The sequence below is a fragment of the Musa acuminata genome, chromosome BXJ3-5 (assembly GCF_036884655.1).
Source record: "Musa acuminata AAA Group cultivar baxijiao chromosome BXJ3-5, Cavendish_Baxijiao_AAA, whole genome shotgun sequence".
NCBI lineage: Eukaryota > Viridiplantae > Streptophyta > Magnoliopsida > Zingiberales > Musaceae > Musa > Musa acuminata.
This window is the reverse complement of record NC_088353.1, coordinates 26,563,343-26,635,431: the sequence shown is the minus strand read 5'-3', so window position 1 is coordinate 26,635,431 and position 72,089 is coordinate 26,563,343. Positions and strand designations below refer to the sequence as shown.

The window sequence follows — 72,089 nt, the reverse complement described above, 5'->3', positions numbered from 1 at the left end:
AATATTTACATTTTGATATCAAGTTGGTATTTTAATGAGGAATCTATTTTGATACACAAAGAGGAAAAAAAATTATTCCACTTCAACAGGTTTTTTCCTAACAAGTAGTATCAGAGCAACAGATTGTTTGATGCTAGTTTTCTTGTGTGATTGAAATAGAGCAGTCATATGGTATGATTAAATTGAACTCATCAAATTATTCCACTTGGAGGCGTCTGATGGAAGATTTGCTCTATTGCAAAGATTTGTATAAGCCTATCAAGGTTAAAGATAAACCTTCTACTATGGACGATAAAGAATGCGAAGCTCAACATAGAAAAGTCATTGCCTATATTAGAAGATGGATGAATATAAACTTGCATGAGCATATTTTAGATAAAACTAGAGATGTGATGTTGTTTGGCAAAGGTTAGAAAACCTCTTTGCGAAAAAGACAGTAGGAAATAGAATTTCTCTCCTCATAAGATTTGTAAATTTGAAGTATAAAGATTGTGGTAATATTTTGAGCACATAAGCCTATTTCAGAGTCTTGCAAATAAGTTGGTTGCTATGAAAATGAATATAAATGATGAGATGCAAGGATTATTATTTCTCAGCTCTTTACTAGAAAGTTGGGAAACGTATGTGGTGACTATTTGCAACTCTACACCAGAGGAAACTCTAACTATAGATATGGTTAAAAACAGTTTGCTAAATGAAAATGCTAGAAGGAAAGAACAAGGTGAATCTTCTTCTGGTGTATTTGTTACTGAAAAACAAGAAAGACGTGGAAGAAGTCATAGCAGAAACCCACATGGATATAGAGGAAGATCCAAGTCTAAAAGAGAAATCAAATATTTTCATTGTAACAGGCTAGGTCACATGAAGAAAGAGTGTAGGTTTTGGAAGCGAGAACAGAATGAAATGAAGAAAAATGAGAAAGAGACCAATACAGTTGCTGCTGAAGGTAATATCCCTATTGTCTTTGATGAAGGTTGTGTTAGTCTTGTAGCTCAGGACAGTAATTGGGTAATTGACTCTAGTGCTTCATTTCATGTCACTTCTCATGGTGATTTTTTTAGATCTTACATTGCTGGTGATTTTAGTAATGTTAGAATGGGAAGCAGTGGTATATCTAAGATTGTGGGTATTAGAGATATTTACTTAGAGACCAATATTGGGAGCAAATTGATACTCAAAGATATAAGGTATGTTCTAGATATTCGTTTTAACTCGATATCTACAGGTAGACTTGATGATGAGGGCTTTGCGCACTATTTTGGTGAAAGCAAATGGAAACTCACTAAAGGTTCTCTGATTGTCGCAAGAGGAAAGAAACTTAACTCTTTTTATGTCATGGAAGCTAAGCTATACAAATGAGAGATTAATGCAATTCAAAAAGGTGAAAGTATAGATTTTTGGCATAAGAGGCTTGGACATATCAGCGAGAAGGGACTTCAAACTCTTGCTAGAAAGCAATTCTTACCAGAGTTGCAAGGTACATATCTTAAATCTTGTAATCATTGCTTAGTTGGAAAAACACATAGAGTTGCATTTCATACATATCCATCATCTAGAAGGTCAGATGTTAGTGATTTAGTTCATACTGATGTCTGTACTATGCAAACTAGAACTCTTGGATGTGCTCTTTATTTTTTTATTTTTATTGATGACTATTCTAGAAAAGTGTGAGCTTTTGCTTTGAAATCTAAAGACCAGGTACTCGATGTTTTCAAGGAGTTTCAAGTTAGTGTTGAAAGAGAAACTATCATAAAACTAAAGTGTATTCTATCATATAATGATGGTGAGTACAGGGGTCCTTTTGAGAATTATTGTAGGTTCTATGGTATTAGGCTTGAGAAAATAATTCCTAAAACTCCTCAACATAATGGTGTGGCAGAAAGGATGAACAGAACTATTGAAGAAAGGATTAGGTGTATGATTTCCCACACCAAGTTACCAAAGTCATTTTGGGGGAGGCTATGATAACTACAGTTGATCTGATAAATCTTTCTCCATCAGTTCTTCTGAAAGGTGATGTTCTAGAGAGAGTATAGAGAGGAAAAAATATATCTTATAATCACTTAAGAGTCTTTGGGTGTAAAGCATTTGTTCATATTTCCAAAGATGAGAGGTCCAAGCTTGATAGTAAAGCAAAAGCATGTATCTTTTTGGCATATTGTCATGAAGAGTTTGGATACAGATTATGAGATCCAGTGAACAAGAAGATTATTAGAAGTAGAGATGTTGTGTTTCTTGAAGACCAATTGTTTGATGATGGGGATAATATTGAGAAGCCAGAAACCTTTGTTTATATTCCTTGGAGTTTGGGTCCAGTTCCTTCACCTGTAGTTTATGATGATCATGGGGGAGATGAACAAGAAGATTGTGGTGAGAATACCAGTGATGATACACCTACAATTGATGATGCTGAACCAACTGAACAAGCACCTCCACCACCAGTTGAGATTCCATTGAGAAGATCCACTAGAGAGCGACAACCATCTACCAGATATCCTCCATATGAGTATGTTATGCTTACTGACGAGGGAGAGCCAGAAACTTACTAAGAAGTTATTCTACATGAGAATAAAAATGAGTGGGTTAAAGCCATGCAAGAAGAGATGAGATCCTTGCTTAAGAACCACATATATGACTTGGTAAAATTGCCTAAAGAGAAGAAAGCTCTCAAGAATAAGTGGGTATATAAATTGAAGACTAAAAATAATAGCTCACAATAAACAAGACATGACTAGTTGTGAAAGGATTCAATCAGAAGAAAGGTATTGTTTTTGAAGAAATATTTTCTCTAGTTGTGAAAATGTCCTCTATCCGAGTTGTTCTTGGTTTAGTTGCCCGCTTGAATTTAGAAGTTGAGCAACTTGATGTAAAAATAACATTTCTTCATGGTGACTTAGAAGAAGAAATTTATATGGAGCAACTAGAAGGTTTCAAAGTCAAGGAAAAAGAAAATCTGGTGTATAATCTTAGGAAAAGCTTATATGGACTCAAATAGGCACCTAGATAGTGGTACAAGAAGTTTGATTCCTTTATGATGAGCTAAGGTTATAATAGAACCGCATCTGATCATTGTGTGTTTATGAAGAAATTTTCAGATGATGATTTTATTAATTTACTGTGATATGTTGATGATATGCTGATTGTTGGTAATGATGCTCGAAAAATTAAAAAGCTTAAAAGAGAGCTAAGTAAGTCTTTTGCCATGAAAGAATTGGGATCGGTGAAACAAATACTTGGCATAAAGATTCTTTGTGATAGGAAGAAAAGAAAGATTTGGCTATCTCAGGAGACTTACATTGAAAAGGTTCTTGAAAGATTCAACATGAGTAAAGTCAAAGTAGTTTATTCTCCAGTTGTAGGTCATTTCAAGCTTAGTTCGAAACAATGTCCTACAAGTGATAAAGAAAAAGAAGAAATGTCCAAAGTACCTTACTCATCTGCAATAGGTAGTTTGATGTATGCTATGGTTTGTACAAGGCCAGATATAGTTCATGCAGTTGAAGTTGTCAGTCAATTTCTCTCTAATCCTAGAAAGGAACATTGGACAAAAGTGAAATAAATATTAAGATATCTAAGAGGTACTTCCTTATGTTTTGGTAATGATGAACCTGTGTTAGAAGGGTACACAGATACAGACATGGCAAGTGATACTAATTCCAGGAAGTCTACTTCAGGGTTCTTGATGACATTTGCAGGGGGAGCAGTCTCTTGGCAATCAAAGTTACAGAATTATGTTGCTCTATCAACCATAGAAGCAAAATACATAGTAATTACTAAAGCCTGTAAGGCAGTTTTATAGATGAAAAAGTTTCTACAGGAATTGGGCTTGAAACAGGAAGGATATAGTGTTTACTGTGATAGTCAGAGTGTCATTTACCTCTTCAAGAATTTAACATACCATTCTAGATCCAAGCATATTGATGTGAGATATCACTGGATTTGTGATGTGCTTGAGATGAAAGAATTAGAGTTGGAAAAAGTGCATACTAATGAGAATGGATCAGATATGTTGACAAAGTTTTTGCCTAAGGAGAAGCTTGAAGCATGTAGGCAAAGAGCGGGCTTAGTACAGCCCACCATATGAGCTGGAGGGGGAGAATTGTTGGGTTCAGCCCATATGTGAGCTTAGAAAATTTGGGCCATAAGTCCAACTCAATAATTAAGAGAGAAAAGTGAGGGTAGCAAATTAGAGAGAGCAGCGTGCGTGTGCAGATGAGCATGTAGCGAGCGACGGCGCAAAGAGAGAAAAGAGGTTGACGATCGGTGGTCAAACGTTGTCAGTTTTGGCCCAAATTTTATGTGGAGAATCCTAACAACAAACTCTATAATTCTAATGGTGTTGATCTACAATTTACCCTCTCTAAGGTACTTTCCTGCTATACTCACTTTGTGAGATCTAGAATTCTCTTTTGAGGAGATCCATCCTATATGATGATATGCTAGAGCCAAGATCTATGTTTTTGATGTTATTATGATCCTCTAGTTATTCTAGAGAAGATTTACTGTAAACCCATTATCATTATTATTGATAGTGGAAGTTTGAGGTGGACTACGATCCCGTGATTTTTCCCACATTAGGTTTTCCACGTTAAAAGATTTGGTCTCACTGTAATTAATTAATTATTCTACTCTTTTGTTTATGCTGTGCTGGTTGATATTTACATTTTGATATCAATTTGGTAACAACTTATGCTTCAGCAGTTGGAAGTTTAATGTATACAATGGTATGTACGAAGTCGAACATCACATATGTGAAGTGGATTTTTAAATATTTCACCCACATTAGGTTTTCCACGTTAAAAGATTTGGTCTTACTCTACTCTTTTGTTTATGCTGTGCTGGTTGATATTTACATTTTGATATCAATTTGGTAACAACTTATGCTTCAGCAGTTGGAAGTTTAATGTATACAATGGTACGTACGAAGTCGAACATCACATATGTGAAGTGGATTTTTAAATATTTCAGAGAGAGCTCTAAGGTTTGTTTAACCTTTGGAGGTAGACCACTTGTGTTGATAGGTTACACAGATGCAGATATGACAAGAGAGGTAGACCACTTGTGTTGATAGGTCACAGATGCAGATATGACAAGAGAGGTAGACCACTTGTGTTGATAGGTTACATAGATGCAGATATGACAAGAGATATAAATACGAGGAAGTCTATATCAGGTTATGTACTTACTTTTGCAGGGGGAGCTTGTCACGACCCGGGTCTGATGAGCTAACTGGCCAATAACTCTATTTTGGTCCTCAATGGCCTTAAGCGGGAGTTAACCTTTGGAGGTAGACCAACTCTATTTTGGTTCTCAACCCAACTCAATTAGCTTGACGTCCTCGTCAAGGTCGAACATAACCCAGATCGAACCCTAGCATAGTGCATGTGAGGTTTAACTCAGTGGTGGCTCCACGCCGTGATGAGTTCTCTGACTCCATCCACGGGTAGCTCTTTCCTACTGCAGCCCTCTCACCCTGCCCTAATGCTAGGTCGGCTCTGATACCAAATGTCACGACCCCGGTCTGATGAGCTAACTGGCCAATAACTCTATTTTGGTCACTCTATTTTGGTCCTCAATGGCGGACCAAAATGCTCACGACCCCGGTCTGATGAGCTAACTGGCCAATAACTCTATTTTGGTCCTCAATGGCGGACCAAAATGCTTAAGCGGGAGTTTACGTAGTACACTCATCAGGCCCTTATAAGCTAATCATATACATTCCCCACTTCCGATGTGGGACTAATGGGATATTACACTATCCCCAACTCAATTAGCTTGACATCCTCGTCAAGGTCAAACATAACCCAGATCGAACCCTAGCATAGTGCATGTGAGATTTAACTCAGTGGTGGCTCCACGACGTGATGAGTTCTCTGACTCAATCCACGGGTAGCCCTTTCCTACTGCAGCCCTCTCACCCTACCCTAATGCTAGGTCGGCTCTGATACCAAATGTCACGACCCGGGTCTGATGAGCTAACTGGCCAATAACTCTATTTTGGTCCTCAACGGCGGACCAAAATGCTTAAGCGGGAGTTTTCGTAGTACACTCATCAGGCCCTTATAAGCTAATCATACACATTCCCCACTTCCGATGTGGGACTAATGGGATATTACATAGCTATGTCATGACAATCCATATTGCAAAGGTGTATTGCTCTCTCCATCACAGAAGTAGAATATATTGTTACTACAGAGGTTTGCAAAGAAATATTATGGATGAAAGAATTTTTACAAGAATTGGGGTTGAACAAGAAAATTATGTGATACATTGTGACAGTTAGAGTGTCATCCATTTATGTAAGAACCCAATGTTTCATTTTAAGTCAAAGCATATAGATATTTACATTTTGATATCAATTTGGTATTTTGATGAGGAACCTATTTTGATACACAAAGAGGGAAAAGAATTATTCCGCTTCAATAGGTTTTTTCCCAACACCACAGAAGTGTTGGGCTGACAGCCTATATATTCAGGCCAACGTGGGTTTTAGCAGTCCATAGCCCACCCCCTTTGACCTAACACTAGATCAAAAATTAGGGGGTGCGAGGGCTGTGTTTTTAATGCAGAAAAACTACAGCAACAAGGGGAGATCTTTGAAGCAGCATCTTCATTCAAAGAGGAGAAGAAAAAGGCAGAAAAATAAGAGAAAAAAAGGAAAGAAAATAAGGACAATGTACAGAGACTGTTCTCAATCACCTAGTAGTGTTCTCATCTCAGGTTAGATCAAATCTACAGTAGACTCTTGCTGTGATTACTTAAGGAGGTTTTAGATATTATGGACAATAACATGATCCTTATATCCCAGTTATTCTCTTATGATTATTGCTAGGGTTTTGGGCAAGAGATTGAGATTTGTATATTCATTATTCTAATAGTGGATTATCTCTAGTTTGCCCTGTGGTTTTTACCCTTCACTTTGAAAGGGTTTTCCGCGTAAATCTTGGTGTTCTATTTGATTATGATTCCATTTAATTCTGTTACGTGTTATGACCTACTAGTATTTGTTCATATATAAAAGTTTAATTTCACTTTATATCCCATCAACTAGTATCAGAGTAGGGTTTTGGTGATTTAATTTTGTATTTGAACATGGACGCTAGTAGTGTTTCTCGCATGATTAGTTTGAATGGAAATAATTGGATAATATGAAAACCAAGAATGAAAGATATCTTGTATTGCAAAGATTTGTATGGACCTTTGTAGGGGGATGGTGCAAAACCCACAACTATGAAAGATGACAGATGATGAGTGGAAGAGATTAGATCAAAAAATAATTGGGTTTATTCAACAATGGCTTGATGATAGTGTCTTTCACCATATTTCTGAAAGTTCTGCATATTCTCTTTGGAAAAAGTTGGAAAGTCTCTATGAAAGGAAAATAGCCGGTAACAAAGCTTTCTTAATTAAAAAACTTGTGAACCTAAAATATAGAGAGGGTGCTTCTATTGCTGAGCATTTGAATAAAATACAGAGTATTACTAACCAGTTATCCTCTGTAAAAATGTCTCTTGATGATGAGTTGCAGACATTGTTACTCTCTCTCTTAGTGCTCTTGATCCTAACACCTTATGCTTCAGCAGTTGGAAGTTTAATGTATACAATGGTCTCTTAGTGCTCTTGATCCTAACACCTTATGCTTCAGCAGTTGGAAGTTTAATGTATACAATGGTATGTACGAGGTCGAACATCACATATGTAGTTGGTGTTACTAGTAGATTTCTTACAAATCTAGGCAAAGAGTACTGGGCAACAGTGAAGTGGATTTGAGCTCTAAGGTTTGTTTAAGCTTTGGAGGTAGACCACTTGTGTTGATAGGTTACACAGAGTTGATAGGTTACACAGATGCAGATATGACAAGAGATATAAATACGAGGAAGTCTACATCAGGTTATGTACTTACTTTTGCAGGGGGAGCTTGTCACGACCTGGGTCTGATGAGCTAACTGGCCAATAACTCTATTTTGGTCCTCAACGGCGGACCAAAATGCTTAAGCGGGAGTTTACGTAGTACACTCATCAGGCCCTTATAAGCTAATCATACACATTCCCCACTTCCGATGTGGGACTAATGTGATATTACACTATCCCCAACTCAATTAGCTTGACGTCCTTGTCAAGGTCGAACATAACCCAGATCGAACCCTAGCATAGTGCATGTGAGGTTTAACTCAGTGGTGGCTCCACGCCGTGATGAGTTCTCTGACTCCATCCACGGGTAGCCCTTTCCTACTGCAGCCCTCTCACCCTGCCCTAATGCTAGGTCGGCTCTAATACCAAATGTCATGACCCGGGTCTGATGAGCTAACTGGCCAATAACTCTAATTTGGTCCTCAACGGCGAACCAAAATGCTTAAGCGGGAGTTTTCGTAGTACACTCATCAGGCCCTTATAAGCTAATCATACACATTCCCCACTTCTGATATGGGACTAATGGGATATTACAGAGCTATGTCATGACAATCCATATTGCAAAAGTGTATTGCTCTCTCCATCACATAAGTAGAATATATTGTTACTACAGAGGTTTGCAAAGAAATATTATGGATGAAAGAATTTTTACAAGAATTGGGGTTGAACAAGAAAATTATGTGATACATTGTGACAGTTAGAGTGTCATCCATTTATGTAAGAACCCAATGTTTCATTTTAAGTCAAAGCATATAGATGTCAGATACCACTGGATTCGAAATGTATTTGAAGAGAAGCAGTTGCAGCTTCTGAAAATTCACATAGATGATAACTAAGCAGACATATTGACAAAAACCTTACCAAAAGAAAGACAGGAGATATGCTGACAGATGGTCGACATGGCTTCATATTGAGGAGTCTTGGGACAGTCTCCCTTATGGGCTGAATGGGGAGGTTGTTGGGCTGACAACCCATATGTTCAGCCTAAGGTGGGCTTTATCAGCCCACAGCCTACTCCCTTCGACCTAACCTTAGATCAAAAGTTAGGGGGTGTGAGGGCTGCATTTTTAAGGCAAAAAAAGGACAGCAATGAGAGGAGATCTTTGAAGCAGTATATTGATTCAAAAAGGAAAAGAAAAAGGTAAAAAAATAAGAGAAAGAAAGGGAAGAAAATAAGGACAACACAAAGAGACTGTTCTCAATCATCTAGTAGTGTTCTCATCTCAGGTTGGATCAAATCTATAGTAGACTCTTGCTGCGATTATTTAGGGAGGTTTTAGATATTATAGACAGTGACGTGATCCTTGTATCTTAGTTATTCTCTTGTGATTATTGTTAGGGTTTTGGGCAAGAGATTGAGATTTGTATTTTCATCATTCTAATAGTGGATTATCTTTAGTTTGCCCTATGATTTTTACCCTTTACTTTGGAGGGGTTCTTCACGTAAATCTTGATATTCTATTTGATTGTGATTCCATTTAATTCCACTGCGTGTTATGACCTACTAGTATTTGTTCATATACAAAAGTTTAATTTTACGTTTATTCGTCTATGGAAAGATGGAGAATTCGGATATTACCACCTTTTGATGGATTAAAACAAAATCTATTTTCATCGTGGATGCCATCTTCTCGTGGAAAACAAAGCACAGGGTGGAGGCAATGCATCCAATAACCCTGCTGCAGAAATAAAGAAAACTTACGCCAAAATGATGTAGAACAGCAAAAGAGAGAGAGAGAGAAATGAGATTAGAGAACAAAATAAGATATCATAAAAAAGAAGATAAAGTTTTTTTATTCAAATCTAAATTTTTTCGTAAATTGATAAGCTTCACTATTTTTTATTGATTTCTTTACATAGAATGAACTCTTCTAAAATTCTTTATAAGCCTAGATGATTTATCATCATTCTCCTCTAGTAAAAAAAAAATCAAATAATGATCAATAAGGTAGTGATCCAATAAATATAGTGCAAAGTTACGAAATTCCTTTAAAGTAATTCAAGTGACATTAGAAACAGATAGTCATAATAAGATAATCATTAAGAATGACCTCTCAATCATCCTTATGTCATAAGAAAGTTAACATTTAAAGAGAAGATTATAAGTAGAAAGCAAAGGAGGCTAAAAAAATACTATATAACTTTTTAGATGAGTTTTTAAAAAAATTCTTAGAGCAAAGATGAACCAAGAGATAATTATCAATTAGAAACTCTTGACTCTAACGATGATGTGTATTAATTAGTAAGAAATTTATAATTTTTATTACTTATGATAATTTTAGAGCATGATAGTCAAGTGAAATGAGTGTAAGATCAATGGGCGTACAAGGAGTATAGCTAATGACAATAGCTTCTTTTAGTAGAGTGATTGATTGAATTATTATATGTAAACTCTGTGATAGATAAGATTATGATACAGTTTCTCAATTTATACCTAACTAGGAAGAAGATGACTTCCCAATGAACTGTTAACAATCTTAGTTTGACTATTAATTTACGGGTGAAAAGATTTGTGAGTGACCTCCCTATCGATTGAAGTTTTTATTGTTAGTTTAGACCCAATAGGGTATAAGACAGATTTGTTAAGATGCTCTGATACTAACTAACTGATGTAGAATAGGAAGAGAACTAGAATGCATGATAGGAGTAAGATTAGAGTCAGGAGTAAGAGACTAGAAAAAAAATACATAAGCTTTTTATTATTTAAATATAAAGTATTTCATTTACCAATAAGTATCATTTTTTATAGGTATTTAGGAGCCTTAGTACAATCAATCAGGGAAGGTGTTAGATTTTTTTTTTCTTTGACTTCTAGAGAACTTATATGTCATTTAAAAAATCAAAATGTAACTTCTAATAAATGGCTTTAAAAAACTTATCACAGCTGGAAAAGAAAAGGAGTGTGTTTCACACAAAGGTGCACTTATTTTTTCACACAACTCTCAAGTTTTTAAGCAACTAATAGATAATTTTTTTACTTATTCCTTTGCCTAGAATAAACCCTTTGGTTAAAAAAAACAAAGTATACTTTATAAACTCCATCTCAGAAGGTAAAAAAAAAACTCAAGAAAACACCCAATTAAACAGTAAAATTCAATGAAAGGAATTGTCAGCAGAGACTGTGCACATCTCCAAGTTTCTCTTTTCCTCTGTTTCAATTCTGTATCATGTGCTAATTATTTTATTTGTATACATATCACAATCCATCCTACAAAATCTTTTAAAAAAGAAATTAACATGGATCAGTAGCATTGAATTTAAACTATACTCCTATGGGGAGGTCAATAAAATAAACTGCTTCATTGAATACATAAAGGACCTAAAAACTGACGACTCTTAAAATTTTAGAACACTTAATCTATACATGAAGAGGATGTATAGATTATATTTTGATTTTACAGTGTCGAATATATTTTGATTTGATAAGTAATATAAATATAGTTAAATATCAATTAGATCCTTCAGTTATTTCCAACGACTATTAAGCAAGAACTAAGTGAACTGAGATGTTCGACTATCAGTAAAAATGAATACTTCAAAAGACTTGGAGAATGCCACACCATTGAAACTTGTTTCATGTCATAGGAGAAGTCGTCAGGAGCACATCCATTATCAGTACAATGAGAAATCCTACTCTTTTGGTGTTTCAATTCTAAGCATTTTACAAAAGCAATGGTGGAGGTGGGATTGGATGGTACACATCTGAATGAATCTGTTGTGTTCTATTTGCATTTAGACTTGGGAAATTTGGAATATATTCTCTATTTATCATAATTTATGATGAGATTGAGGTTATTGTAATTATTTTTTGTTGACAGTCTGTATAATATATAATTTATTGACATAAAATATTAATTAATTGCCGATAATATACTGATAAATACAATATTATCATCCATGTCTGGTTTAAACCCCCTTTTTTTTTATGAAGGGGGAGGTGGCGGATGATGATACAATTCAGGAACATTATCAACCAGTATAATAATTGATGGATTGGGTGGATCATGAAGGTCGTCGTCACCACACAGCCTTCCTTTCTAAAGATTATCTTGCACGAGTCCTTGTCAATGGATGATCCCTACTAATTCAATCTGCCTCCTTTATGCACGCTTGAATCTTTAGATGATTACAGAAAACTCATGAATACTGCCAAAGATACAGCAGTCCTCAGTCACCACCACAACATGTTGATCATTAATCTATCTGCATTGATTTAATAACCTCTCCAGGTAAAGACGAAAATAAAAACAGCATAAATTGACCGGATTTATAACAACATGATACTATCAAGTTATAATCAACAATTTACTCCTTCCATGTTATTTAACACTGAGTAGTCATCTGAACAATGACTGCAGTTGCAACTTACAGTTGTATGTATCATTTTGGAAAATTTGCAGATACAGCTGCATTAAATGGTGAATTTGATTTGTATCTGAAGAAAAACATGTTTTATTTAACGCTGAGTAGTCATCTGAACAATGACTGCAGTTGCAACTTACAGTCGTATGTATCATTTTGGAAAATTTGCAGATACAGCTGCATTAAATGGTGAATTTGATTTGTATCTGAAGAAAAACATGTTTTATTTAACGCTGAGTAGTCATCTGAACAATGACTGCAGTTGCAACTTACAGTCGTATGTATCATTTTGGAAAATTTGCAGATACAGCTGCATTAAATGGTGAATTTGATTTGTATCTGAAGAAAAACATGTTTTATTTAACACTGTGTAGTCATCTGAACAATGACTGCAGTTGCAACTTACAGTCGTATGTATCATTTTGGAAAATTTGCAGATACAGCTGCATTAAATGGTGAATTTGATTTGTATCTGAAGAAAAACATGTTTTATTTAACACTGAGTAGTCATCTGAACAATGACTGCAGTTGCAACTTACAGTCGTATGTATCATTTTGGAAAATTTGCAGATACAGCTGCATTAAATGGTGAATTTGATTTGTATCTGAAGAAAAACATGTTTTATTTAACACTGTGTAGTCATCTGAACAATGACTGCAGTTGCAACTTACAGTCGTATGTATCATTTTGGAAAATTTGCAGATACAGCTGCATTAAATGGTGAATTTGATTTGTATCTGAAGAAAAACATGTTTTATTTAACACTGTGTAGTCATCTGAACAATGACTGCAGTTGCAACTTACAGTCGTATGTATCATTTTGGAAAATTTGCAGATACAGCTGCATTAAATGGTGAATTTGATTTGTATCTGAAGAAAAACATGTTTCTCAGTTTCTACACTTGGATGATGCAGAAAGACACAAGTGGCACAAGGAAAAGGAAATCTCCCTCTACTATAAACAACCAAGCACCAAAATCTTCCTCCTCTCGGCATCTGTATCTTTCTTGTTCAATATTTTTTTGTCCATGACATGTCCTCTCTGGATTCTCTGTCAGAACTCGACAGAGATGAGATTTCCTTTTCCTTTGTCCATGACAGTTCAGAACGTTCCATGTTTCATGAGCCTTGGATTCTTAGCTGAAGCTATCTGCTTGCCAGCACGATGCAAATGTCCACTATTTGATCAGAAGGATCATGGAAAATTTCAAGCTCCGATGCATCAAGATTCACTTCCCTGTTAGAATTCATAATTCTTGTGGAGAACTACCGTAAGATGATGTTGAAAGATAGCATCACTTTCATCGGCTTCATTAGCTTTTTGTGATCAAGAAGTTCAAGTCCATGAATGCCATTCAAAAGAATTAAATGAAGAAAGATGTACTCACTCATCAGCTTCAAAGATGAAAAGCTCGCAGCATACTTACAAGTAGGAAGATGCGATGTTTCGTATGTCCGAAGGCATAAAAGCCAGGATCAAAAGCACAACGAGAAGGCCAATGGGTAGAAGAAGCAACATGGAAGGCGGAGGTGGCAATGGAGGCAGTATGAGTGGAAGTACCAGCAGTGATGCAGTGACAAAGGCAAGTAGCAGAAACGATTCAATGCTGAAATAGGTTGATGGAGAAGTTCTGCGATCTGGCTCATGATGCATCATTGGGGTTCTCTTATACTCCATGCTTGAGCCACTTGCAAATGTGTTCCTCCTCATTCTGGCATCCATGAATCCAACCCAGTGAGCTTGTACCTCAATCTGATCGTTTGGTGTCCTTGACTGATAGCTCAACAACTCAAAATACATTTGGAAGTGCGATTTCAAGTTCCATCCGATGAGTTGCCCACAGCTCAAATCTGCTCTAAGATCAGTAGATGCTTTCACTAAATGCCTTCTCGTCAAAATCCTAGATCAATGTCCACTTAGCACAGTCTTCCCATTTCAGGATCCTTCTCTCAGATCAGTAGATGCTTTCACTAAATGCCTTCTTGCCAGGATCTGAGATCCAACAGTCACTTAGTACAGCATTCCTGTTCAGAATCCTTCTCTCAGATCTGTGAAGTGAACTGCTTCTGCTGAAAGATGACACCAATGCCTTGCTTGGATTTGGATTGTGCCAAGCTCACACCAAGCACAAGCTATGGAAAAGACCAACAAGTATGACAAGTTGCCTGAGGACATTGATCATCACAGTGAGGTTAGTTTTCTGGATATGATACTTGATCCAAAACTTGATTAAATCTTCAAGAAAATAAGATCATGCCCAAACTACCAGATGGAAGTCATTGAACTATGAGTTCACCTCAAAAAAACAAATTCATCATGCAATCATAAAAGAAGTTTGGAGCAAGTTCATTGGCTCCATCTTCAGCATTGCATTGATTTTCGCTTCCTCTCTTGTTTTCCAACTTTTAAAGGGTCTACACTATGAAAAGTAAAACAACTTCCCTCAAACAGATAAATGTATATATATATATATATATATATAAAAGAAAAAATTGAAGAGTTCTAATATGAAGCTATGAAGAAAAAATATGTTGGTTCTGCAGATAGTTTTTTATGCTCAAGAACAAGTAGGAATCTGTGATAAATATTGCAAGCAATACCTTTGTTGTAATCTCTTCCCACGCTTAAAAATCGGTTTGCTCCATGTCACCCTATCCCTCCGAGAGTGGATTTTCTCTTTAAATCCGCATCAAAAACGCCGAAAGGAGAATGACAAGCGCATGTGTTCTCTTGTCTCTTTTCCTAAGATTTCGAGACAGAAACACAAGGAGAGCAAAGAGAAAGCACAAAAGGCCAGCCAAGAAAGGAAGAGATGTGGTGATTGGAGATTTGCTTCAAAGGAAACACATGTAGTGCTGATCCTCTTGGCAGGTTCTGCTGCTGCATTTTCTATGTGTGTGTTGGGTGGGAGGTTGGAAGTCTGATGTCCGTCACACTGTATCTGTGGGTGCAGATACACTGTATTCCATCTGTTCAACATGCACCTTCCGTGCAGGGTGGGGTGGTGGTGGGGTGCATCAAGGTTTCTTTTACTTTTCCTTTGTGGAAAACTAAGCTGGTTTGATGTTTAAGGTTCCTCTCCCCTGGCCATCTGCTACTGCCTCCGCCTTCCCCTGTCCCTTTCTTGGTCCTACCACACCACCATTCAAAAATGGCTTCCTTACCTTGGCCTCGGCCTTTGATGGCATGGACTACAGCTCTCAAGAAAGAGTTAAATGCAAGGTACAAAACTCCTGTGCATGCAACTGCAAGCTTGTCTCAGAAACATGGTCTGCTGGCGGATCAAGAAAAATGCTGCAGCAATACTTGCGTTGATGTCTACTTGCTTACCTTCATGGCCTTATCTGTGATTACAATAGGTTTTGATGGATCACAGTCACACAGTCTTCAAATCCCCCTCTGTTGATCTTTTCTTCCAAAGTGAATGAATGTTTGAGTTGGCTTGAACAGATGACAAGTCTTGACCTGCACAGTTGCAACGAAATAGGTCAGGTTCAAAGTGAAGAAGGTGGGCTGAACAAAGAGCAAGGAATAGTCATGAGAGAAGATATCATCATCATCATCATCATCATCATCATCATCATCATCGTAGTGTTTTCCTATAAATGCAGGGTTGAATATAAATCACAATCAGAAAACATGAAAGATTTAGATTAATATGTGGCAGGTTTTTCTGGTCAACTATTAAGACAATTCTCATAGATTTCTCAAACAATAATGGTGAAGAAACATAAGTTTTATTGCAGAGAAATGCTACGCTCACAATCACAAAAAATAAAATAAAATAAGAAAGTATATCTGCAGCAAAAGTTACTGCATTGCTCCATCACCTTTGCTTCTCTCTAGGCCTTGGCAATGTGTTTTGAAGACACAAGATGAGTGAGGAATGTGGGGTAGTTGAGCTGGAAAGGTGCAGGCCAAGTTGCAGCTTGGATTCCTTCATCTCATGGATTTCTCTGCAGCTACACCTCGATTTGCTTGACACTACAATTCCAACGCAGTCACATGTATAAACTAGGAGGTTGAACATTGCTCCCAGACTAAACAACAATAAACTAAGAGCAAGTATGGCCAAGTTGACACCGCCCTGCATACATACTCGCCTTGACTTGTTGTTGCTGTTGCGAAATTGATTCCATTCCTCGAGAAGAGATTAGAAACTCTTGCCTTCTCCAAGAAAGAAACTCCCATCTTTCTATTTCTATGCGTGGCAGTTGGCGGTCAGGCAAATACACATACAGTTTGTCGGCATGTATAGAATTTCCAATGAAGTCAATGCTTAGCCTTGTGATTGTCAACTCGAGACGGAATCCAATCGTACACATGCATCATGATCATTCCAAGCACTTTCTTACCTTTCTCTGGCAAATCGTCGAACACTGTTGTGGTTGCAGAAACTTTAAATTTTAAAAAGGAAAGCACATACATACATCCTAAGAAAAACCAGAAAGAAAGAAAAAATAATAAAGGCTTTTTTTTTATTGCCCAAGAAATCATCAATCGGTTAGTTCAAATTAGCATGCACTTAATAGTTTTTAGACATTGATAGGGCATATTTTGGCCCTTATGTGAACCATCGACAAACGTTGCAGATCGATGTAATACCATCGACTTAGCTGGATTTGCCTAAGTCGTGCGGCACCCTTGCGTGTCCGTCAGCAAAGGTCAGCCTCCCCGAAACCTCCCATTGTCCCTTAGGACCAACAAAAGAGAGAACGGGTTAGAGAGAACGCCTCAATCGGGATCCACAAGCAAACATCTCCGAAAAACACTTCATAAACAATGCAAATTACAAACAGACTTTACAAGCTCTGAACAATTGCACAACAAAGGGTAAAATAGTCCATTATAGATCGAAAATCTCTCGCACGTGTCCACATGACACAACCTTTATTTACAAGCCTAAAGAGGCCACCAACCCAACTAAAATGGGACTATTAAGCCTTCGGCCGCCCCTCTACATGCTGTACAAGGCATGAACATGCCAAAAGACACGAACATACATAAGCATTACATCAAACATCTTGTTTAGGAGTTTGTCCGTGACATTCTCCCTCACTTATTCCTTCGACGTCCTCGTTGAAGCCTTTGTCGATACTGCAACTCCTCGCCTTTGTTGAGTCTTCAATCTTCTGCTCTAGCTACAATGCGCCTCTTAGCTCCTAGCTGCTCTCCGCTGTTGTTTTTGAGTAGTCGAACCTTTGATCCGCCATGCTGCTTCAACTCACCAATGACTCTGACTCTGGTGTGGGGTTGGCTGAGTTGTGTTGATCATTGTTGATTCCTGCGGATCCCCTAGATGAAAGAAAAGACCATCCTCATTGCGCTAGTCTCTCAAATTCCTCATGCTGCTTGAACTAGATGGATGCTTGTTGGAGCTTTAACGAGCATCGTCTCGCAAACTTCTAAAGTTTTGGGTCCTTCCTCCACCAAATTTGCTCATTGACTCTTATTTCACTTAGTTGTCACATCCAAGTAGGTTTGCATCACTTCTACTTTCGATTGTCATTTCGTTGGGAAATGAAGCGAACAATCTACTCTCAATAGCACTGATCATCGTTGGTGATGATTTGACAACTATTGTCTTCCATTATCTTCGAAGGGTCTTTGAACTTATGCAGAGCTCCTCTGTTGGATAGATAAGAGAATTGGGGTACTCGGTTTCACCCATTCTCTTAAGAGTTGAGAAGGCAAAGGTTACTTGACTTCGCCCGCCTCCTCGAGGTTGTACTCCATACATCGAGCTGGTTACTAGCCTTCGCCTGCTCTTTGCTCACACTTTTGAAGCACTTGAAGTGTTTGCACTCCTTGCATTGAGTTAGTTACTGTGATTCACCTTCTCAATGCCATCGAACTTCTGGAATGCAGGAAGTTTTCACCCCAACTTGGAGTAATTCTCTCATAGGTTTGGTTGCCTTTGGGATTGTACCGTCTTCTCCATCAACCCTGTTGCCTACTCCCCTGAGTAGCGAAGGTATAGTACCGCGTACTGCCTGCTTCATTCCTTGGTCATGCACTCTTGGATAACCCGAAGTCCTTCACTTTCGGCTATTTTGATGAGAAGCTCATTGACACCGGTCTTACGAAGTTCCTCGGCCTCTGCCCTTCAGCCTTGTCTCGGTACTTGGAGATTGTCTCTGCATGCTCCACCTCCTCGGCCCCTTTCACGACCAAGCGCTCTCCCTCCATGAGAGAAAGGGATCAATGACTTTCACGGAAGTCCCGCCTCTGCAGTACCATGGCGTTGCCATGCCCATGGCACTACTATCCGTCGTCTCGCATCTGCATCCCTTTTCTTCATGATCAGTAGATATGTCTCTGTGGCACTCCTCTAAGTCCACCTCCATTCTAATTGATGCTTGATTTTAGGTAGCTAAGTCCCTCTGGACTCGTCGTCGCTTCCTCGCCCCTTTCGACCCCCTGCTTCAACACCTCTGTGTTCTCCAAGCAGCTCTCCTTTGGTCGATGGAAAGACAGACTACAACTCCCATGCATGGCCTCTGCCATCGCATTATAGGGTTTGCACCGATTCTGTTCTCTTTAGCTTCTTTGGTAGCAACGTTCGCTTACTCGACCTTGTCCTCTGACTTGTCGGGCTCCCTTAAGCGAATATGAGCTCTGGAGCAATCCAACTCTCCAGTTGCTTCGATCATACCTCTGCATGATCAAGTTCCTCCAATGGAACTCACTAGTACTTGCATTCGGACTTTTCCCTTGGTGGAACCCAGCCCCCCATATGTTGATGACCAAAGTTTTCATCTGATGTAAAATTCGATACACGCACGGAAGACCCGACTCTGCAGTACCATGGCCTTCACTCCTTGAATCCATAGCCCTTCTTGCCGTCGTTTTGTTCACCAAAGTGGAGCTTCCAGTAGCTCCCGATCATACCTCCATATGATCTAATCCCTCACGGGACGATGTCGTGTGTATCGCATTGCCACGAACTGTTCCACCACGATCCGCTGCACCATGTCGCCTCCTGGTGACATCTCCATTGCATTCTGATCCTTGTGGAATAAACTCGAATTGTGAACCCTCCATGTGTGGCCTCTGCCAATACATCGCAGGGTCTCTTCCACCTTTGATTTTATTCGTTCCTTTGGTAATCGACCTTCATCCACCCACTCTTGGGTCACACCTAGATAAAGCACCGCTCTAGGACAGTCCGTCGCCTAATAGCTCTCGAAGTCCACCGACTTCACTGTAATTTGTGCACCATTGTCTAGATCCTGGGCCTCTGCCCCTACCGGCACAATCTCCCCTACACACTGCTTCCTTCATGGCAACTTGAATGGCAACACTATGGCATATTCTTTAAGAGTACACACCTCTGAGTCCTCTTGCCCCGTGCTAAGGCCTTCGGAACCCAATTTCGCCTTCGCAAATTGAGTCGCCTTAGTTCCTCCATCAAATGCTTCTCCGAGATAAGGTGCATGTGCCCAGAAGCTCCCTTCGTCTTTGGCACCATGCAAGATGAGTCCGCTCCGTCAGAATGAAGGACCCATGGAACAACATGATCCTACTCTTGCCTCTACAAGAGTTCATGTCCTTGACCTCTGTCTAAGGAAAGCACTGTGCCTCTGCTCCATGTTCCAACTTATATGTTGGCTCCCTTAATGCGACTTGAGTACTTCGCCAAGTTACACCCAAGTTACTCCGCTCCTCGTTTTTGTATTGAGTCGATGGTGGCCCTCGCGCCCACCATTCCACGGGTCAGCCCTCCCTTGAGTCCGATCTCCATATCGACTCCAAGTGTACCTTCATTTGTGTTGCTTTGGGTCGCTCCCCCACTTGATCTCACAATGCATCCACCAATGCATTCTCTCAAGTGAGATCATGCGACGACTCTTCGCCTCCTGCTCAGTCCATTGAGCTTCGTGGAGTTGTTGTTTGTTGAGGTACTCCTCCTCAACATGTGAGGTCTGTCCCACATGATTCTCCCTCTAGAGAGCCGAGACTTATCCCTCCAGGATAACTGTCCCGTTAGAGCAACATCTCTCTTCGTTTCGGAGACCACCATCCCCTTGGACTACTCCGATCTGCTGAACAAACTATGCATTGTTCTGCCTCCTGCAAACGCACTTGCTAGATTGTGACTCCACGTCAATACAGCCCCCCCCGCTGCACCACTCAAGGCCTAGCAACATGCTGAACTCGTTACACACTTCAGCCTCCTACAGCCGTATCCTTCACATGCCGAAGAGAAAGTTCCAATGCTCCATGGCGCCGAGTTTCGGTCGCCTTGGGATGGCCACGAACATTCCATTATCCATATACAAGCCCATGCATGAGTATCAAATTCTTCGAGTTAGCAATTCCCCTCACCTCTGTGAGCTTTGTATAACTCTTTTGGTCGTTGAGCAACTCATTCCACCTTGCATTGTCTCATCCTTTACCAAGCGCCTCGCTTGCCTTGAGCACCATCAAGTATGGTTGTCAACGTTGAGCCATAGCTCAAACCCAACCATCCCAACCTTTGTGCGCTCCACATTCTTCCAATGTCAGATGCCCGCTCCTCCGAGTGACTCCTTTTCCCTACATCTCCATGCCTGTTCTCCCCCAAACGGTCGCGCGTGTGCTGATTGTCCTCAACGCAGCCCTGCTAGGTCCCCCACGTTTGCATGCTAAGTGTTTCTATGAGTGCTTGTCGCGCTCTGATACCATCTGTCACGGACTTAGCTGGATTTGCCTAAGTCGTGCGGCACCCTTGCGTGTCCGTCCGCAAAGGTCAACCTCCCCGAAGCCTCCCATTGTCCCTTAGGACCAACAAAAGAGAGAACGGGTTAGAGAGAACGCCTCAATCGGGATCCACAAGCAAACATCTCCGAAAAACACTTCATAGACAATGCAAATTACAAACAGACTTTACAAGCTCTAAACAGTTGCACAATAAAGGGTAAAATGATCCATTATAGATCGAAAATCTCTCGCACGTATCCACATGACACAACCTTTATTTACAAGCCTAAAGAGGCCACCAACCCAACTAAAATGGGACTATTAAGCCTTCGACCACCCCTCTACATGTTGTATAAGGCATGAACATGCCAAAAGACACGGACATACATAAGCATTACATCAAACATCTTGTTTAGGAGTTTGCCCATGACAGTACGCCTCCAAAACCGCGGGGTGCATGCCACGTCAAGCTCCAATGGTGCGATTATGTGGCCTGACCACCCCAAGAGCTGGGGGTGGTGCCGTTTGCTATTAGGATAGTGTCGTCTGACACCGCTCAAGCACCCTCGAAGACGCCACCTCGTCAGAGAGGTTGTTCCACCCCCAAAGTCAACGGCCATGCCGGACCATAGGGCCCGACCAATTCCCGCATGCGAGTATAAATACCCGCGACCTGATCCAAGAAAAAGGGGGAGGGGGAAAAATCAATCGATCACTCCACTGACTTGCTCGTCGGAGGGTGATCCCGATGAGGGCCATTTTTGCAGGAAAATACGGTAATCTCACGAAGACGAGCTGCCAACCACCCCAGAGAAAGAGAGACATAGCACGGCATACATAGCGTCCGGATTAGTACACCAAGGAACGCTGATCTGCACCCCATCGTGAGGGCCCAGTCGACCTCGGCATCCAGCTCAGCCGACAAAAGACTCCCAACATTGACTCATGGACCAGGCCATGCTGATTCATCAGCCACAGCACCTTTGTTCACTAACATTTTGGCGCTAGAAGGAGGGTCATGTCGCGGGAGCATCTGACAAGAATTATCTCCGAGGGAGAACCACCGACCAGCCTCCCTTCCGTCGAACCCAAAAGTAACGACTGACTCATCAGTAGCGTCCAGACTCATCGTCGGGTCAACCAGCTTAGGGGCGTCTCTGTATTGAAGCTCTTGCCAAAGCCTCTCCAGATCGGTTCCCGACCTACGGTTCGCTGACCCAACTCTTGCCCGAGCCTCTCGAGATCGGTTCCTGACCTGCGCCTCTCTGACCTAGCTCCTACTTGAGCCTCTCCAGATCGGTTCCCGACCTATAGCTCGCCAGCCCAGCTTTTGCCCGAGCCTCTCCAGATTGGTTCCCGACCTGCGCCTCACTGGCCCAACTCCTGTCCGAGCCTCTCTAGATCGATTCCCGACCTACGGCTCGTCGGCCCAGCTCTTGACCGAGCCTCTCCGGATCGGTTCCCGACTTGCGCCTCGCCGGCGCAGCTCTTGCCCGAGCCTCTCCAGATTGGTTCTCAACCTGCACCTTATCGGCCCAGCTCCTGCCCGAGCCTCTCTAGATTGGTTCCCGACCTACACCTCGCTGGCCTAGCTCCTGCCCGAGCCTCTCCAGATCGGTTCCCGACTTATGGCTCATCGGCCCATCTTTTGCCCGAGCCTCTCCAAATCGGTTCCCGACCTACGCCTTGCTGTCCCAGCTCCTGCCTGAGCCTCTCCAGATCAGTTCTCGACCTATGGCTCGCCGGCCCAACTCTTGCCCGAGCATCTCCAAATCGCTCCCGACTAATGACCCGTGAACGCCCCAAGCTCGATTCTTGCTCGGGTCATTCCAGATCGCTCCCGATGGGCGATCCGTCAGCACTCAATTCGGAGTCGAGCTCACAACTCGGTCCCCTGATTCAATTCGGAGCCGAGCTCACTCCTCGGTCCCCAGATTCAATTCGGAGCCGAGCTTACAACTCGATCCCCAGATTCAATTTGGAGTCGAGCTCACACCTCGGTCCCCAGATTCTATTCAGAGCCGAGCTCACAACTCGGTCCCCAGATTCAATTCGGAGCCGAGCTCACAACTCGGTCCCCAGATTCTATTCGGAGCCGAGCTCACAACTCGGTCCCTAGACTCAATTCAGAGCCAAGCTCACAAACTCGGTCCCCAGACTCAATTTGGAGCCGAGCTCATAAACTTGGCCCTCAGACTCGAATCAGAACCGAACTTATTCGGTCCCCAGGTCCAATTCAGAGCTGAATATACCCACTCGGCCCCTAGATCTAGCTCTCGTCTCAACCACGCCTCGCGGCCAATCTAATGCTCGAGTCACATCTCGGTACGATCCAATGCCCGAGCCATGCCTCGCGGCCAATCTAATGCCTGAGTCACATCTCGACCTAATCCAATGCCCGAGCCACGCCTCGCGGCCAATCTAATGCCCGAGTCACATCTCGGCCTAATCCAATGCCCGAGCCATACCTTGCGGCCAATCAAATGCTTGAGTCACATCTCGGCCTGATCCAATGCCCGAGCCACGCCTCGCGGCCAATCTAATGCCCGAGTCACATCTTGGCTCGATCCAATGCCTGAGCAATGCCTTACAGTCAATCTAATGCCCGAGTCACATCTCGGCCCGATCCAATGCCCGAGCCATGCCTCGCAGCCAATCTAATGCCCAAGTCACATTTCGGCCCGATCCAATGCACGAGCCATGCCTCGCGGCTAATCTAATGCCCGAGTCACATCTCGGCCCGATCCAATGCCCGAGCCACGCCTCGCGGCCAATCTAATGCCCGAGTCACATCTCGGCTCGATCCAACACCCGAGCCATACCTCGCGGCTAATTAAATGCCCGAGTCGCATCTCGGCCCGATCCAATGCCCGAGCCACACCTCGCGGCCAATCCAACGCCCGAGTCACATATCAGCCAAATCTAGTGTTTGAGCCACGCACATCGACTATCCAACGCCTGAGCCATGCCCTAGTCACATCTCGGCAACCGTAACTCCGGGCCATGCCAAACTCGTTCTCCGACCTACGACATGTCGGTTTCGCCTCGACAGGCCCCTACTGTTCGATCGGCAGAGTCAATCCTGCCCGAGTCAATCCAACCTCGCCGCGTAGGTCTCGCCTCGCCAGTTTTGACGCTTTGGTTTCGCCTCGATAGGCCCCTACCGTTCGATCAGCAGAGTCAATCCTACCCGATACACGGGGCATCGCCCCCCGACAAGTCAATCCAGCCTCGTCGCGCAGGTCTCGCCTCGTCGGTTTCAACTCTTCAGTTTCGCCTCGACAAGCCTCTACCGTTCGACCAGCAGGGTCAGTCTTGCCTGGATCACTAGGCACCGCCCCCCTAAATTACCCTCGATAAATCAATTCGTTCCTCCCATGAAAAGCCCAACGCTGTCATATCCCTCAAACCTAGGCATGTCTCCCGGACCATCAGCGATCCGTCGGCATATTTTGGCCCTATGTGAACCACCGACAAACGTTGCAGACCGACGCAACAACGTACTCCTCCAGAACCGCGGGGTGCATGCCATGTCAAGCTCCAACGGTACGACTGTGCGGCCTGACCACCCCAAGAGCTAGGGACGGTGCCATCTGATGTCGCTCAAGCACCCTTGAAGATGCCACCTCATCAGAGAGGTTGTTTCGTCCCTAGAGTCAACAACCATACCGGACCAGGGCCCGACCAATTCCCACACGCAGGTATAAATACCCCCGACCTGATCTAGGAAAAAGGAGGGGGGAGAAAAATCAATCGATCACTCCACTGACTTGCTTATCGGAGGGGCCGCGTCGGGTGATCCCGACAAGGGCAATTTTTGCAGAAAAACACGACCATCTCACGAAGATGAGCTGCCAACCATCCCGGAGAAGGAAAGACACAACACGACATACATAGCACCAGATCAGCACACGAAGAAATGCTGATCTGCACCCTGTCGTGAGAGTCCAATCGACCTCGGCATCCAACTCAACCGGCAGAAGACTCCTGATATTAACCCGTGGATCAGGCCATGTTGTCTCATCAACCACGACATCTTTGTTCACTAACTAACGGACACGAATTTACACAAGGACCGGATAATTTTCTGATCCGATTAGAAATTATATTATATATGATGAAAAACACTAATAATTTCATAACTCCTTTGTAATTCTATGTTTACCTTACCGACGATGCAATGTAGTGAGGACCAAATGATCAAGCCACATGCACAGATAAAAGTTACTCTGTCAACAATGAGCTTTCCCATTTCTCCTCCTCCCAACCCTCTCCCTTGTCGTCGTGTCGTCTCCTGAGGCTGGCATTCTCAAACCCTCATTTCTTCTCAACTCCTGTCAACCCGACTCCTGCTTCCCGGATTCAGTCGTCCTCTAATCTAGAGCTCATGCTCGATAACAAGGAGGTCGATGATGCTCGTAAGGCTTGATTTTTGTTAGAAAACGGCGCATCTCATCTACATGTCATATTGGTAATCTTGCATTAGGGTTTTTCTTTCTTTCTTTCTTTCTTTTTTCGATTCATGAATGAAAAGGCATGACCAAGGAGGGCTCTGGTTTCTAGCCTTTGTGCAAGAAACTTATCATTTTCGAGCCCTTTTTTTTTTAGAATTTCTTATGTCTAATCTTTTTCTTCAAATAGCCTGAAAGATTGAAAAACCTATTAAGATTGATAATATTATTATGATAGGCACCATGAAAAATTTACTAGGCGTGTATCTTTATAAATTTTAAAAAAATATTTATCATAATATTTTTGGATTAGATATGGATCTCATAATTTTTTTCAAACAATGACGTATAAAAATATTTCAAACATATACTTCAATCATGAAATGGTGAGCCATATGTTAGAATATTACATCTCTCACGAGCTTGAAGCTAAACTTAAAAATGCTTGGAGAAGCTTCGTCACATTCAAGTCTCTCTATGAGCCTTTGATCAAGGTTCAACGATACAACTAGATTAGACTTGATCAGCTAAACCCTAGAGGGCACCCTAGGGTCTTACCCAAACCCACTGAGGAGTCTGATAGCCCTTTGACTATCGACTATAAGGAACCGAATCCTAATTTGGGTAATTAAATCAGTACAAGTCCTACCCTTAGGTAATGACTGTATCAGTGCCTAAGGGAAGAACGATCTCAAGGATCAAATGGTGGCTTTGACTTCTCAGAGGCATAGTAGGTCTGGTTACTTTCCGAGATTGAGTGTCGTGCAGTAGAAGGGAAATAAGGTAGTAAATATATAGCAGAGGGCCTTCTATGAGATAATTAAATAATATGTTAATGCTCTGAGGTCAACATTTGACACCTCCTATCTCTTTCTCTGTAATGACAAATTGAATTCTACAACTATCTCTTTGGCTAGGCCAAGTGGCCCCTTGGGGAACCTAGGCAGCACTGCTTTGGGGATTTTGATTTTCTCGATGGAAACAAAGAACTCAAGACCGATTGGCTTCCATCTTTGATGGATGATTACTAATTCCAAGGCACAGACAAACAAAGAGCTCTAAATGATGAATTTCTCCTTCCTTTCCTTCTCTTCACACATTGCTATTGGAAACTTTGAAGAGCTGGTTACTCAAGTGGTCAAGTCCTTTCAATCTACAGAGGCAATAGAGATAGGCGATGGCTCCTTCCTACTTGAAAAAGATAATCTAAAGTAATCTAGAGAAGCCAAGAGAGATGGCCCCAAAGCTCATCGCAAGGCATATAGGAAAGTCCTAATCCTCTTTTTTTTTTTTGCTATGAGACACAAAAATAAGAAAAAGATTAAAAAAAAGAATAATAAGAAGAAGGCCTTTAGTGTCTTCCCCTTCTAACAACACTATGGACACTAGTCCCTCTAATTCTTCTTCCCCTCCTCATATATATTCTTAATGTTAATCCTCTCATGAAATTGCAAGGGGGCCTAAAAAAAGAAAAAGAAAAGTCATTTTAGGATGATGATAAAAACCACAATCTTTCCTTGATCGTCCTTTTGGAAATGCATCTTAATAGATACATAAATTATAATTTCATTATATGTCTGATTTTGGGTTGGTGCTTTCTACGATGCTATCGATATATCTAATGGTATTCTAATTATATAAAGGAATGATCAATTAATGACAGTAGAAATCTACAATAGTTAACAAGCCCTCTACTTCATAGTCGAGGACAGTAAACCTCCTTGGCTTTTTACTATTTATGCTGGTACAAATGCTTATATTTATCGCCCTCTTTAGAGATTGTTAACTAGTGTTAGTTTGGATTCTGTTCCTTAGATGGTTTATGGTGACATGAATTCTATTGCTACTCCAAATAGAAAATTAGATAATATGTCTGTTCTTTTGAATAGATAAGTTCAAGATTTTTATAATTTTCATTTTTGTTCTAGGTTGATTGACTTGGGATTTCATGGTAATTGCTTTACTTGGTGTTATAAGCAGTTTGGTCCTTCTCATGTTTCTACTTGGCTTGATAGAATCCTTACAAATGATGCTTGATGTTCTTGTTTTTCGAATGTTATGATCCAGTATTTACCTAAGATTACCTCTGACCATGCCCCTCTTCTGATCAATCTTAACATTAACCCCGTAGATCCCCGGAGATTCCATCTCTTTTGTTATGAAACTTTTTGCTAATGTCGTTAGAAACTTTATGAATAACTCTCTTTATCTCATCAGGCCTATGTATCTTCATTTTATTCTTTTCAATATAGGAAAGCACATGACCAATTGGAGTATACATAGTATTGAGTCCCTTAAGGATGATATTAGGGACACTCTTAGGAATATAATTGTCCTTGAAAATAAAGATAACCTTACTCATCTCTTGGACAAGAACTCTCTACTCTTTAGAGGCAATCGCATTTAAAGCAATAAACTAGTGGTTGAATGTGATAGACAAAAATACTAAATTTTTTCATAGATTGGTTAACCTCAAGAGAAAGATAAATACTATCTATGCTATCTAGAATAACTCTTAGCCCCCTAGCATGGATGTTAATGACATCCTCTTGGAATTTGTGACTTAGTACCATAGATTGTTGAATGATCATTTGAACAATCCCCTCCTTTACCCCCTTGTGAATCTTCCTAAACTCCATAGCAACTCTCATTCTAATCTTCTTAAGGAGTTTAACCTTTAGAATATTAACCTAGCTCTCTTGGCTCGAATGGATTTACTGTTATTTAAAAAAAAAATTCTAGGAGGACATTAACCTCTTCATTCTTGCTACTTTCAATAATTTTCATAAGTTAAGCTATTATTCCTAAAAGTTGGGGTCAAACTTAAAATTTCTAACTTTAGACCTATTACCCTGTGTACTGTTATTTACGAGCTTCTAACCAAAGTCATATCCCTTAAATCTTCCTAAACTCTATTATAGATCAAAACCAATCTCTTTCGTATGAGGTTGAGATATTCATGATAACATTACTATTATTAATGAGTTAGTGTGCACTATATTTAGGTCTAGAGGGAGAAATCTTCTCATCCTTATTAAAACCGATATTGAGAAAACTTATGATCGAGTCTCTAGAGATGTTATCATTAATATTATGGGTCATATAAAGTTCCCTATGGTGTTCATTGAGTGGATTAAAGCTTGCATCTTTTTTACTAACTTTGCTTATTGCATCTATAGGTCCACTATACCTTTTTCGGTACTACTAGAGGAATCAGGCCAGGGATCCTATATCCTCCTATCTTTTCATCATCGTTTAAATTTTTTTTCTTTAATCTTAGATGAGATGACTAGATCTTTTTAGATTTTGCCTTTTAATTTTAAAGGGATTAAGATCTCTCATCCAATGTTTACTAGATGATGTGGTCATTGTCATTAGGGGTAGTGATAAGTTCTACGAGAATCTCCTCAAGACTTTTGATCAATACTCTAAATTTACCAATCTGAATATCAGTAGATCCATGTCTGACATATACTTTCCTAAGCACTATCACCCTTTCAGTAAGCATAGAATCTGTAGCCTTTTTAATACGAAAGAAGAAAGCTGGCTAATGAAATAATTAGGAACTTTTATCTCTCACAGTAAGCTGCCTAAGAGATATCAAACTATCCTTGTGGACAATGTTCTGAATAGGATCCAAGGGTAACAACAGAACAACATTGTAAATCAAGTTGGAAAGTCTGTTCTTATTAATGTTGTAATCAACTCCATCCCTTTTCATAACTTAATGATTTCTTATATTTTTGACAAAATCATTTGGAAGATTAATAGAGTCTTAAGGAAAATTTTTGAGCCGAAGTGAGTCTAACAAGGTTCCAATCTTATTAGTTGACAATCTATCACTAAACCCAAATTTGAAAGGGGGCTGGGGATCAGAAATCTCCAATTGGTAAAGAAAACTATTATTGCTAAAAGGTTGCTACCTCTTCTAAATAGAGAGAATATTTTATGGGATAGCATTCTTAAAGTCAAATATAGATCATTTTCTCTTTGGTTTCCTTTAAAAAAATACCTTTGTATCTTGATTTTAGAAAGCATTCTCAACTGTTTGAAATCCTTACCGATTGATTTTTGGGTTATCTATCAACATGTGTAAAGATCTTTGACTCAATGTCATACCACTTGTGTAACATTTTAAGTTTTCAAGTGAGTTTAAAACTATTTCTGATCCAATTTCAGGTAACTAGTGGAATGATATATTTTTTTTTAATTTCAAAATTTTTATCCTATAAGGTAGTTGCTATCCATATATGTCCCTAACCCTAAAGATGATGTATAATACTGATCCCGTCACCCGAGAGGGACCTTGACGACTCAAAGTACGTTGGAAGGCAATTTGAAAAAGTTAAAAGTCAATATTTTTTTTATGAAAATTAACTTAGGAGAAGCTTACTGGTTTTCCAGATTCTTTAGCTCAGTTATACTTAATTCTGTTGTTCACTTTCTTTTTTTTTTAATATTCTTTTGTTCTTGAAGATACTGGACGGGGTACAGTCTCCAACTTGTTTTTGAATCCATTTTTGAGCATGTGGAAGGGTTCGAGGGAGTGCTGGCTTGTTATCATCATCAATTTTTTATAGACTTTGTAGAATGAACGAAATAATTATCGTTTTCGTAATCGTAAAGACCAAGGGTGATCTCTCTGGTTTAGTAAGATGCTGGTTCTAGCTAGTGAGAATGTGATTCTAATAAACTAGCCTGAGGAGTGTGGGGATCACAGGATGCAGCAAAAGCTGCTACGTTTCCCATCTAGTTATGCTTTGTCTAGCATCTAGTTTTATGCCTTGATGTTATTTTCGGTTTGGCTTTCATCCTCAATCTAGTGGACAGGGCAATCTAGTGGCTCCAGGCTGCTCCACAAGAAAACTAAGCTTGGTCCTTCTTGCTGAAAGTGAAGTTATTTTTGGAAGCCTTTCATTTTGCTGTGCGACAGACAAGGCTTCAAAAACATATGGATAAGATAAGATGCCTCAAATGTTGTTGTGAATCCTCGTGACCTTGGCGTTTGAAGAACATCCTTATCATTTGATAAAAGTGTCGATTGTATAGTGAATGTAACTGGAAAGTTCATTCTCTAGTTGTTTTTGCAAGATATGAGGGTTTAACTCATACATGGTTTTTTGTTGACTTACCCAAATTACAAAGACCTTTACGAGTATTGTGTGCCTCTTGCACAGATGGCAAATAAATCTGTCATTATAAAAGTTATAACTGCTAAACATATAATGCTACCACTTGTAATTGGAATCTATAACATGCACCCCCAACTAAGAACCTACAACATTCATGTTGATGAGCGAACCCCTCAGCATTTGATTGAATCGGCTTCAATATCTGGGAAGTAGTAGGTGATGATGAGCAGGCAACTTCAGTATCCAACCGTACAGTCCGTATGAATCGCATAATAAAGATGTGATAACCAAGTGCCTGTCGCAGCAAAATCATCCGACTCGCTTCTGATAACAACACACTTTAAAGATCCATTTTCCGAGAAACACAAGGAGGAACTGTTGTGGCAGTATAAAGTATTCAAAACTTACATTACGGAAATGACTTGTGGTGAAAGAAATTTGATCAGCTTTATTTTTACTTCCCACAGTGATACTGATACAGACAAAAAATTAAAACAAGTTTACATATCTAAAATGAAAACCAATTCTGACTGCTAAGCCATCTGCTGCCGGTATTGGCCATGGCCAACTCTCTCTACATGGTTTCAACTGCATTCCTTTCCTCCAATGTATATGAAATGAACTGCTTCTAGGAAGGGATATCCTGCAAGTCCTATTCCACCCCTGGTTGTCATTCAGCACACAAAAAGATACTTGATCGCCTACAAATCATTCCCAAGCCGTCGGCAAACTTGACCAGCTTTTCGAAAATGTAATCTAGCATGCAAGTGAATGCATGAATGAAAAAGATGTCATTAAAAGGCCGATGAAAATTCCTTCCTCGAAAGGCCACTTTATCATTTCAACTCTTTGCACTTGCAGAAAGAAGCCTCATCCAAAAATTGCCAGAGATAAAGTGTGTTACTATCTGCTAACAAGCCACCCTGATTTGAAGATGACATCTTGCTTGAAATTACGGCCACGAGCTGACGTAGACTCCCCCAGCCGGCGATAACACTGAATCAACAAAAGAACAGTGTGTAAATGTTGAGAACAGGGGGAACTTATTTCTCTCGTCGTGTCAAAGTACGTGCTTTAGCTAACAAGATGTGTGCTGAGATAATGCTCCATGGCAAATTCAGCAGTCAGCACTGGCACATCATATGTATGCTTCCCAGTTGGACATGTAGAAACATTGTGTCCATCGATTAAACATGACAACAGATCAACATTTTTGAAGGACAGCACTGAAGCAGCTAGTTTTACATTCATACATTTTATCTTTGTATCTGTTCAAACAGATGACTTGCAACATTAAAATGTTAGCCATCACATAGGAAAAATGATATGTAGAATGCATTTTAGTCAATTTGATGTACCCTGATATGTAAAAGTTCATTCATTATATGCATATAATTGCTTGACCAGTATCTATTGCTAATATCATCTCATCAGCCTGTTTATCTTGCAGATTTTTGGACTTTACATACCTTGTAACAGACAACCGAATCATCGGGATACATTGCAAAGAGCTTGGTGCCAAGGCGTGAGCGGCAAGAATCACAGATGCTCTCATCATTTATCTGAACATGCCTTGATCTCTCCTCGAATCTTGCCATCCGTGCATCTAGATTTATTGCACGTGAGAGATTATGAACAATCTAATCAAGCAAGAAGATAAAGAGTTATGACTTCCCTGACCAGCTAGCAAGCATAATACAGTTATAAAATGGAATTTAACTAACAAAAATGGGCAAGGTAGATGTGAGTACTATTTGTGGAGACCTTTGTGGGAACTAGTGTCTCTTATTATCCCACAAGTAGATTACAAAAAGGATTGCAAGCTTAGTACTGGATCCCTTCCCTACTGATTAACTGTCAGACAGCTATATACTGCTCCTTCAGGCAGTACATAGCTGGTACTAACCAGGAAAAGAAAAGAAACAAATTGATGCAAATAAAAACTCCCACCAACAACAATGATGGCCAAAGCAGGTTTGGACCTTATCTCTATGACCATGATTGAAAATAATGCAAAGAACCTTCCTAATTGCTCTTTTCATCTTTTTACCACTTCACCAAAAAAATTTAAAAACTTGCAGACTGGCTAGAATCTACCATTGCTTTTCGGCCACCAACAGCAACCTTGTGATTTTGCAAAGTAAATAAAGGTTAGTCTGGTCATTGGTGGGAAGACCACAAATATATAACTTACTGAATATGCATTATTGTTAAGAATAAACAAAATCTTATCAGGTAACATGTTTTCTATTTAATTTGGTTTGACAAAGAAAGTTTTGCTTTTGAACTGAGATAAATAATTATTATCTAAGAGCACAACAAAAACATGTTACAGATTCTTGTTTATCTTTATCAAGGCAAATTATGTTAATAGTATATTAAACAAGTTAAGGTGGTAGACCAGGTCAAAAAGAAAGCAAGTGTACAAATTCAACAACAGACATGAGAAAACCAGTTCATATGGTCCCAACAAAAATTGACAGACATGAAGAAAGATACAATGTTAAATTAGGTGTACGAAAACATGTTCCCAGCACATAAAATACCATCACTTTAGTAAACTAAAACAAATGACAGAAGAATATACATAAAAAATGAAAGGATTTTGATAGGCTTAATAATACACAAAGCTAATGCCGGTCCCAATCACGGATTAAAAAGATGAAGAGTTGCCTTAGGCCATTGACATCCAGTGGAAAATTATGTCAAATCATGAATATGGATAGGCTTAATAATAAGAATTTCTAATTTCCCAAAAAACCTAAAAAGGAATGTCGTAATTGGTATATCCTGGAGACAGCTTATCATAAGGGGATGAATGCATGTATATCACAAACAAAGGGATGGATAGATATCTCTTTTCCAAGCATAATAACAAAAAAGAGCTTTCAGTTGCAAGATTTTCATCACTCACAAGTTTTCTTGGCATAGTATTCCTTTTAAAAGGAATAACTCAAATCAAAAAGTAAATGGCTATCAACAGCTGGATATATGAATGTCAACTATACCCATGATACACAATTTATATTGTACAGACCTCAGTGACCGTGACTCAGTCCACTTATATCAGTTTTATAGAGTCTGATATTGTGATATCATCAAACTTTGATCGGTTGATTGCTGGTAGTATAGCTATCCTAACTGAAAATGTCTGTCTACAGAGGCTCATTGCATCAAGCAGATACTGGCATATATTCTGGTTATAGTGCTAAATGGAACTAACTTTTCTGTACCACCACTAGTTAGTCATATCTACCTGCCCTTGGCAATGATGATGCTCTCGAGCTCTTAGCATTCTCAATATCGTATCTGATGCAAGCTGCAGAGGCATCTCAGGTGACAATTTCTGCAACACCAATGCAAAATACCATAGTCAATTGTTAGAAGTTACAAACTAAAGCAGAACCCATGAGTACGTGATAACAAATAACTTTTGCAAATGTTGCATGACATCATAACATTAGGTTGCAGACATTGCTATATCAAGCAACCTCCAAAGATCAGAGAGTAAAGAATAAGGAGATATATGGTGACATCCATTTAGCAGCTTAGATATTATCAACTCATCTTGAGAAACTCTTAATATCTTCAAAATGTAGGCAGAACTTTAGAGTTTCGCTGACACCAACAGTATCTACATTCCAAGGCAGATAATAGCAAGGATGAAAAAAATGTGAAATTTTTCTTGCCCTGTTTGACCAAGGCAACATTTGCAAAGTAGGGGACCTTGACTAAAATTTTAAATTTAAGGTGTTCAATTCCTTCATGTAGAAGAAAACCTTGACTTTGGAATATGGCAACAGTTATGTGGGCCCATTTTACATCAAATAGGCATCCCAAACATAAAAAATGAGATAAATATCAAAAACAGAAATACAAAAAAGAAGATAAAAGGTGAAAATTCATAGAAGAACATATGGAATGATGATATAAAGATTAAACATAATGATGCATGAATACATATGGTAGCAAAATAAGTACTAGAAAATATGTGCACACATCAATGTCTATCAATAGTGAATTGGGAAATAACACTGCTCACAACAAATAACTTTAGAATCTTAGTATCACATCAATAATGGATCATGCAACATTCTACCCTCGCTAATGTCACAGCAAGATCATTGATAAAAGTACTATAGCAGTATACCTATTGCATTCGAACAATAATAACCACAGAGTCATAGTGAAGAGTGTCTTTCCTGTGATTGCACTCCACTTAGTGCATCATGTTCAACAACATATAAATGCAAAGATCCATAACAAAATAGTTTGGACCTCACATATATTAGATGAAAGAGCATTCAATTAAGCAGATAAAAAATGAATCCTATACTCAGGTAAAAGATATTCCTTAATTATTAAAATTGTAGAACAAGTTACAGAATTTAATAATAATTACTTGAAAAGATGATTGACATCATCCTTAGCCAACCACTCAACAATGTGTTAAAAATTGGAGGAAGAATCCTTTGGACACCACTTTTTTCTCTCTTCTTTTCAAGCATGTGGACATATCGTTGCTGGCCAATGAAGTCTAATGCTGAGTAATGATGGTGCATAAAGCAGATTTGATCTGGAGTCAATCAAGCCAAGGCTTCTATAAGATCGGGTCTAGACACTTCTTGTGTCTTGGATGCATGTTTTCAGCCTTTGGACAGTATAGGTAACAGTAGCCTGTTCTTGAAAGGATGTGGAATGAATTCTTGCTTCAAATAAATGTCATACAAGTCATACAAGTACTATGATTTGTAGACCAACAAGTCTCCTTCAAGATGGAAAAGCATTGAACCCAATCAACTAAAGAATCATGGAAACTTTTTTCACTTCTAAACTCACCATCCATAAGGATTGTCCGTCCAGACTCTCTATGAAGTCCATACTCCATACGACTGGTTCTATGGCATTTTTTTGGGGTTAAGCAGTTGGTTTTTGACCCCTCATTACAAAGGGCAACAGAAGAACTGATTTCTTGACTCATTTTTATTCCTAGTTAGGTTGCGAGAGTTGGAGCACCGATAACTCGGCATATGCCATCTTGTAATCATCCAAGATTATGATTTGACAATTACTCCCATAACCAAGGTTCAATTGGCCATGCTGGTCGGTCGGCCAACGGTACAGTATGTACCACTCTGTACCAGCATACCAACACACGATATATTGGGGCATGCCGATGGGGACTCGGGTGATCCGCATCTCGATCACCCATCGACCGTCAGACCAGTATGTACTGATTCAGACAGTACAGCAAACCTTGCTCATAACTGTCAAGAACATTAATTAATTAGTACTAATACCTAGGACAGTGATCAGAGCAATCCATTTTGACCCTTTGCAAGGATTGTTTGGCTACAAGAAAACAAATTGAGGATCAAATAGCTTCTAAAGCTTGGGCTCAATTGGAGCATGTTTTGGCCATCAAATCAACACTTTTGGATCTGCTTAGTGGCAATTCAAAAGAGAAGCAAAAAGAAACTTTGTGAAACATATGACTGCTTATTTAAGTCCAGAAGCATGACTTATTTGAAGTCCAGAAAATTGATTTCTTAGGAATTGATTAATTTCATCAATTTCTCATCGTGAAAGATGTTCAAGTCGTGAAGCTTGATGTAGCGGCATTAGATTTTGACAAAGGCACCATCACCTCTCCACTGCATGCCAAGCAGGAAGTAATGACGAAGATCAAGAAAAGTATAGGATGGATTTAGGAGTAAAATTTTGATACAGAATGAATCAGCTTAATTTGCCAGAGTTAATCAATCCAATGCTACAAAAGTTGGGATCTGAGAGGAAGGCTGGTATATTGAGATGTGTGTTTTCAGCCAGTGGACGAAATGGATGGTGGCAGTTCTGTCATGGAAAGGTAGAGGATAAGTTTGCATCCAACAGGAGCTGCACAAGTACTGTGATCTGGATACCAGCAAGTCTAATTTAAGATGAACATGGACTGGATCACAAACAACTTAAGAGTCACATCCCAAGTCAACAAAGGGGTGTTGATGGCCCCTGTTTCTCAAACACTATTATTACAGAGTGTTTTTATGTAACAAAAAAAAAATCTCAAGTTGATTCTAAAGATTTGGAGAGTTCGAACATAAGTAGATCTATATAAGCAAGCTTGTAAGTCTCTCAAGGCTATATTTTTACTATTGTTATTCTCTTTTCTGAACATTACAGGTTAATTTCGAACATTGAACAAATGGTGCATGGTCAGGACAAGGGATCAAATAGTGAGCTTGTCATTGAAGTACATTTAGTGTTATCTTCCAAAAACCTCCAATAACAAAATTTTCTCAGCCTACGTAATCAGGCCACCTAGAATAGGTAGTTTACACTCTTCCTAACATATTAACCTTCCAGAAAGTGGAAGTTGATAAGGCCCAAGGCATTGAAGTGCTAAAATCTTTGGAGTTCAAAAGGAAGTTGCAAGGTAGGTTCATGATTTAGAGATGCAAAGTGCACCTGTTTGTGAGAATCATTGAAAGGATAATCGTAGAAATGAAAAAAAAAAAAATTGTTCACTGATATTAAAGAATAATGATATGTTCTTATCTCCCATGAAGAAACATTGTGATAATTCATACATGTGACTGCTTGAGTTTGGCTTGTCATCTGATAAAAATACATACTGTCTAGGTTACAGTGGTAACTACATTTATAGCATGAGAATAACTTCTAAATGCAACAGGAATGAAGAGGCCCTTGACGTCCAATTATGAGGTAAAATTTATGTTCCGATGGCCATATAAGCGTAGCAGAATTCAAACTTGCCGAACTGGATATACAATATTATACATTTAAATCAAACAAGTTCAGATAGTTATGTAAGCATCATGGCATATTGAGCCGCAATATATGCCACAAAGAATCTATACTCATCAGATCATCTCACTGTAAGTCTTATATTATTTTAAGCAATTGGCTACACCATGAAAGGGATCCTCAAGAGAATTAAAAATATATTTACAAAGATAGTTAGGCAGCTACCCAAATGTCAAAACCTCAAAATGAGGTACCCGTGCAAATATGACCTTTGTCTGATCAATGATATATGCTTAGACTTCTGTCCTAATTTGAGATTGCAAACATGTCACTTGTAAAAGAAAATTAAAAGAAGCAAAATCTACTCCTTGAGAATTTTGTGCTCCGTAAAAAATTGTCATTTTGGTACCTCTAACACTTGCAAGGGGTCAAGTAATACACCACGATTATGAAGAAGTCGAACTGCAGCTTTAAACATTGGCTCTTTCCCATCTTCTGGATTCAAATACATATCCAGTAACCTTGAGTAAAATGGACAAATAAAAAAGATAAATTCTGGAGTCAGTATGATATTTGAAAATAATAAAGAGCATGACAATAGGTAAATTAATAAAACTTACTCCATATAAGCATCATTTCTACCAATCTCTGCACAATATTGTTCAGCAGCTTCACTATTTTCCAGCTTTCTTAAGCAAGGCACAATCAGAAATGTTTCAGGTGAAGATAGAGCGAGCAAGTGATCAATTAAGTACAAGAATATAGAAATTCTGAGTCTATGTGTCTGATCTTAGTGGTCCATATGCGAACAGGAAAAGTTATTCAAATGATTCTTACATAGCCAGAATCTGTAGCACCTTCGTCTCTTGTCCCATCTTCCTGTACAGGATTGCCTGCCATAAACAGCTAATAGTAAGTATGCACTGAATCACATAGTAAACAACTTTTGTGCAAGATATTCCCCCCAGAAGAATAAGACATGCAAGTGAAATCAAATGTATTATAGACAATTTCAACAATAACTATTTGCACCTACCACCTAGTACCAATTTTTCAAATAAGAAAGCAGAACTAAAATTCAGAGAAGCTTATTAGCAAGCATGCTAAAGACACAGATGAAATAATCAACATGGATAGAAAAAAATTAAAAATTCAAGTATTGCTTGTTAAGCAAACTACTGGAGAAGTATCTATGCTATATGCAACAAAGGAAAGAAAATGCATAATATGGTACTTCAGAACCAATCATGCAAACATTCAAGTACACAAGTCTTCTATAAGTATGTCCATGGAGTGATGATATGTAAAAGCCAATGATTTAAAAAGCGTTAGGCGCCAAAAGGCACTAAGGTTTAAAAATGCCCGAGGTGCTAGGCGCTCGCCCAAGCGAGGCGCTAAAATATAAAAATATATAATATAATTAATATAATTATTTAAATAAAAAAATGCTATTAAATTAAGAAAATCGAGTACAAAATCACAATGTCATATTAAAGTCTTAAAAATCAAAACAATAAAATTTTACATCAAATCTATTGAGTTGCTCAGTACATTTGCCATTTATTTTGAAACATAACAATAATTTTAAATAAATAAAAATTAATAGTATTAAAATTAAAATAATATATTATTAATCTAATAAATAAAAAAATTATTATTAGTATACAGTTAGCATTATACTGTTAATATACTATTAACAGTATAGTGAGAAGACCGAGGCTGCTGAGGTAACGATAGTAGTAGCTAGAGCGGGAGCGGCGAGCGACGACGGCAGCGGGAGCGGCGAGCAACAACGAGAGTGGGAGCGGGAGCGGGAGCTGCAAGCGGCAGCGGGAGCGACGAGTGACAGCGCGAGCGACGACAACAACGACGAGAAGTCGGCAAGCAGCGATTGTGGCAGCAGCGAGTAGCGACAGTAGCGGGGGGCAGCGATAGTGGCAACGGCACCAGAGAGCAACGACAGCAGAAAAGAAATCTCGACAGCAAAATCGCAAGTGTTAAGGTTGGGGAAGTCGGGGAAATTGCGATAGGGAGCCTGATATTGGTGATTTTAGTTGGTTCGATTGAACCAACTAAAGCACCGGAGACCGAACCAGGCGTAAAACACTGGTTTGGTCGCCTGGTCTAACTTGGGCGCTCACCCGAGCCACAGAGACCGAACCAGACGTAAAACACTGGTTCGGTCGCCTGGTTTAACTCAGGCGCTCGCCCGAAGCGCCCGGCGCCTGGGCTCGTGCGAGCGCCTAGGCAGTGCCTCTTTGAAGCGAGGCGCTTGGACATGAAGCAAGGTGCTCGAGCCTCGCCTCGCCTCGCCCGAGCGCCTAGGCGAGCGCCCGAGCACTTATTGAAATCGTTGGTAAAAGCACAATAACCATCATTCTAAAAGACAGCCGCTACGGTAGAACATACCTTCCCAAAGATTGACTGGCACAACCCATGTCACCAGTACTCATATCTCAGGGCACACTTACATAAAATTTAGCAATTTAGCAAAATAAATAAATAAATTAGCATTTTAGCTAAATTGGACACACTACCACTAAACAAAAACATGGCCACTAGACATTCTTGCTTGACTTGCAGATAACCAATACAACACTACTTCAAGTAATAACTTTTCAGAGCAATAACATAATAATTCGTGAAGCTAGCATACCAATATTGAAAATGTCAAATATCCCCATGTGATTCTTAACTAAGGAAAAACTTCATTCATATTGCTCACAGAAGATAGTATCTAATTCCCAAAGCATAAGAAAAGCATAGAATAACACAATTATTCAAGATGGAACCTTAAATATTCAATTAGATAACACCTCCAAATAAAAAAAGCAATTAAAAGTAAATGAACTTTTTCTAGCCATATAAACATTGAATTTGACATCAGCTCCAAAGAAAAAGCAGTTAAAAAGTAAATTAACCTTTTCCAGCCATAATTCTGAGTCTTCTATAACACCTAGTACTTCTTCTGGATCATACAAGTCTGAAGCCTGTAAAAATAACTGCAATCTATCCCTGACCGAATATCCATAGTTCTTTCCAAGTTCAGTGTTGGATATATTCAACTCCTCTTGGTTTCTAGCATCATAATTTTCATAATTGAGGCCAGTTTCAATTGTTTCAATTGCTGTTCTGGCTAAAGAAAGAGCATATAAAGTATGAAATTGGGTGTCATCGCAGTCTTGATCTTCAATCAACCATTGCAGATATCTACACAAAAGTTATCAATCTAAACAATAAGAAAATGAACAAATTGGGCAAATATATGACTGGTACACAATAGTTTTCAGATGAATGTACAAGATAAGCATACTAACAATAGACCATGAAATGCAATTAAAGTTGATCATCGTAGAAAAATCAAGGATATAAGATAGGCCAGATTACTTTAAGCAAAAGAAGACATGGTTTATTTCCAAGTTGTGATTAAATTTCAAATTTAGATTATTTTAGAAGTTTTACCATCTTCAAGTTTCCAGCGAAAGTAGGTACTTGATTAGGTGAAATATTAATAAACGACTATTTAAAAAAAGGCAAACATTTTTGAGATGGATGCTAGACCCCACATCATAGGCCAAGAGGACTGACAAGATTATCCTAAACCATAGACGAAACCATTTAGTTTATCAAAGCCTAAAGCCCACAAAGGGAAATATGGGAGAAATAGCAGGTGGTATATGAACCTATTCTGCAGTATGGTTAAGAAAATGGATAACTATAACCAAGCCATATGGTTCAGTACTAATCCTTCGTCAGACTAAAACCACCAAAATATACATACCGGTCTGACTGCTATTTGAAACCTTGGTTGGAGGCATCTTGTCTCCATTGTTAGATCAAGGCAATATAACACGAAGAAGGTCAGGTTGCTTGGGTGGTGAAGGCAGCAAGTTCCTTTGGCTGCATGAGTTTAGAGGGAGAGGAGGGATGAAGGGACACCGTCAAAGAGACAAAGATATGCCACACTATTTTTAATCCAACTTTTCAAATACAAGCATTAATGCCTTCACTGTCACATCAATTTAAAGGCTCATACATAATTGAATATGTTCTGTGGGTCATTGGATCAAAACATTGATAAATATCCAATTCTGACTAGACTAAATCAGGTTAGATGTAACTAACTATTTGACCACTTGCACGTGACAATTGCCTCTTAGAACATTGTCAATCCTTGCCGCTTTTACTAATTTTACCTAACTCCACAGGTTCAACAATTTGGGTGCCACCAATGGAAAAAAAAAATATTCACCCCACAATCCAAATAGGTCAATGTAGGCCGACTCTGATCCTCAACCTGTCAGTAATCTCAAAATCCAGACCTGTAGCCTGAACCCAATCCTGGACATACATGCCATGCTACATTTATTAAAATATTGATGTTGGCATCCTGATTAATGAAGAACAGCTACTAGGATGATTTAGAATCAATTGGAAGTGAACTTCAAACAACTTGGAAAAAAGAACAACCAACGGACAATATTTAAAGTTTACTAACAGCTCCATACTAATAAACATTTACACTCAAGTATCATAATAAAAGCTCTTTATTTACTGTTTCAATTTAAACAAACCAGGAGTAGCCCAATCATACCTCTGATGGATCTCAACCTTTCTTGGATCAACAGATGAAAGAACTTTTTCTGCAGACATTGTCACTGGTTAGTGCACTAACATGATAGAATCATTGCTGCTCTTGGATCAATAAAGTTATCAAAACAACCAAAATTATATATATAGAGTTGAGCTAGAATCCTATGGAAGATCCTATCACCTCAAAACAATCACAGAGGCTCTAAATCAAGTTCCATTAAGCATGATCTCCATTAAATACATTTAGAAATTAAGTTCAAGTTCACATGAGAAAAAGCGATATCCACATGTTCATATTAAAATACTCTTTCTTTAAATGATTGATATGCATATGTTCATAGCAAAAGACTCTTCTATGCATGATTAAATCAGAAGATTGGTCATAACAACAGAAACACATTGTCTCATCCAGAACCAGAAGTACAAAGTACTATAAAATATAAATAACATAAGTATAATGCTCTAATTCTGCTAACTTCACTTCTTTTATTTCTAATAGATGTTAACAAACACGAACTTGTTTCCAAGATTACTAGTGGACATCCAAACAAAAACAGTTTATTTGTTGAAACATAGTAATTACCAGGAGAAAGCTGATTAGTCCTTTTCTCTGATGTTAAAACTTGAATTGCAAGATTCTGGTCAACATCTGCAATCTAAGATTAAAAAAAACCCGAATAACTTGTTAACAAAGAAACATTTAAGGTATAATAATCTAACTAGTAAATATGCACAATCTCTGATATAACAGACCCATTCAAGATGTTCCAGTACGAGATCTTGATCAGAAGATTCTTGGAGTAGCTTTGAAGCTTCATTAGCAGCACTTTGTTGACCAGAACTTAAATCTGTACAAGAATTTAGAGAATCACATTCATCGGAGCTTGCAGGGTTTTTCCATAACCCGGTCGAATAATTTTTGGCCAACATACGCCAGATAGTGAGAGCTTTTGAGCACATCCCTTTACTGGCATACAAGAATGCTAGTGTCCTTAAATGCTTTGAATCATCTAACAGTGTTTCCAATTCCTCCTGCAATGGTAAAAGCAGAAGCAAGGTCATCCTTCAAACACCTCTCTGAGAAAGTACCCAATCAGATTTTAGTCCATGGGTGAACCAGGTTACGCGGATTAATAACAAAGTCAAATAGTGCATGGTCTAGATGTCCATACTCAATTCTGTCTGTGCATCTAGATTCTGCACTCAGTTCCATTGCGTAGCTGACCTCAAGATATCTCTATATCTGTATTAAATTGAGCTGTCGAAAAAATACATACCACAATGCAGTAGTTCTGCGATGAAGCAAGTTTCTCCATATCATCAACAAGATTGAGTGCTCTATAGAGGTACATCAGAAGAGTATCTACACCCTCCTTCACTGGAGGGTTTAAATCCCAATCCCGAGAAACACATAGATACCTAGATTAAACAGAACATTATTTGCTTCAAGACATATTAAAACCTCAGGGTAGATTATGAGTAGACATCATATAAATGAAGATAAAGTGTGCATCAAGATTTGAAAACAATGGACTACCACTAGCATTCATTAAAAAATACCTGATGATATTTTTAATTGCTAACTCCAAGAGATCAGCTTTGCTGGGTGGATTTAAAAGAAACACCTCATCAGCAGCAGTGTCTACACCTGCTTTCTTTAAGAACATAGCTCTCTGGATAGCCATCAGTCCATCATCAATTACTTGCTCAAGAGGTACTGGAGGAGGATGCAGCCCCCAGTACCGGTTCCTTGGTACCTGGAACATGCAGGGACAAACATTTACCTCTGACAATGTGCACAATATATGAAATATATATTGAAGAAACAGACTAAGTGATATCTATGAGGGACCCAAAAAAAATTCTTATCAGTTGATGGATAAACTGCACCTTCCACACTGTGTTAGCAACAATGACAAAAAGGTGATAGAAGCATTTTAATAAAACATATGTAGCTTGGTCGTTCAGAGGGAAAAAGCAACAATATTTGTCATGAGTAACAAAGCAACACAAGCCTATCACGGAATTATGTTTCTCATTACCACATACATAATGTGAAAGTAGTGTTACCTGGAGTTTGGTGTTCAATCTGATGAAGCATGGTGGAAAACTGTAAAACATGGTACATATCACCTTCCAATAAAATGGACAACTAAATGCTTTGTTGATTATTTGGGTAAAGAATGTCCCAACTATTCAAGATAAAAAAGTTAAAATCTTTATTGCTATCAATTAAAACTATTCAAGATTAGGAATTGATTAATTTTAACAATTTCAACAAAATCTTATGTCAGAGGCCCTATTCAAGTTACTGTCCAAATCAATCCCAACACAAGAACCATCCTTGCACACATTACCACATACATTAATGTAAAAGTAGTGTTACCTGGAGTTTTGTGTTCAATCTGATCAAACATGGTGGAAAAATGTAAAACATTGTATAACATATCAACTTCCAATAATATGGACAACTAAATGCTTTGTTGATTAGTTGGGTAAAGAAATGTCCCAAGTCCCGACTATTCAAGATAAAAATGGTTATATACTTTCTTGCTATCAATTAAAACTATTCAAGATTAGGAATTGATTAATTTTAACAATTTCAACAAAAGCTTAAGTCAAAGGCCCGATTCAAGTTATTGTCCAAATCAATCCCAACACAAGAACCATCCTTACAAGAAGAGCACATCAAGTATTTTAGAAGGGCATAAATTATTTTTCCAAACAATTCTGGGTGATATTTGGACACTAAAATATTAGTTTCTAAGTACAACTTTACTAGCTATCAAAATGCTTTGTTTAAATTTTCTATTATATATTTTAAAAACAATTAACAATGTAGACCATTTAGGTTATTGAGATTTCATGTGCACCAATCTACTAAAAGTTACATTTTCGTTGGCACATAAATATTATATATAAATGACAGTGCACAAAATGCTTTACCCCTAAAAGAGGTGAGACTAAATATTAAACACTCAATAACCAGATGTCAGATAATTGACCTTAACATGCATGAAGACCCACTCTATAAGTGTCAAATATCATCTTTCTAATTTTTCATATGCTAGCACCCAAGGTCTGCTGTACCGAAGTGTACCGCCCGGTACGGTACCGGGCGATACGTACCGGTCCGATAGGTTACCGGTACGCGGACCGCCCAGTACCGTTACAGTGCTACAGTATTATACTGTAGCAGTGCTACAATGCTACAGTACGAAAAAAATAAAAAATTATTCGGTACGCCCTGATGTACCGCTCGGTACGCCCTGATGTACCGCCCTGTCACAGACAAACTTCGAAACAGGATGTTTGATGTAATGCTTATGTATGTCCGTGTCTTTTGGCATGTTCATACCTTGTACAGCATATAGAGGGGCGGCCGAAGGCTTAATAGTCCCATTTTAGTTGGGTTGGTGGCCTCTTTAGGCTTATAAATAAAGGTTGTGTCATGTGGACACGTGCGAGAGATTTTCGATCTGTAATGGACCATTTTACCCTTTGTTGTGCCACTGTTCAGAGCTTGTAAAGTCTGTTTGTAATTTGCATTGTCTATGAAGTGTTTTTCGGAGATGTTTGCTTGTGGATCCCGATTGAGGCGTTCTCTCTAACCCGTTCTCTCTTTTGTTGGTCCCAAGGGACAATGGGAGGTTTCGGGGAGGCTGACCTTTGCGGATGGACACACAAGGGTGCCGCACGACTTAGGCAAAACCAGCTAAGTTCGTGACAGATGGTATCAGAGTGGGACAAGCACTCATAGAAACACTTAGCATGCAAACGTAAGGGACCTAGCGGGGCTGCGTTGAGGGCAATCAGCACAAGCGCGACTGTTTGGGGGAAAACATGCATGGAGATGTAGGGAAAAGGACTCGCTCGGAGGAGCGGGCATCTGAGATTGGCATTCAGAGGAATGGCCAACCCTTCGCGCAAGAGGCACCACGAGAACAGGCAAGCTTGGAAGAATGTGGAGCGCACAAAGGTTGGGATGGCTGAGTTTGAGCTACGGCTCAACGTTGACAACTATACTTGATGGTGCTCAAGGCAAGCGAGGCGCTTGGTAAAGGATGAGACCATGCAAGGTGAAATGAGTTGCTCAACGACCAAAAGAGTTATACAAAGCTCACAGAGGTGAGGGGAATTGCTAACTCGAAGAATTTGGTACTCATGCAAGGGCTTGTATGCGAACGATGGAATGTTCGCGACCATCCCAAGACGACCGAAACTCGGCACCATGGAGTATTGAAACTTTCTCTTCGGCATGTGAAAGATACGTCCGTAGGAGGCTGGAGTGTGCAACGAGTTCAGCATGTTGCTAGGCCTTGAGTGGTGCAGCGGGGGCTGTATTGACGTGGAATCGCAATCTAGCAAGTGCATTTGCAGGAGGCAGAACAATGCATAGTTTGTTCAGCAGATCGGAGTAGTCCAAGGGGATGGTGGTCTCCGAAACGAAGAGAGATGTTGCTATAATGGGACAGTTATCCAGGAGGGATAAGTCCTGTCTCTCCAGAGGGAGAATCATGTGAGACGGACCTCACATGTTGAGGAGGAGTACCTCAACAAACAACAACTCCACGAAGCTCGATGGACTGAGCAAGCGGCAAGGAGTCGTCGCATGATCTCGCTTGAGAGAATGCATTGGTGGATGCATTGCGAGATCAAGTGGGGGAGCGACCCAAAGCAACTTAAATGAAGGCACACTTGGAGTCGATGTGGAGATCGGACTCAAGGTAGAGCTGACCCGTGGAATGGTGGGCACGAGGGCCACCATCAACTCAATGCAAAAACGAGGAGCGAAGCAACTTGAGTGTAACTTGGCGAAGTACTCAAGCCGTATGCAAGGGAGCCAGCATAGAAGTTGGAACATGGAGCGGAGGCACAGTGCTTTCCTTAGACAGAGGTCAAGGACATGAACTCTTGCAGAGGCAAGAGTAGAATCATGTTGTTCTATGGGTCCTTCATTCTGACGGAGCGGACTCATCTTGCATGGTGCCAAAGACGAAGGGAGCTTCTGGGCACATGCACCTTATCTCAGAGGAACATTTGATGGAGGAACTAAGGCGACTCAATTTGCGGAGGCGAAGTTGAGTTCAGAAGGCCTTAGTACGGGGCAAGAGGACCCAGAGGCGGGTACTCTTAAAGAATATGCCACAGTGTTGTCATTCAAGTTGCCATGAAGGAAGCGGTGCGCAGCGGAGATTGTGCTGGTAGGGGCAGAGGCCCAGGACCCAGGCAATGGTGCACAAATTATAGTGAAGTCGGTGGACTTCGGGAGCTACTAGGCGACGAACTGTCCTAGAGCGGTGCTTCATCTAGGTGTGACCCAAGAGTGGGTGGATGAAGGTCGATTGCCAAAGGAGCGAACAAAATCGAAGGTGGAAGAGACCCTGCGATGTATTGACAGAGGCCACATATGGAGGCTTCACAATTCGAGTTTATTCCACAAGGATCAGAATGCAATGGAGATGTCACCAGGAGGCGACATGGTGCAGCGGATCATGGTGGAACAGTTCGTGGCAATGCGATACACACGACCTTGAGCCCGTGAGGGATTAGATCATATGGAGGTATGATCGGGAGCTACTGGGAGCTCCACTTCGGTGAACAACACGACGGCAAGAAGGGCTATGGACTCAAGGAGTGAAGGCCATGGTACCGCAGAGGCGGGTCTTCCGGGCGTGCATCGAATTTTGCATCGGATGAAAACCTTGGTCATCAGCATATGGGGGCTGGGTTCCACCAAGGGAAAAGTTCGAATGCAAGTACCAGTGAGTTCCATGGGAGGAACTTGATCATGCAGAGGTATGATCGAAGCAGCTGGAGAGTTGGACTGCTCCAGAGCTCATATTCGCTTAAGGGAGCCCGACAAGTCAGAGGACAAGGTCGAGTAAGCGAACGTTGCTACCAAGGAAGCTAAGGAGAACAGAATCGGTACAAACCCTACAATGCGATGGCAAAGGCCATGCATGGGAGTTGCAGTCTGTCTTTCCATCGACCAAACGGACTGCTTGGAAAACACAGAGGTGTTGAAGTAGGGGGTGGAAAGGGGCGAGGAAGCAACGACGAGTCCAGAGGGACTTAGCTACCTAAAATCAAGCATCAGTTAGAATGGAGGTGGACTCAAAGGAGCGCCATGGAGACATATCTACTGATCGTGAAGAAAAGGGATGCAGATGCGAGGCAACGGATAGTAGGGCCATGGGAATGGCAGCGCCATGGTATCGCAGAGGCGGGACTTCCGTGAAAGTCATTGATCCCTTTCTCTCCTAGAGGGAGAGCGCTTAGTCGTGAAAGGGACCGAGGAGGTGGAGAATGTAGAGGCAATCTTCAAGTACCGAGACAAGGCTGAAGGGCAGAGGCCGAGGAACTTCGTAAGACTGGTGTCAATGTGCTTCTCATCAAGATAGCCGAAAGTGAAGGACTTCGGGTTATGCAAGAGTGCATAACCAAGGAACGAAGCAGGCAGTACGCGGTGCTGTTCCTTTGCTACTCAGCGGAGTAGGCGGCAGGGTTGATGGAGAAGACAGTACAATCCCAGAGGCAACCAAACCTATGAGAGAATTACTCCAAGTTGGGGTGAAAACTTCCTGCATTCCAGAAGTTCGATGGCATTGAGAAGGTGAATCACAGTAGCTAAACGCCAGGAGTGCAAACACTTCAAGTGCTTCAGAAGTGTGAGCAAAGAGCAGGCGAAGACCAGTAACCAGCTCGATGCATGGAGTACAACCTCGAGGAGGCGAGCGAAGTCAAGTAACCTTTGCCTTCTCAACTCTCAAGAGAATGGGCGAAATCAAGTACCCCAATTCTCTTATCTATCCAGCAAAGAAGCTCTGCATATGTTCAAAGACCCTTCGAAGATAATGGAAGACAATAGTTGTCAAATCCTCACCAACGGTGATCAGTGTTACTGAGAGTAGATTGTCCGCTTCATTTCCCAACGAAATGCCAATCGAAAGTGGAAGTGATGCAAACCTACTTGGATGTGACAACTAAGCGAAAGAAGAGTCAATGAGCAAATGTTGTGGAGGAAGGACCCAAAACTTCAGAAGTTTGCGAGATGATGCTCGTTAAAGTTCCAACAAGCATCCTACCAGTTCAAGCAACATAAGAAATTCGAGAGACTGGCGCAGTAAGGATAGTCTTTTCCTTCATCTAGGGGATCCGCAGGAATCAACAAGGATCAACACAACTCAGCCAACCCCACACCAGAGTCAGAGTCATTGGTGAGTTGAAGCAGCACGGCGGATCAAAGGTTCGACTACTCAAAAACAGCAACGGAGAGCAGCTGGGAGTCAAGAGGCGCATTGTAGCTGGAGCAGAAGATTGAAGACTCAGCAAAGGCGAGGAGTTGCAGTGTCGACAAAGGCTTCAACGAGGACGTCGAAGGAATAAGTGGGGGAGAATGTCACGGACAAACTTCAAAACAGGATGTTTGATGTAATGCTTATGTATGTCCATGTCTTTTGGCATGTTCATGCCTTGTACAGCATGTAGAGGGACGACCGAAGGCTTAATAGTCCCAATTTAGTTGGGTTGGTGGCCTCTTTAGGCTTGTAAATAAAGGTTGTGTCATGTGGACACGTGCGATAGATTTTCGATCTGTAATGGACCATTTTACCCTTTGTTGTGCCACTGTTCAGAGCTTGTAAAGTTTGCTTGTAATTTGCATTGTCTATGAAGTGTTTTTCGGAGATGTTTACTTGTGGATCCCGATTGAGGCGTTCTCTCTAACCCGTTCTCTCTTTTGTTGGTCCCAAGGGATAATGGGAGGCTTCGGGGAGGCTGACCTTTGCAGACGGACACGCAAGGGTGCCGCACGACTTAGGCAAAACCAGCTAAGTCCGTGACAGCCCGGTTCACTGGTACCGTACCGTACCGAGCCCGGATCGAAATGCCGGTATGGTACGGTATAGCGAACCTTGCTAGCACCTCCATTTCACATACTTGCCACCTTGGCGAATTTGCAAAACTATGTCAAAGAAAAAACTATATATGCTATTAGACCTAAGGTAATTCTCCAAAAATCATTAGCCTAAAATTCACTGGAGATTTACAATAATCAGCACATTAGTATACTGTTACAACTTGCAGCAGCTTCTGGAACCAAGAAAAGTTTCAATCCAAAGACTTGTTTAGACTCGGCCATAAAATGAAGAATAAACTTCTTTTCACAAGAAAAGCAAGTATGGCTGTGCTTCCAAATAAAAAGAAAAACAGTACAAAGTAGACTTAAACACCATATTTCTGTTCCCTTCCAAAGGAAACACAACTATAATAGAAATTAAAGAAAAGGAGGGGGAAAGGTCAGGGGAAGCTATAGACCATTCATTTAGTTGCAGTACAGAAAAATAATATCCATTAATAGATTGAACCATATTAATGTCTTTGAACAAGTTTGATAGAAGATATGAGGAAGTGATTATGGAAAAATAAACAAAATAAAAATACCAGATGCGACCAGCGATTTGGGTCCCGCATAATGAATGGGAATATCTCAGGTGGCTGCATGGTCTCTGAGAGCAAGAAATGATTGATTGCCTCTTCAAAATGCAAATCAAAAAGCAACAAGAAGCCTACTTGTGCATGCACAAAGGAAAGCAGTTCCTTTGTCATTTCTTCTTCAGACTCAAACTCCTCCAACAAACAGACAGCTTCTTTAAGTTTCTTCTTTCTCAATAAATGCTTAATCTGTTCTTCGGCAGGCAATCTATGAAAACAAATGGCCTGAGAAAAGAGAATAAAATGTTGCCATCATATGACCTAGAGATTTCAGACAATTCATCAGAAAGAAAAACACAGTACTTTATCCAAGCAACTCGATATTTATCATGCCTAGTATTCTTTATAAATAATTTCAAATAAGCAGAAGACCTGTTTGGGGGTGGAGTTAGTTGATGCTTAATTAAGCAAACAGCAATGATAAGGACTACAGCATGCCCAATTCAGCACAATTAGAAGCTCAATATCATGAAGACAAATTTTATTGAGATGTAAAGACAAAAAGCAACAAGGGAAATTCATTTGAAAGAAAAATTAAAGTTTGAATTATAAAGAGAGGCCCCACATCACCATTATCTCCACATAGTGTAAGAATCTGAAATTTAACAAGTTCCTTTCATTAATTTGTTTGCCACAAAATATCGTTGTCAAATAGGTCCAATACAACAAGTCAATAAAGCCCATTAGGATCTAAGCTAAGATACATAGTTTGACAATTTCTCTAAAATACTGTGATCTTATTGAAAGAACAGTATCTGTTTGTGAAGATCCCAAGTAGCCAAGAGTAGTTTTCATTAAGTACTTTGGACCTTGGTCAATACTGTCATTCTTTTGGTTCTTTCATCAACTAGTCATTCTCTTCTACATGCTTCAGTGTATTTTATCTTGTTTATAAGAACACATTTACTAAACATTTTAAGCTATCCTTCTTTTATTGAATTCCAACAGTAGCTAAACAAAATGCATTGGAATTTGAACCTATAAATTTGTTGAGATCTAAAAACAATCTGATGAAACATGAATTCAATATCTAAATTGTAGCATCTATCTTTACAGGCAAGAAGAAGCAGACCCCCGAAAATATATATACATATATAGACACACCACTCCCACAAAACAAAAGGGAACTTTTTGCTGTTCTACCATAAGGATCCCAGGAACCACAAAGGAAAGATAACCCACCCCCCAAAATATTGAAACATATTATCCAATCAATAGAAAATAACTAATAAATTTTCTTATGATAAGACAATTTTGTCACATGCTACATGAAATTGTGTATTCATAGGTCATCAGATATTCACAGATTTTTATATCACTGTTCACCAATTGACTTTGTAAACAAAACCTCGTGGCGGTTTATGACTGATTGCTCATTTCATTTTACAAAATCATGGGATGTGACAGCCTACAATCTGGAGAGTCAACTTGGATTATAAAGCTGGTGAACATCCAGTAAGATGATTTCAAATTTTTAACATCACATGCAGAAAAAACCCTCCTTGTTTAAGGTATTTTAATTATATCTTCTCAAATCTGAGCTCAATATTTATGCCACTATCAAATCTTCTTAACAGCAGAAGGAATTTTCTGGTTCCACACTTGGATAGTGCTGGAGAACTATATTAAGTTTTTCCCTTCCTTAGCCTACTTTTTCTTTATATTGAGTTATAAATATAGTATAGATGTGCCTCTCCTGTTTTCAGATTTTTTTCACAGCAGGAAAAGTAACCTTACTCTATTTTAAATTATTAGAGAACTTTATATGAAAAAGAAAACAAATAATTTGTTTAACAAAAAATCTATATCATCTTTTTTTGTTATTTTCTCTATCTACAGTCTTTTTATCTTAATTTTCTTTTGTACCCTATATCTGTAGCCACTAACATCTAGTATTTCAACAAGAATCTAATACAGATGCTGGAAGGGAATATTAACTCTAGCTAATTCTCATTTTTCCTTTCTTGAATAATGTTTGGAAAAGAACAATGAAGTGTCCACCAATACAGAGCTACATTGGGAGATTTTGTAGGTCTGGAAAACCACTATCCAAGATAAGCACAAGTATGGGAAGAAACAAAATTAAAAGTATATACAGGAAATACGCCCAACAATAAAACAAGAAACTATTATAAGAAAGCATCATCCTTTATCCCTGTTGCAAAAAATCTCATGGCATCAAATAGAAACTTCAATATAAATATATGATTATGAAACTTACCTACCTTATAAGGTGTTGCAACCACAATAACCTCTCCTTTACCCTGATCATCACTTGCCACAATGCACTGACCAATGCCTCCCTTTGCATATGATACTGACTGCACACAAGTACCACTCTTCCGTCTGAATAAATCCATCCTACCATGCTTTGCAACAATCACATAGGAAGGCATCTCCGTGATGGAGTCCGGTGCATATTGAAAGATCAAACTCCCGCCAACAGGCTGCCCAGAGGCATTGACAACCACGCCAACATTGTCAACCAACAGCAGACCCTCCTTACTTCCCCATAAAGATTTCAGCCGAGGTGGCCCCGAAGATTCTGGAAGCATAAACAGTGGGGTGCTTATCCCATTAGTAGTAGAGAATAGTGTGTAACCATCTGAAGTTCCAAGAACAATGGAATTCCCCAACCATGCCATTGCACTGACGCCATCAATGTCCTGAATCTCCTTAAGATGTACTGAAACACCACGGCTGTCAGAATCTACATCAATGCTTCCAGGCACGAGGAGCTCCATCAGAACCAATTTTCTCGCTCCTGCAGCCGCAATAAAGCAGCTATTGCCTCCCCTCTGAGACTCGGTAATCCTGGGACCTATTCCGTTCGCCCTGATACTCCCTCCCAATTTCTGAAAAAACTTCTGACTTGGGCTCAAGATCTCGGCTTTGGACACCCCATCTCCCAAGGGTCCCAAACTCATCGCCTCGGAACATGGAATCCTCCTTGCAATCGCCGTTACATCCTTGAGAAAACTCAATTTCCGCGCAGGCTGCAACAAGTGCAAATCCAGCAAGAACACGGACCCATCTGAGAGCACGAGGACCCTCCCGATCTCAGAGAGAACGTGAATCGATTCGATCTGACGAACGCCGATCGTCGCCGATCGTAGAAATTCCGCAGCACCTTTGGCGGAACCAACGCTGGTTCCATACGACGGGGCTCCCCGGGTCGAAGGGGGATCCAGGGAGGCCAAGATGATGTTTCCGCCGCCGGTGCCGATGTAGACAAGGGTTTTGGAATCAGAGGCGGCGAAGACGCAGAGGGACCGGATCGCGAGGGGAGCCGCCGAGGTTAGCCCGGCGGACTTGGCGGGATCGAACTCGGCGAAGGCCTCGAGGACCAACCGATCCTTGGCTCGGAGGGGCTCCATCGGGAGGGGTAAAAGCTAGGATTTGGAGGGGACCGTCATCGGAATGGCGAATTAGGTTTGCAAATATCAGATCACTGCGGGAGTGGGGAGATAGATGAGATTTTTAGGGTTTCGCTTCGTCGTCTTCCTCGAGTAGAAGACCGGTAGGTTTGTTTCTCAACGACTAACACAGACGAAGAATTGGACTTTTTTTTCCTTTTACCAAATGACTTCTCTTACCCACTCCACCGTTATGATGGAGCTCATGTGGGGCCCTACATATCATTCAATACTAAGACTGGTGCTATTCTGGCGTTTCTTAAGAGGGGAGGCAAGACAACTGCCACCGGATCAGGTTGGATCCGAGTAGCCCTCTACTACTGATCCGAATACGGGTGACGGCGACGAAATAGGTAAGAAGAGTTAGGATCCGAGCCAGAGCCTGACGTGCTCTCGGGGTAATTTGGCTCCGACTTCTACTCGGATCCGGATCTCGAGAAGCGGGTAAGGAAAGACAACTACCCGTTCCATGTTTAATCATATTTCAATAATTAGTTAAATAAATCTAAATCATTAGTTCAAAATATTTAAACTCAAATTGATAATAATAAATAGATCTATAAAATATTTTATAAATTCACTTCTCATGTGGCAATTAAGTATTTATCTTCACTCTCCATGTTTTTGTTCACCATCTTTTTTTTTTTTTTTGGCTCTTCCTTAATAATATCTCGTACTGCTACTAAACAATGGTATAATTTGTCATAAAAAAAAAGTAGTTCTAACATCATTGTTATAATGATGCTAAATAAATCAAATAAATCAATTTACAGCTCTAGTATTATTTTATATGACGATGCTTATGTTAATTAATAACGTTTGTGATCAAGATAATGTATAAAGACGAAAACACAACATTTAAGTACCTATGTATACAACAAAACTATTTTTTTTTGGCAAGAACCTACCACCAGCACTTCACCTTGCACAAATTTATTACATTTCAAATTCCAAACCTATTCCAGTTTTCTTCCCTTCTTCTTTAATCATAGTTATGAAACCCCAATGGTATTAATAATTGGAGCGAAAAAACAGAGACCCTGACCCCGGATTTGTTAGGTGTATTAATTATATCATTTGAATTCTAAAATAATCAAAGCATTCTTTCTTCTTTATTTATTATCAAAATATTTAAATTATTCTGTCCCTCGATTTGTCAGTGGTCACACCTTTCATCCTCTTTATTATAATTTTATTAAATTATTGCTATAATATTCTCAATATATATTATGTGCTTTTTATTATATTATATAATTATATTAAAAATTATTATACGAGGAAGTGTTCCACCAAATTAATTATTTAAGATTTGATGAGATCCGTATTCAATCCAATAATCATCCCTAAACATCTATCATGTCTTCATATATTTTTTTATGAATTTTTATTTTTTTTCCCAAGAAAAATTACTTTTCCAGCTTTTTTTTAAAGGATGTATCCATTTTTATAATTTTTTTTAAAAAAATCATCTATTTGTTATCATTATTGGAATATCCCTTGACAAGATAACTCAAATGTATTGTATTCTATAGAATAAATAATCTACGAGGTGAACCAATTATTATTGCGCTATGGATCGATCCAATCGCCTATAAATATTGTAATTGAAATAAATGAAAAAAAAAATAAGATTTTAAAATATATATCATTATAAGTTTAGGAATAAAAATAATAAAATGTGGTGACTTCTATATCATTATATATAAGCATATTTTCTAAAATAATGTAAACATATTCAAAAATATTATAGCTAACAATTAAACTGATTCATTCCATGGAGTCCGTATGATGTAACAGTTGTCTTATCATAAGAGGATTTTAGAGATTATGATAAATATAAAACATCCCCTAAAAATATATGAAAAATGGAGTCACTCATGAAAAACGTTGTATAGGAAAATATTATAGGATGATTTTCATAGAAAATATTTATATTTTAAAATGTCCTATCTGTTTTAAATTATTATAGTATTTTCATCTGATTTGTTTGTAGTGTTTCTTAATAATATTTACAATATTTTGATTGAGGCACTAAAATCACCGTAAATGTCATTGAAAAGTAATATAAGTGTTTTTTTCAATTATCATTGCTCGCAGATTATTACTATATTATATTTTCAGATTTATAATTACTGTAGTTGAGATTAAGAGTCATTTAAATTTTCTACAGTGTTTTTAAGTAGATTTTATAATATTTTTTTATTTATGTGACCAAAATAGCATAGCAAACTTATTTTTTTATTTCTATTTTGATGATATTATTATTAAAAATATTTTAAATATCTATTTGAATATGATATATCAAATGGTTATTAATATATTTTAGTTTTATTTATCTCATTTATATTGTCTTTAAATAAATTTTATAATATTTTTATTGTGATGATCAGAATATTATAATATGATAAAAATAATATAATAATCCAAAAACAGTGGAAAAATTTTTAAGCGACAATTTGATATTTTTAAATTAAAGATATTATTTTTAAAAAAAGAAAAGAGGGATACCGATTATAAAATATTTAAAATACAAATATTTTCTGAAAAATCGTCCAAAATTACACACTGACAGATTGAAACGATATTTCATACCCGAGAGACTCCTGGACGACCACCCACTTTCTTACTACAGGAGACAATAGGTGGGCTCGAAAGGCGGTCCCACCGGCCCCAATGTATCATTTTCGCAATCACGACTCGGGTAGATGGTTCGCGGTCATGCCCTCATCCAAGGATGAATTATCACGTCGTGCCTGCAATGAATCTATTTCTCCAGCCAAAAAGGTCGGAAACAGCGGCAGCCGAGGAGTCCGACGAGAAATAGGAAGAAAAGCATGGCGGCAGCGGAGCTGAGCAACAAGCGGGTCATCTTCAAGGACTATGTGACCGGCTACCCCAAAGAGGAGGACATGATCTTGACCTCCGCCACCGTGCCGTCGAAGGTCACCCAGGGCTCCACCGCCGTGCTCCTCAAGAACCTCTACCTCTCCTGCGACCCTTACATGCGCGGCCGCATGTCCAAGCCCATCAACCACAGCTACACCGATGCCTTCACGCCTGGCTCTGTAAGATCAGATCAATCCCCCTACGTCGCCTCCTTCCTCTCTTCTTCCCCTTCCATTTCTTTGTATTGACTTAGAATTATAAGTAATTTTCTAATTCAAGTTTGGTTTTTGTTTAATCAGTTCTCCCCTTTATATATATATATATATATATATATATATATATATATATATATATATATATATATATATATATATATAAGTTATTTTTTGGCATTTGCTTGTTTCCTCCTGCATTCTTTTGAGATGGTTTTTGTTAGATGTTCTTTTCTCCGACATATTTTAGACAATAAGTGCTTGAAAGCTGGTATAGCGTTGCCAGAACAACTCATGGTATCCGTTGGTTTTGTAAAACCTTTTTGAAATGGCATGCTGTGACGTGAATGCATTGGAAAAATAAGGTAGGAAAAAAAGAAATATGATTAGCATGTTGTGTCATGGAATTGCCTACCATAAAAAAGAATCAAGTCTTGGGTGATGGGCACACGTGGGTGGGTTGTCTTTGTTATAATTATTGTTCAGGCAAGATGGACCAGGTTTCTTTGTAAGATATATAATGTACCAGTTTCCTCACATGGACTAGCTGTAGTTAAAAGGACTCGGAAAATATATTGGTAAAGAAAAATATTGGAGCACATGGAACATGAGGCTGGTCTGTCAGTTTCTTTATGTTTTGAGATTGGGTCGCTTTTAAATCATTTACAATCTTTTTGCGGTTGATTATTGTATCTATCTCAAAGAATATCTTCAAAATAATAAAAGAAATCTAGAGGCTTCATCTAAGGGTTTGATGTGGACTTAGGGTCATCATGCAGAAGACTCTCTTAGGAGGTTGAGGTAGGGACGTATCAGGGGGCAACTACAGGAATGAGAAGGAAAATAAGTGCTTCTGGCTTATGGAAACTAGGGAACATAGAAGGATTAGCATTATATCTGCTATTTTTGCAGATGAACTTTGATTGTTATGGCGATAATAATCAACCCTGGAGATTTGTGTAATCCAGAGTTCAAACCTTGTTTTCCTTTTCAGATTTAGTTGGACAAGATAGGCTATCATTTTTTTGCAACCTGTGTTTTAGTAAGCCAACAAAAAGATGATGTGGAGATGCATAAGCAATCAGAAAATTATACTAGGTGATCGCAAACAGACTAGTTATGTCGTCTCCAAGTAATATGAACCTAGGCGGTTTGCATTATGCACACCAGAGTCCTACTTTTTTAAAGTATAATTCACATGATTTCATATTCATGTGCCCCATATTTAAGCTCAAATTGGAAAAAAAAAAAAAATTGTTTGGATGTTGTTTTTCACAACTTGCAAGAGGGAGTCTAAATTTGTGTAAATGCTACTTGAAATGTAACAAATGGTTATGCATTTTGGGCCGATTTGCTGTTTCCCGGGACCTGAGTAAAATAAAAATGTTTTGGTGTTAGTTATGGAAATTAGGATAAATATATCTCCTTAAACAAATTCTGAATTTGTCTTAAAATTTTCAACAATGAGACGCGGCATACTTTATGCGTGTAGTTCTCTCACAAATAATTGCCGGATATGGCTTGGCTTGCTGTGGCAGTTAACCCTTGTAGTTATTGAATATTTCGTTTTTCATATTACCTCTTTGCCTACATGACATTTTTTATATTCTTAGACAAAAACATCATTCCTCAGAACATCATGGGTTACCTGATCCTTTTCTGACCAATTACTGTAATGCTTCCACTTATATATCAGGAAAGTGTTTGGCAAGTGGTCAAAATGGGGACTTCAAATTTTTTATCTCCTTTCAAAAGTAATCTTTTTACCATTCCTCCAATTTGCTGAAAGTGCATGCATATTTATTAGTTTGCCTTTACACCATATTTGCTGGACTGACCATAATTTGGAATATGATTGGACCATTGATATGATTATGTTTGAATTACTTAGGTAGTGGACAAGAGAAAATGTCTCTTCCGAGACATCCCATAAAATGGACAAGAGAATTTCCATGTTCAAGTTGTCAAGCTAAAAAATATTCAGCATGATAACTTTTGCCTACTTATTGCATGTCTTATAAAGATAATAGAGTGAATTTTAAATTTTAACATATGAATAAGGTGATGAGAAATTGAGTTATTAATTCTCATAATAAACTTAACTGTTTTGTGCCTTCTGTGCTATTATGCTATACCATAATTTATGCCATGTTGCCTCTGAAAAGTGCTGTTGCATTGTTCTTTTAAGTTTTTTATTTATATTATCTTATTTGGTTATTCTTTTTGTAAAGAGGAGGTGATTGGAAGGGCATCATTTTCATTTTATCAGAAATAAGTCAGAACTATATCTTCCAGCTAAAGTGGGTGAAATTGTGAATAGACCTTTTATCTGTTCACTATTATCTTCTATGAAACTTAAAATTAAACATTTCTAATTTTTAGAATCTCCATATTTCCTTCAGTACATTTTGAATTATTGAAAACAATTGCAACTATTGTTTGTAGCAAGGTATGCAATACCGTACCGTACTGGTGTTTCGAGGTTGGCTCGGTATGATATGGTACCGGTGTACCGAGTGGTATATCAGGGCATACCGAGCGGTACATCCTGGTGTACCGAACAGTTTTATATATTTCCTTTATTACTGTAGCACTGTAGTACTGCTACAGTATAATACTGTAGTACTGTAGCGGTACCGGACGGTCCACTTACCAGTATGCCATCGGACCGGTACGTACCGGGCGGTACCATTTGGTACTGCATACCATGGTTTGTACAGTTAAGCCGAACATTCTAAAATCAGAAAACTACTTATTGTTGCTCTAGTCTTTTCAATTACTGAAGGTTACAGTGTAGATCTGGACCTGAAATTGTAGTAAATCAATTTTGTTTTTGTATTTATGCAGGTAATTATTGGTTATGGTGTATCTAAAGTTGTCGACTCTGGACATCCAGATTTCAGTCCTGGAGACTTGGTATGGGGAATGACTGGGTGGGAAGAGTATACTTTAGTAACTACACCAAAAGGTTTAACTAAAATCAAATACACAGATGTACCACTTTCGTACTACACAGGGATCCTGGGTAAATTTTTCAGAACATCCTTTAGTACAATTTTTATGTTCATAGGGAGCTAGTCAAATGTTCAAAGCATAGAATTGCTATTTATGATGTTACTTGCTGATTATTTTGATTTTTAGTATGGATTTAAATGAACTTTGATAAAAGTAGTAGAGCAGTTCAATCTTAGCAAACAACAAAGCCTAGTATGTCAAATATGTTGATTAAGCCAAGCACTATTTCTGTTATAATACAGACATAACTAAGCACAATTTCCATATTCTTCTGTTATGTGGTTGTAGCATTGCAATCCCGAGTTGCTTTAAATATATATGTTGTTTATGCTTTATTGTTCAGGAATGCCTGGCCTTACAGCTTATGTTGGATTTCATGAAATATGTTCTCCTAAGAAAGGAGAAACAGTTTATGTGTCAGCAGCATCTGGAGCAGTTGGCCAACTTGTTGGCCAATTTGCAAAGTTGATGGGTTGCTATGTAGTTGGAAGTGCTGGTACCAAAGAGAAGGTACAGAGTCCTGCATTAAGAATTTCTGTACAAGTCTGTTAATCTAATTGGTTGCCTTTAATTACTCAGGTTGATCTCTTGAAAGCTAAATTTGGCTTTGATGATGCTTTTAACTATAAGGAGGAGGAAGATCTTGATGCTGCCTTGAAAAGGTTGGTACTTGAGATTGATTTTTAAAGTCCTCTACATCTTCTTGTCATTCTAGGGCAGACCATTTGGAATAAGTCTGAAAATATGAACAACTGAGGTAGCTCAAAATGAAGTGCCCATTCCTCTTGCAAGAAAATCTTTTTGTAGCCATGGAAGCACATAACTCTAAAATCCCTTGTTTGGATAAGAAAATGTCTTAACTTTTCTGATTGAATAGCCTTTTGCATATTTTTGCATAAAAAACCACTATGTTTCTATTTGTGTTAAATAAATCATAACATCAAACATTTACCATTGAAAATTTCTGATATGGAAAAATCAAGAAAGAAGCCATAGAAAACATATAACTCAAACAAAGAGCATCAACCAGTATTTACAAAACTCGAATGCGTACGAAAACAGCATGATCAACAAAAATTACAAAATAAAGCCTTAATCTCAGTGGTTCAGGTAGTGACATCTGAAGTTGATGTTGAAGACAACCTTCTAGATTTCCACATACTGATATTTAGCCAGAAGGCCAGAACATTTCAATGCATCAGCTAGCTTCTAACTCAAATTCCTTCTCATCAGCATTGCCAAAATCAGTAGTTGAGTTTCCTGTTTATACTTCTGCATTGCTTATAAACAGAGAAGGAAAACTGGATAAGCTAATCTGCAGCTTGTATATTTCTGCTGGGATGTAAAAATGCATCGGTAGGGGAGCATTCCACCTTAAGAGCGAAGCATCCATGCAAGCGTGGATGAAGCGGAAGTGAGAATGTCGGCCGGCTTGAGTAACACAAACATTGGTAAGAATCTAGTACCCCGAAAACCTAAGGGTTCCTCAACAAGGTTCGTCCACAGAGGGTGAGTCAGAGCCTAAGATTAGGCTGAAAGGCATAGTCGATGGACAATAGGTGAATATTCCTGTACTACCCTTTATCACGCACTTAGCTGGTTTTGCGTAAGTCATGTGGCACCCTTGCGTGTCCGTCCGCAAAGGTCAGCCTCCTTGAAACCTCTTATGGTCCCTTAGGACCTATAAAAGAGAAAACAGGTTAGAGAAAGCATCTCAATCGGGATCCACAAGCAATCATTTCAGTAAACATTTCATAGTCAATGCAAATTACAAACAGATTTTACAAACTCTGAACGATCACACAACAAAGGGTCCAAAATAGTCCACTACAGACCGAAATCCCCACAAGTGCCCACATGACACAATCTTTGTTTGCAAGCTTAGGACGACCACCAAAATAAAAGAAAATGAGGCTGCTAAGCCTACTGCCAGCCCTTTATATGCTGTGCAAAGCATAAACAAAACAAAAAGATACAGACATACATAAGTATTATATCGAACACCCCATTTACAATTTTGTCTGTGTCATTCTCCCCCACTTATTCTTTCAACGTCCTCATCGAAGCTTTTGCTGAGTCTTTAATCTTCTGCTTCAACTGCAATACGCCTCTTGGCTCCCAGTTGCTCTCTGCTACTGTTGAGTAGTCGAACTTTTAATCTGTCATGCTGCTTCAACTCGCCAATAACTCTGACTTTAGTGTAGGGTTGGCTGAGTTGTGTTGATCACTGTTGGTTTCTGTAGATCTTTCAGATGAAAGAAAAGATCATCCTTAGTATACGCCAGTCTCTTAAATGCCTCATACCGCTTGAACTGAGTGGATGCTTGTTGGAGCTTTAACGAGCATCGCCTTGTAAACTTTTAAAGTTTTTGGGTCATTCCTCCATAAAATTTACCCATCGACCCTTCTTTCACTTAGTTGTCACTTCCAAGTAGGTTCGCATCACTTCTACTTTCGATTGGCATTCTGTTGGGAAATGAAGTGAATAATCTACTTTCAGTAGTATTGATCGTCATTAGTGAGGATTTGACAACTATTGTCTTCCATTTGGTTTCTTCGAAGGGTCTTTGAATATGTGCAGAGCTCCTCTATTGGATATATAAGAGAATTGGGGTACTCGGTTTCGCCCATTCTCTTAAGAGTTGAGAAGACAAATGTTACTTTGATTTCGCTCGCCTCCTCGAGGGTTGTACTCTATGCATCGAGCTGGTTACTAGCCTTCACCCGCTCTTTGCTCACACTTCTGGAGCACTCGAAGTGTTTGCACTCCTTACGTTGAGTTAGCTATTGTGATTCACCTTCTTAATGCCATCGAACTTCTGAAATGCAAGAAGTTTTCACCCCAACTTGGAGTAAGTCTCTAATAGTTTTGGTCACCTCTGGGATTGTATCGTCTTCTCCATCGACCCTGCCGCCTACTCCACTAAGCAGCAAAGGTACAACACCACGCACTGCTTGCTTCGTTCTTTAGTCATGCACTCTTGCATTGACTCAAAGTCCTTCACTTTTGGCTATCTTGATGAGAAACTCGTTGATACCGGTCTTACGAAGTTCCCTGGCCTCTACCCTGCAGCCTTGTCTCGGTACTTGGAGTTTGCCTCCGTATTCTCTATTTCCTCGGCCCCTTTCACGACCAAGCGTTCTCCCTCCATGAGAGCAAGGGATCGATGACTTTACGGAAGTCCCGCCTCTGTGGTACCATGGCGCTGTCATGCCCATGGCTCTACTATCCATCGCCTCGCATCTGCATACCTTTCTTCGCGATCGATATATCTGCCTCTGTGGCACTCCTTCGAGTACATCTCAATTCTAACTGATGCTTGGTTTTGGGTAGCTAAGTCCCTTTGGACTCATCGTCGCTTCTTCGCCCATTTCGACCTCCTAATTCAACACCTCTGTATTCTCCAAGCAGTTTCCCTTGGTCGATGGAAAGACAAACTGCAACTCCCATGCATGGCCTCTGCCATCATGTTGTAGGGTTTGTACCGATTCTGTTCTCCTTAGCTTCCTTGGTAGCTACGTTCGCTTACTCGGCCTTGTCCTCTTGACTTGTCGGGCTCCCTTAAGCGAATATGAGCTCTGGAGCAGTCTAACTCTCCAACCGCTCTGATCATACCTCTGTATGATCAAGTCCCTCCCATGGGACTCATTGGTACTTGCATTCGGTATACTCCCTCAGTGGTACACAACCCTCATATACTGATGACCAAGGCTTTTATCTGATGTAAAATTCGATGCACGCACGGAAGACCCGCCTCTACGATACCATGATATTCACTCCTTGAATCTATAGCCTTTCTTGTCGTCGTGTTGTTCACCGAAGTGGAGCTCCCAGTAGCTCTCGATCATACCTCCGTATGATATAGTCCCTCGTGGGACTAAATTCATGTGTATCGCATTTCCACGAACTGTTCCACTATGATCCGCTGCACCATATCGCCTCCTGATGACATCTTCATTATATTTCGATCCTTGTGGGATAAACTTGAATTGTGATCCCTCCATGTGTGGCCTCTGCCAACGCATCACAAGGCCTCTTCCACCTTCGATTGTGTTCGCTCCTTTGGCAATCAACCTTCGTCCACCTGCTCTCAGGTCACACTAAGACGAAGCACAGCTTTAGGACAGTTTGTCGCCTAATAGCTCTTAAGTCCACTAACTTTGCTGAAATTGGTGCACCATTATCTGGATCTTGGGCCTCTGCCCCTACCAGTACAATATCTGTTGCGCACGCTTCCTTCATGGCAACTCGAATGGTAGCACTATAGCATATTCTTCAAGAGTACCCGTCTTCGTGTCTCTTGTCTCGTGCCAAGGCCTTCTGAACCCAACTTCGCCTCCGCAAGTTGAGTCACCTAGGTTCCTCTGTCAAATGCTTCTTTGAGATAAGGTGCATATGCCCAGAAGCTCCCTTCGTCTTTGGCACCATGCAAGATGAGTCTGCTCCATCAGAATGAAGGACCCATGGAATAACATGATCCCGCTCTTGCCTCTGGAAGAGTTTATGTCCTTGACCTCTGTCCAAGGAAAGCTCTGTGCCTCCGCTCCATGTTCCATCTTCTATGCTAGCTCCCTTCATGCGACTTGGGTACTTCGCCAAGTTACACCCAAGTTACTCCGCTCCTCGATTTGCATTGAGTTGATGGTGGCCCTCGCGCCTTCCATTCCACGGGTTAGCTCTTTGTTGAGTCCAATCTCCATATCGACTCTAAGTGTGCCTTTATCTTGTATTATCGTGGGTCGCTCCCCCCACTTGATCTCGTAATGCATCTCCCTAATGCATTATCTCAAGCGAGATCATACGACGACTCCTCTCCGCTTGCTCGGTCTGTTGAGCTTTGTGAAGTTGTTTTAAGGTACTTCTCAACATGTGCGGTCCATTGCACATGGTTCTCCCTCTGGAGAGTCGGGACTTATCCCTCTTGGATATCTGTCTCGTTGGAGCAACTTCTCTCTTCGCTTCCTTCTCTTTGAAAGTTTCAAAGACCACCATCCCCTTGGACTACTTTGCCTTGCTGAACAAACTGTGCATTGTTCTGCCTCCCACAAACGCACTTGCTAGATTGTGACTTCATGTCAATACAGCCCTCGTTACACCCCTCAAGGCCTAGCAACATGCTGAACTTGCTGCACACTTTAGCCTCTTATGGACGTATCCTTCTCATGCTATAGAGAAAGTTTCAATGCTCCATGACGTCGAGTTTCGATCGCCTTGGGATGGCCACGAATATTCCATCGTTCGCATACAAGCCTTTGCATAAGTACCGAATTCTTCGAGTTAGCAATTTCCCTCACCTCTATGAGCTTAGCACAACTCTTTCGGTCACTGAACAACCTATTCCACCTTGCATGGTCTCATCCTTTACCAAGCGCCTCACTTGCCTTGAGACAAATCAAGTATGGTTGCCAACGTCGAGTCGTAGCTCGAACTCAGCAATCCCAACCTTCGTGCGCTACGCATTCTTCCAAACTTGCTTGTCCTCGTGGTGCCTCTTGCATGAAGGGTTGGTCATTCCTCTGAATGTCAATTTCAGATACTCGCTTCTCTGAGCGACTCATTTTCCCTACATTTTCATGCTCGTTTTCCCCCAAACGGTAGCACATGCTAGCTGCCCTCAATGCAGCCCGGCTAGGTCCCCTATGTTTGCATGCCAAGTGTTTCTACGAGTGCTTGTCCCGCTCTGATACCATATGTCACGCACTTAGCTGGTTTTGCCTAAGTCGTGCGACACCCTTGCGTATTTGTCCGCAAAGGTCAGCCTCCCTAAAACCTCCTATGGTCCCTTAGGACCTACAAAAGAGAAAACGAGTTAGAGAAAATATCTCACTCGGGATCCACAAGTAATCATTTCAGTAAACACTTCATAGCCAATGCAAATTACAAACAGACTTTACAAGCTCTGAACGGTCGCACAACAAAGGATCCAAAATGGTTCACTATAGACCAAAATCTCCATAAGTGCCCACATGATACAATCTTTGTTTGCAACTCTAGGACGGCCACCAAAACCAAGAAAATGAAACTGCTAAGCCTATTGCCAGCCCTTTATATGTTGTGCAAAGCATAAACAAAATCGAAAGACACGGACATACATAAGCATTATATCGAACACCCCGTTTACAATTTTGTCCGTGATACCTTGTTAGTCTCGAGAGACAGAGGAGGCTAGGTTAGCCTAAGGATGGTTGTTGGTTCATGGACGTAAGGTGATCTTTCCTTTTTAGAGTAAGATGGGGTAGAAGAAATGTCTCGAGCCAATGTCCGAGTACCAAGTGCTACTGTGCGGAAGTAACCCATGCCATACTCCTAAGAAAAGCTCGAACGACCTTCAACAAAAGGGTACCTATATCCAAAATCAACACAAGTGGTTGGGTTCGGCGGAACTAATTCTTTTATTCAAGTTAGTAAGAGGGATCTTGAATTAAAAAATAGACCTAGAAGTTAAAAGAAGGTATCTTGAGCAATTGCAAGAATTAGATTCATTGATATTCCTGGAATAGTAGATGCTATCACACATACAGTCATAATCAATTCGGTGGAATTGTTTGATCTTAAAGGTGATCTTCTATAATTTCGCATGTAAGGGGTTATTTCTTGATTAATTTGCAGCTTTCATATTTCTGTTGGGTCAATAAATGAATTGCTTATATATCTCTGTTTTTAGGTGCTTTCCTGATGGAATAGACATCTACTTCGAAAATGTTGGTGGTAAAATGCTTGATGCTGTGTTGTTGAACATGAGAGTGCATGGCCGAATTGCTGTTTGTGGGCTGATATCACAATACAATCTCACTCAGCGAGAGGGCATATACAACATGACCGCTATCGTGACAAAGCGCATCAAGATGCAAGGATTCATCGAGCCTGATCACAAGCACTTATATCCTCAGTTCCTGGAGGCGGTCATTCAGTTTATCAGGGACGGAAAGGTGGTTTATGTTGAAGACATCGCTGAAGGCATCGAGAAAGCTCCATCAGCACTTATTGGCCTGTTCACAGGTCGCAATGTTGGCAAGCAGGTAGTCCTTGTTGCACGCGACTGATTAATCAACAAGGTGTCGATCTCTGTTGCTGAAGAACTGCTAGTGTGTTCTTGGGGTATTGGTCTGTTCCACGAGTGTTTTAGTCAGAAAATGGACATGACTTATGTAAACTTTTTATGGCAATATCTAAATAAAGATGGTAATCTTGAGATCCTGGCTTACTATTTCCTTTTCTGATGAATGACTGATTCCATTTGGATGCTGAGTTATGCATGTACGAAAATATTTATATTCCCACCAGTATAAATTTGCATCTACACAATGGTGATACAGATTCAGAACATCACACTGTTCTATTGTTAGTTGTTATATTATGTTTAAAACTATGGATACTGTGATACTTTGAATGCCATAGTTGCATTTTTGGGAGAAGATACATTTTATGATACTTTGCAGGTTGCATCAGATTTTTTTTCTTCAAGATATTACCATCTGCAAAGTATCAAAATATCCTATTTACTTCTTTTTTAAATGCAGATTTATCATAACATCTTATTCCCCATATATATATATATATATATATATATATATATATATATATATAATTATTTTTTCTTTCACCTCTACTATTACTATTATGTTAATAATGATGCTCATGCCCTCCTTGAAGCCAATGCATGGCAATGCAAGATTCGAAAATTATAAGGTTTTAATTTGAATTTTAATTAGAAGATCATGATGGCACCACCTACCAACCATCAATAACGGAAAAATGAATGCCACATGTCTGGAAGGTTGGTGGGGCTCTTTACAGAGACAATGTGAACCCCATGATGTGATCTCTCATGGAAAGTAAGTATGGAATAATGGGAATTACCAGATATGGTGCAATAAGATCACGTAGCTACTGAAGATCGAGTTTTCGCAAGTATCGAGGTTGAATTTTTGCCTTCATTTTTGTCTTTGCTGGTGTTTTCAGGTGATTCCTGTGGGATCTCATGCCTGACGAAATCTACGTAAGTTATCCTTTGCTGCTTGACTTCCGGCTTTGACTTTTGACCGAGATTCTAGTGGATCTGAAACGCCCTCTCCTATTGTAGCAGGATCCTTGGTCCTTAAAGAGCGTAGCATATCAGCACACATTACAATCATCTGAAGAGTTGGGGGAAAAGAGAGAGAGAGAGAGGGGGATGGTGATGGAGGAGGAGGTGATGGTGAACAGGAAGGTGGTGCTGAAGCACCATCTTCCGCCGGACAGAATGCCCAAGGAGAGCGACATGGAGCTGGTGGCGACGGACACAGTGCGGTTGAGGGTGCCGTCGGGGTCGACGGCCGTGCTCGTCAAGAACCTCTACCTGTCCTGCGATCCCTACATGCGCTCTCGCATGACGAAGCACGACGAGCCCAGCTACGTCTCCGACTTCGTCCCCGGCACGGTACCAACACTGAATCCATTATATGTAGATTTGTTCTCTATTCTATGTTCTGATGACTGTGGAAGGAATAAAATACACACGTATAAGCATACGTGAAAATAGAATGTGAAAGGAATAATATACACACGTATAAGCATACGTGAAAATAGAATGTGCCTTTAGCCTACTCTTGATTGTTCATTTTCCATAAGTTTAAGGAACAAGAGATACTATTCAATCTTGAGGCATATATTATATTATATGGATCATGGTTCAAAATTTTAATATCTTACCCACACAACTCGTCGGCCAAAATGGGTATGAGTCGATTGACACATTGTCACGGACTTAGCTGGTTTTGCCTAAGTCGTGTGGCACCCTTACGTGTCCGTCTACAAATGTCAACCTCCCATGTCCTTTAGCACCCACAAAAGAGAGAACGGGTTAAAGAAAACGCCTCATTCGGGATCCACAAACAAACATTTTCAAAAATACTTCATAGACAATGCAAATTACAAATAGACTTTACAAGCTCTGAATAGTTACACAATAAAGGGTAAAATGGTCAATTATAGACCGAAAATCTCTCTCAAGTGTCCACATGACATAACCTTTATTTACAAGCCTAAAGCGGCCACCAACCTAACTAAAATGAGACTCTTAAGACACAGACATAACCTATATGCTGTACAAAGCATGAACACACTAAAAGACACGGACATACATAAGCATTACATCAAACATCCTGTTTAGAAGTTTGTCCGTGACATTCTCCCCCACTTATTCCTTCGATGTCCTCGTCGAAGCCTTTGTCAACACTACAACTCCTCGCCTTTGCTGAGTCTTCAAATCTTCTGCTCCAGTTGCAATTCACCTCGACTCCCAACTGCTCTCCGCTGTTGTTTTTGAGTAGTCGAACCTTTGATCCGCTATGCTGGTTCAACTCGCCAATGACTCTGACTCTAGTGTGGGGTTGGCTGAGTTGTGTTGATCCATGTTGGTTCTTACAGATCCTCCAGATGAAGGAAAAGACCATCCTTACTATGCGCTAGTCTCTCAAATGTTCATGCTGCTTGAACTGGGTGGATGCTTGTTGGAGCTTTAATAAGCATCGTCTCGCAAACTTCTGAAGTTTTTGGGTCCTTCCTCCACAAAATTTGCCTATTGACTCTTCTTTCACTTAGTTGTCAATTCCAAGCAGGTTCGCATCACTTCTGTTTTCGATTGGCAGTTCGTTGGGAAATGAAGCAGACAATCTACTCTCAATATCTCTAATCACCGTTGGTGAGGATTTGACAACTATTATCTTCTATTATCTTCGAAGGGTCTTTGAACATGTGCAGAGCTCCTCTGCTGGATAGATGAGAGACTTGGGTTACTCGGTTTCGCCCAGTCTCTTAAGAGTTGAGAAGGCAAAGTTTACTTGACTTCGCCCGCCTCCTTGAAGTTGTACTCCATGCATCGAGCTGGTTACTAGCCTTCGCCTGCTCTTTGCTCATATTTCTGAAGCACTTGAAGTGTTTGCACTCCTTGCATTGAGTTAGTTACCGTGATTCACCTTCTCAATGCCATCGAACTTTTAGAATGCGGGAAGTTTTCACCCCAACTTAGAGTGATTCTCTTATAGGTTTGGTTGCCTCTAGGATTGTACTGTTTTCTCCATCAACCCTACCGCCTACTCCACTGAGTAATTGTTAGAACCCTTGCAGATTCTAAACTTGGAGTTGATCTCTTTAGGGGATCGGCTTCCTTGGAACTCTATAGGGGTTCCTCCCTCCAAGTTGCTGCTCAAAGGCTGCAGAAAAGATTCTTCTATTGCTTAAGAAAAGAGGAGGAATACATGGCTATTTATAGGGCTTCTAAACCCTAACTCCTAATAGGACTCCTACTTCAAACTCTTACTTCTAACCAACTCCTAATATGACTCCTACTCAAGACTCCTATTCCCTTACAACTCCTAATTCTTCTCTAAGAAAAAACCTCTTACATGAATGTCCCTCTCAATTAGGACTCTCCTAGCTAGAGTCCTAACAGAATGTCCCTCTCAATTAGGACTCTCCTAGAAAGAGTCCTAACAGAATGTCCCTCTCAATTAGGACTCTCTTAGCTAGAGTCCTAACAGACCCGCCCTCTTCAAATCAACCTTGTCCTCAAGGTTGAGATTCCATGAACTCAGGGAACCGGGTCTTCAGCTCCTCATATGGTTCCCATGTGGCGTCTTCAAGTGATAGATTATTCCAATGCACTAGTACTTCAGTAGAGGGATGTCGGCGACGCATCACGATCCTGCGATCGAGGATGGCTTGTGGTTGGGCTTGAATAACTCCATCCTCAGTTGTGTTGGGCAGTTGGATCTGGGGTGACTCGTGTTCTCCCAACTTGGGCTTTAGGCATGATACGTGGAAGACAGGGTGAATTTTGGCATCCTCAGGTAATTTAAGTCTATATGCCACGGCTCCAATATGCTCTGTGATTTGATAGGGCCCATAAAAACGTGGGGATAGCTTCATGGAGGCTCGAGTATTGATAGAGAGTTGCTTGTATGGTTGTAGGCGAAGATAAACCCAATCTCCCACTGAAAATTCTCTTTCACTTCGTCGTGTGTCGGCTTGCTGCTTCATTCTGGCTTGAGTGGTAGAGAGATTATCTTTTAATAGTTGTAAGAGTTTGTCCCTATCAATCAATTCTTGGTCAACCTGATCTACCTTGGCCGAGCCAATTACATACTTTGGAATCACAAGTGCTGGTCGACCATACAATGCTTCATAAGGGGCACATTTTGTAGATGAATGATATGTAGTATTATACCACCATTCGGCCCAAGGAAGCCATTTCACCCACTCTTTTGGTCGGTCGCTAGCGAAACATCGGAGGTACGTCTCTAAGCACCTATTTACCACCTCTGTTTGGCCGTCAGTTTGTGGATGATACGCTGTGCTCATCTTGAGTTTGGTGCCTTGTAACTGAAATAACTCGGTCTAAAATTTACTAGTGAAGATCCTGTCATGATCACTTACGATGGACCTTGGCATCCCATGCAGTTTAACAATATTTTCTATGAAAATCTGGGCAATACTAGCAGCAGTGTAGGGATTTCTCACAGCACAAAAATTAGCATATTTCGTAAGTCGATCAACCACCACGAGAATCGTGCTTTTACCTTTGGAAGATGGCAGCCCTTCAATGAAGTCCATAGAGATGTCAGTCCACACTGAGTCTGGTATGGGTAGTGGTTGTAGCTTCCCTGGATTTGCTAGGGTTTTACCCTTGTGCTATTGACATACATCACATTGTGCCACATATTCAGCAATAATTTTTTTCATCTCTCTCCAATAAAAATTTTGCTTTACTCTTTTGTAGGTTCTTAGGAATCCAGAGTGCCCTGCTGAAGGTATGGAGTGCATTTCATGCAAGATGATTGCGATGCAAGGGGAGTCAAGTATAAGCACAATGCGACCTTTGTAGCGTAGATCCCTCGAATCCCAAGTGTAGTGGGCTATTGCACTTGGATCCTCCTCCAATTTTTTTATGATCTTGCTGATCTCTGGATCCTTCTTCCATTCTTCCCTAATGTCCTCGAGGAGACCGGTGGTAGGAAGGGAGATGGCTGAAACCTTGGCTTGTTCAGGTAGCCGTGAGAGTGCATCTGCAACAACGTTTTCTTTCCCCTTTTTGTAAATAATTTCATAATCAAATCCAAGAAGTTTGGTTACCCATTTTTGCTGCTCAAGGGATTATATCTTTTGCTCCAAAAAGTACTTGAGGCT

The 72,089-nt window shown here is 39.9% G+C and overlaps 3 protein-coding genes and 2 long non-coding RNA genes across 7 annotated transcripts in view; 3 read left to right on the top strand and 2 right to left on the bottom strand.

Annotated features, from left to right (window-relative positions):
• Positions 1-13,110: 13,110 nt before the first annotated feature.
• Positions 13,111-15,752, bottom strand: LOC135638275 (uncharacterized). Its single transcript, XR_010496571.1, has 3 exons — positions 15,606-15,752; positions 14,876-15,520; positions 13,111-14,440 (listed from the first exon to the last, which is right to left on the bottom strand). It is a non-coding gene; the product is annotated as an uncharacterized LOC135638275 (long non-coding RNA).
• Positions 15,753-25,168: 9,416 nt separating this feature from the next.
• On the top strand, positions 25,169-30,062 carry LOC135638255 (uncharacterized). The gene is made up of 2 exons (XR_010496563.1): positions 25,169-25,428; positions 29,885-30,062. It is a non-coding gene; the product is annotated as an uncharacterized LOC135638255 (long non-coding RNA).
• A 906-nt stretch (positions 30,063-30,968) lies between these two features.
• LOC135638253 (vacuolar sorting protein 3-like) lies at positions 30,969-53,945 on the bottom strand. Of its 3 annotated transcripts, none has more exons than XR_010496561.1 (14): positions 52,620-53,945; positions 50,344-50,619; positions 43,459-43,655; positions 43,176-43,317; positions 42,652-42,930; positions 42,482-42,554; positions 41,900-41,948; positions 40,227-40,515; positions 38,143-38,198; positions 37,926-37,994; positions 37,715-37,826; positions 33,797-33,886; positions 32,010-32,146; positions 30,969-31,536 (listed from the first exon to the last, which is right to left on the bottom strand). XR_010496561.1 is itself a non-coding variant. In XM_065151295.1 (14 exons), exons 1-14 carry the CDS (start codon positions 53,769-53,771, stop codon positions 31,444-31,446), a joined length of 3,048 nt encoding a protein of 1,015 aa, XP_065007367.1. In that variant the 5' UTR covers positions 53,772-53,943; the 3' UTR covers positions 30,969-31,443. The 3 variants fall into 3 exon arrangements, 1 of the variants encoding a protein (XP_065007367.1); XM_065151295.1 differs by having other exon boundaries at positions 32,010-32,180; positions 52,620-53,943; XR_010496562.1 differs by lacking the exons at positions 30,969-31,536; positions 32,010-32,146 and having other exon boundaries at positions 37,926-37,990.
• Positions 53,946-56,569: 2,624 nt separating this feature from the next.
• LOC135638965 (2-alkenal reductase (NADP(+)-dependent)-like) lies at positions 56,570-67,121 on the top strand. Its single transcript, XM_065152601.1, has 5 exons — positions 56,570-56,875; positions 59,756-59,933; positions 60,267-60,433; positions 60,503-60,585; positions 66,589-67,121. The coding sequence occupies exons 1-5, from the start codon at positions 56,645-56,647 to the stop codon at positions 66,965-66,967; spliced, it is 1,038 nt and encodes a 345-aa protein (XP_065008673.1). The 5' UTR covers positions 56,570-56,644; the 3' UTR covers positions 66,968-67,121.
• A 970-nt stretch (positions 67,122-68,091) lies between these two features.
• LOC135638371 (2-alkenal reductase (NADP(+)-dependent)-like) overlaps positions 68,092-72,089 on the top strand; it is a 29,218-nt gene continuing 25,220 nt past the window's right edge. The window contains exon 1 of the mRNA XM_065151484.1: positions 68,092-68,343. Coding sequence (XP_065007556.1) covers positions 68,098-68,343 — 246 coding nt within the window. The 5' untranslated portion in view covers positions 68,092-68,097. The remainder of the gene's footprint in view (positions 68,344-72,089) is intronic.

Coding starts and splice junctions, on each gene's coding strand:
- LOC135638253 (XM_065151295.1), bottom strand. CDS start 53,771: ATGGAGCCCCTCCGAGCCAAGGATCGGTTGGTCCTCGAGGCCTTCGCC. Junction 50,620..52,619: donor TGGTTGCAACACCTTATAAG/GTAGGTAAGTTT, acceptor CTCTTTTCTCAG/GCCATTTGTTTTCATAGATT. Junction 43,318..43,458: donor GCAATTAAAAATATCATCAG/GTATTTTTTAAT, acceptor TGTTTAATCTAG/GTATCTATGTGTTTCTCGGG.
- LOC135638965 (XM_065152601.1), top strand. CDS start 56,645: ATGGCGGCAGCGGAGCTGAGCAACAAGCGGGTCATCTTCAAGGACTAT. Junction 56,876..59,755: donor ATGCCTTCACGCCTGGCTCT/GTAAGATCAGAT, acceptor GTATTTATGCAG/GTAATTATTGGTTATGGTGT. Junction 59,934..60,266: donor GTACTACACAGGGATCCTGG/GTAAATTTTTCA, acceptor TTTATTGTTCAG/GAATGCCTGGCCTTACAGCT.